The following is a 72089-nucleotide window of genomic DNA, read 5'->3' as shown; positions in this document are numbered from 1 at the left end:
AATCCAATTAATGGGAGGGTGAAAAGGGGGGTGAATGTTTTTTTGCTAGGTGCTTTTCGTCGCATCGACACAGATACGTATTATGGCGAGGTGAATTTTTGAAATGAGTGCATCTATATCTCAAAACTTTTAAAAGTTTACAGATGTAAAAATTGGTATTTAGAATCACCATTAAAAATAAAGAAACACGCATTTTTTGTTTTCGGAAAATCCCAATAGGAGGAGTGAAAAGGGGTGAAAAATTGCTTGAATGCCTTTAATGAGGATACTTATATCTCAGAAACTGAAGATATTACAGACCTGAAATTTGGTGTTTGGGATCTCCTTTAAAAATAAAGAAACACATATTTTTTGTTTTTGGATAATCCAATTAATGGGGGGGGGGAGTGAAAAGGGGTGAATTTTTAAAATGAGTGTATCTATATCTCAAAAATTGTAAAGTTTATAGATGTAAAAATTGGTGTTTAGAATCTCCTTAAGAAAATTAAGGAGCGCGTATTTTTTTGTTTTCGGAAAAACCCAATGGGAAGTGTGGAAAAGGGTGAAAAAGAGGTTGAATGCCTTTAATGAGCCTATTTATATTTCAGAACCTGAAGATATTACAGACCTGAAAATTAGTATTTGGGATCTACCTTAAAATGAAGAAACAGGTATTTTTCGTTTTTGGAAAATCCAAATAATGGGGGGGGGGGGGGGTGAAAATGGGGGTGAATTTTTAAAATGAGTGTGTCTACATCTTAAAACTTTAAAAGTTTACAGATTTGAAAATTGGTATTTAGAATGTCCTTTAAAAATAAAGGAACACGTATTTTTTGTTTTTGGAAAATCCAATTGATGGCGGTTAAAGAGGAGTGACAAATTGGGGTGAATTTTTCGAAAGACTGTATCTACAGAATATCTGAGAAACGTAAAATGTTACAGACGTAAAAAGTGGGTATTTGGAATTTCCTGTAAATGTAAAGAAACATAGGTGCTTTGTTTTTGGAAACTCCACTTAAGGAGTAATAAAAAGGGGTGAAATTTTAAAATGAGAATTTCTACAGTATATCTCAAAAAACTTAACATGTTACAGAAGTGAAAAATGGTATTTATTATCTCTATTAAAAATAAAGGAACGTGTATTTTTAGTTTTCGGAAATACCACTTGGGTGGGGGGGGGGGTAAAAATGACTGAAAATGGTGTTGATTTCTTTTAATTAGGCTACTAATATCTCAAAAATGAAGATGTTACAGACGTGAAATTTTGATATTTGGAATCGGCTTTAAAAGTAAAGAGACACGTATTTCCCGGAAAATCCAATGAATGGCGGGGGGGGGGGGGGGAGGGGTTGAAAGAATTGAAAAATTAATTGACTTAATTGTATGAGAATACATACCTCTAATAAAAAATAAAGTTGTTACAGACGTGAAAATTGGTATTTGGATATTCTTTAAGAACAAAGAAAAACGCGTTTGGGGGGGGGGGGGGGAATATATTGGAGGCGGGAGTGAAAAGGAGTTCAGTTCCTTTCATGAGGTCACATACATCAAAAACTGAAGAAGTTAGAGTCGTGATAATTGGTATTTGGAAGTTCCTTTACTATTAAAGAAACAAGTATTTTTTGCCGGAAAATTCACTTGGTGGGGGTGGGGGGTGTGAAAGGAAGTGAAAAAAATTATTTTTTATGGGGATACTTATATATCAAAACTAAAGGTAATTAGACGTGAAGATTGGTGTCTGGAATCTCCTTTAAACATAAAGAAACACTCCTTTTATTTTTTTGGTTGGGGGGGGGGGGTAAATAAACTTAACGGCGGTGGGGTGTAAAAGGAGGTGGGACCAATTTATTTTACTGTTCATAATGTACTTATAAGGAGCCTCCGTTGCTCAGGTGGCAGCGCGCCGGCCTCTCACAACTGGGTTCCGTGGTTCAAATCCCGGTCACTCCATGTGATATTCGTGCTGGGCAAAACGGAGGCGGAACAGGTTTTTCTCCGGATACTCCGGTTTTCTCTGTCATCATTCATTCCAGCAACACTGTCCAATATTTAATTTCATTTGTCATTAATCGATCATTGCCCCAGAGGAGTGCTTCGGCAGCCGCCACAGTTCCTACTGTCGCCGTTAGATGGGGCTTTATTCATTCCATTCCTGAGCCTGTCGAATGACTGGAAACAGGCTGTAGATTTTCGATGTACTTATTCTGATCATAAGTCGATCATTTTTAATCTTTCCTGGGTTCGTTTTCAACAGCCATCTTTTCCTTCGGATAACGTTCTTAGATTACAGTAGATTCTCCTGGCATATAAATAAAAATGTAAACACATTTGAAATAAACGATAGGAATGCGACTGACCGTCGAATTGTTCACCTCTATAATAAGGTCAATAATGCACGGAAGTATGTCATTCGTATCGCCAGAAAACCCGCACACTTGCCTACGTGCGACAATGGTGCTGGTCACACTGTCAAGAATGACAATGGCAGCAGATGTAATTTACCGCCAAGTAACGGTCTTCCATCTTGCTGTGGGGTCCAGAACATCTAATAATAATAATAATAATAATAATTGTACCGGGCGGTACACCTCCACGCCGCTAATTTAAAATTTGCGCCAGTTGAAACTCCTCTGCTGGAGGAAGTCTGAACTTTATCTACGCTATTAATTCTCTACTTTCTCAGAAGATGTCACCACGTGGAAAATTTTGAGTTTTTGAACTGTGTCATTTTTGATGTGTTTTTGTTTCGCTTGAAGTAAGAAGTGTGAACTTTCTCTTCTAGAGGACCCTACTGAAGATCAACAATAGTGCACCCTAGTGCGAAGTCAAAGAACTATTTTGTTGGAGAAATTTTTATTTCAAATGTTTGTCTTTGCTAATTTTTTTCAGTCATTGGTTAAGTTGGCAATATTAACCCCTCCTTTCCCCTTGTTTTAAATCTAGCCTATCCCGAATTTCTTAAATTAATTTTCCACCAATTATGTGTTTCTTCTTAGTATTGTGTAGGGGGTTTATTGATGAACCAATAAAATCCTCGTGGGAGGGTGTTCTCATTCCCCTAACGCCCAGAACCTTCCGCGAGAGTATATAAACTGCTGATTTTAGGGTCTCCGGGCCACTTCTGTTCCATCTTTCAGTGTATTAAGTACATAGCAGGAGGCGGGAAGCGCCTCTTTCCTCGGCAGCGGTCAGCAACAAGGTAATTGCCAATTAATAACTTCTTTCTTGGCTAGCTCAGCAGTTTAACTCTCGGGGCGGGTTCTAAGCGTTCCACCATGTAACCTTTTCCTAAATGTAACTACTCATTTCGTATATTCTCTTAAAGCTACATACTGGGATAGAGAGTGCTAACCCTCTCGAGCTCCCACTCATATTGCTTTGAGGTGAACTTATTTTTCTCAACCTATTCTTCGTTAACGTAAAACAAATTGTTCTCTTCTTAAGTCACCTCTTTAGTATGGGATTAGCCCTTGTATTAACGGCCTAGTGCCAAGTAGGTCTTAATCAAAGTGTATTAGGAGTGCAAGTTCGCCTCCTCTCAAATTGTTACCTTAGAGGTCATTTAATTAACCTTCTTTTCATTTAATAGACCTCAGTAGATTGGGTATTTTACCCCTGTGTTTATGTCCGTTGAGGACAACTTGAAGGTGGAGTTTGGTGTGGCCTGGGAGAGGCTTAAATTTGAGGGCGAGTGGCTCTTTCAAAAATTGAGTGTTGTACGCCTCGTGGAGGCTTTTCAGTGTAATTTGGAGCAAGGGCTCCTAGGCATGAATGGGGTTTTCTGCCCCTCTGTTGAAACTTGTGTTTGGGGTAAAATTGGGCTGATTGCCCAAGCATTGTGTTTTCAGGGCTCGAAGCCCAAATCCTGTAAATATTGTAACTACCCTTTGACTTGCTACTTTGTACCTGCCATGCTTGTTATTTCTTTGTTTTTGAAAAGAAAATATAAGCTGGTTAAATTTTAAATTAATTTTACTTTCGTAGTTTGAGACCCGTTCACACCCGCACCTTCTTTCACGCATAACTACCACAAAAACACGGTAACAAGTGGTAGCAGAGCGTGGTTGAATGGGTCTCAATTTAGCCCCTTTTGACGGTTAAACATTGTTTTGTTCCGAACTCTAACTATTTTCCAAGTTGCTGGAATATTTTGAGTTTTTCAAAATTGTTCTGTCACCATGCCCGGCCCTCGCGATGTTCTCCATCTTAACTATTTGCGCAAGGAGGAGTTGATCTATGAATTGACTATTAGAAATGTACAATCTGGAGGCACGGTTGCAGTAGACACAAACAAGCTTAGAGAGTCCTTAGATTTGCCCATTTCCATCCCCAATTTGGGAGAGAAAGAAATTGACGACTCTCTTTCCACGATCACGGAGAATATTACCGGGCTAGCTTCTGTAGTTAGTTTTTTTGATGAAAATGATCCTTCTCCTAATCAAATTAAGCGTGTGCAAGCTAGGCTGTTTCATTTTTCCAATAGAGTTAACGATCTGTTGTCTCTAAAGTTGAATGACGTTCAGAAGAAGGAAGCTAGTACGCTGCTTGAAAATATGTCTGAATTATCTAGCAAGGTCACTCAATTGTTAACAGGGGAGATTCCTCCCAAAAGCGATCTACCCACCACAGCGAATGTAGGTAGCGAGGAAGAGCCTCATAAGGGAGAAGTCAATAGGATAACCGTTGCTGCTCAAACTATCTCTGCCCCATTGGACAACGAATCTGAACGCCGTGCATCGTTTAGTAACATCCGTTCGGAATTAACTTCCTTGCCATTGAAACCTTTACCTACTATGTCACCCGGGTTTAGCAGCTTGCCTCACCCATTGGCAATGTTGCTCAGATGTATCTCTAAGTTTTCGGTTAATACCACCAATGAAGTAATTTCATTTTTAAGATTTCTGGTTGAATTTCAGGATCATGCCCTTGTGTTTTCTCTTTCTCCATGTCAAATTTTGCAAATTATCTACCCTTATGCAATTGGTATTCTTTCTGACAAAATAGTAAGAGCCATAGCCGAACAGTCATCTATTGAAGATTTTCATGCACACTTGCTTGCAAATTTTATTCCCGCCCGCGCGAGGTTTTCTCTGATTCAGAAGTACTATTATCGTGTACAGCGATTGGATGAGAACTTGGCTGATTTCTTACAAGACATTAAGTTTTATACTAGGGTGTTTGCCCTTCATTTTCCTGAAGATCAGATTGTACAGGCTATTGTAGAAGGCATTTCACCATCTTATAGGTCATACTTGTGTTTCGCGGCGTGCCCGCAAACTTTCTCTGAACTGAAGCGTTGGCCGTCTCAGCGGAAGGAGTTAGGTACGCCGATTCTTTGCGTGTGGCAAAAGAACCCCCTCCTTCGTTTAGTAATACTCGGCCTCCACCTCGCCGACCAGTCACACCCCGTAAATGTTATGCTTGCGGGTCGCCTGACCATCTTCGCAATAAGTGTCCACTGATCAAGCCGAGTGGGACAAGGAATGGGGCTGGTTCATCACAAGGCTGTTTTAAATGCGGGGCTTTCTCACATATTGCCAAGAATTGCCAAAACTCGAATAGCACCCCCTCCTGCTCAACTTCTGGTGCAAATTCCATCTATGCCAATAATAAAAAGTGACTAGTGGCATCGGCTGAGTCGACTAATCCATCTTCCCGAGACTCAGCCCCTGGTAAACAGGTTGTAAATTCAGGGAACGAGCAATTTTCAAATTTATCTTTTGAAGGCCCCAAAGAGTGTCTTAGGATTGCGGCGGATTCCCCCGCACCTGTTCCTTTTCTTAAGATTGAGTTAAATAACGAGCCTATAACTGCTCTCTTAGATTCAGGCAGTGTTTGTTCGATTATTTCGGCTGAATGGTATTCTAAATTGAAATCTGTTTGTAAACTACCTGACTATGTCTCATCTCCTGTTCAATACGTTTCGGCTAATTCATCCCCATTAGAAATTCTAGGTTCCTTATTGGTCAAAATTCGTATTTTTAAATTCACATGGAAAGTTAAATTGTTTGTGGCCAAGCTCTTGTCTTGCCCCATTGTATTGGGAGCGGACTTTATTTTTCACACTGGTCTTGTGCTCGATCTTCAGAGTAGGTCTTGCACTTTCAAATTTGCCTCTAATTGTAGCATCCCTCTATTAAAGTGTAATTCTGCATCATGTTCTTCTATTTCGCCTACCCAGGATGAGATGTTGTTAGACCTTAGACATCTACCTGAGGAGCAGGCTGATAGTATTCGTAAGCTGTGTCAGTCGTTTCCAGAGGTGTTTTCTGATACTCTTGGTGTTACTGACCTGATAGAATACAAAATTGAGGTCACGGATTCGATTCCTGTCCGTTTTCCACCGTATAGGCTATCTCCACCTAAAATGAAGGCTCTGAAAGAAATTATCGATCAGATGTTGAAGGATGGTATTATTAGGCCCTCTAAGTCGGCGTATTCTTCGCCTATTTTTCTAGTTCCGAAACCGCAAGGAGGCTTCAGGCCTGTCATTGATTATAGGGCTCTCAATCGGAAGGTGGTGTTGCAATCTGTGCCCCTTCCTGACCTTCATTCTTGTTTTTCATGGTTTCGTAAGGCCAAGTTCTTTACTATCCTGGACTTGAATCAGGCCTATAATCAAATTCCCCTTGCCGAAGATTCTAAACATCTTACAGCGTTTGCCACGGACTGGAACTTATACGAATACAACCGCGTGCCTTTCGGGCTCCCCACGGGAGCAGCTGTACTCACTAGGCTACTAGATAGGGTCTTCTCCGACATCAAATTTGAGTACTTATATCACTACTTGTATGATGTCGTCGTATTTTCAGAGACTTTTGAAGAGCATCTAGATCATCTGCGAGAAGTTCTCGATCGCCTTCTTAAAGCTGGGTTAACTGTTAAGTTGTCCAAGGTTGCCTTTGCTAAGCCCTCTATGTCTTTCCTAGGGCATATTGTGTCACCTGATGGTGTTGCAGTCGATCATTCTAGAACACAGGCCATCCGTGATTTTAAACCTCCCAAGGACATCAAAGGCATCGCCAGGTTTATTGGTATGGTGAATTTCTTCAGGAAGTTTATTCCTAACTTCGCTAATAGAGCGGCGCCCTTAAACCTTCTTCGTAGGAAAGGCATCAAATTTGAGTGGGGACCTTCTCAACAAGCCGCTTTCGAAGACCTTAAATTAGCTCTTTGTAATGCCCCTGTACTTGCTATGCCTGATTTCTCGAAGAAATTCATCGTCCAAACCGACGCGTCGTCGTCAGCAGTAGCGGCCGTCCTTCTTCAAGAGACTGAACTAGGGAGGCGACCTATCGCCTATGCATCCAGGACTTTGTCGGCTCAAGAAGCCAAGTATTCCATCTATGAGCTTGAAGGTTTGGCAGTCTTATTCGCCTTAGAGAAGTTCCGTCTCTATCTGGAACATGTTAAATTCGACCTGGAGACAGATAATCAAGCCTTAAGCTGGGTCTTAGGTAGGCCGCGTCGTACTGATCGTATAGCCCGCTGGGCCATCCGTATTTCTGCCTTCCAGTTTGATGTTAGACATATCAGAGGTACCGAAAATATTGTCGCTGATGGACTCAGCCGTATGTTTTCAAACGACGTTGAGAACCATGAACCGGTCGACAGTTCATCACCTCCCGAGTCAACACCATCTAATGTTAATGCCATCTTAACGGATGCCCCCATGCTCTTTAGGGATATCGAGAAATACCAACATGAAGATCCGACGCTGGCTCCGATAATGGAAACCCTTTCTTCGGGGGAACATGTTGTCCCTTATGTTCTGAGGAATGGTGTTTTATGTTGCCCTTCGAGGCATGACAAGATGATGAAGGTTGTCGTTCCAGCTGTTTTTGTGCCTATGATCTTCAAGTACTATCATGAGACCCCATTAGGGCGGCATCTTGGAATCTTTAAAACCCGTGAAAAGATTCGTGAAATGTTCATCTGGAAAGGTATGGACGGTGAAATCCGTGAACTAGTAAAGGCTTGTAAATCCTGTTTGATTAGTAAACCAACCATGTCCACCAAGGTAGGCCTTTTGTCTTCCCATCAAGCGTCGCGCCCCATGGAACGCCTGTACATTGATTATGTAGGACCCTTCCCCCAGTCAAATGGTAATGCTAACAAGTTCATCTTCGTATGCGTAGATGGTTTTACCAGATTTTCTTGGTTATTTCCGAATAAGCTGGCTACCGCTCAGTCTACCATTACTTGCTTAAATTCTATTTTTGCTTCTTTTGGTCCGTGCCAATATATTGTATCTGATAATGCTAAGGCTTTTACATCTAATTTATTTCGTAAATTCTGTTTTGACTTATCCATCTCTCATGTAACTACTTCTGCTTATTACCCTCAACCATCTCTGGCTGAACGGGTTAATCGTAATCTCAGGTCCGCACTTATTGCCTATCATCATGAAGATCATTCCAGGTGGGACACGTCCCTGCATTGATTAGCTTTTGCTTTGAATTCGGCTGTTCATGAATCACATAAATTTACTCCAGCTTCTTTGATGTTCAAATTTGTTCCCAACACGCCGCTCTCTAACCTCTGGTCTCTGAGTGACATTCTACCCGAGACAATAGATCCGGATAATATTAAAGATCTTTGGAAGAAGGCTAAAGCCAATCTTAAGGTATCTCATGAAAAGGTTAGGGAAAGGTATGATCGTGGACGGAGACCCACCACTTTGAAGGTAGGTGACCAGGTGATGGTCAAGAACTTTGTTCCCGCGGGCAAGCTTGCCCCCAGATTTCATGGGCCTTGTATCATTCTCGATTTTCTTACGCCGGTTACGTTGCTATTAAGTAATCCAGCCACCGAGAGGATATTTAGGGTTCACCTGTCCCAGGTGAAACCGGTGTAATTTCTGTGTTAACTTGCTTCATATTATTTTGAAAGGAATATCAAGGTTATATTTTTTTTGAGTTTCACTTTTAAGGCTTTCTGCCCCTTCTATAATAGTTTGTCTTATATGTAAGCTTTTTATAAAACCTTCCCCGATCCGTTAAACTGCCATTTTGTCCTTACCATGGCCATTACCACGCTCCCGTCTCCTGCTATATACACTGTGGCTTAATTACATTTAATGCCATGGACACCTGCACGCCGCTGACCCCTCAAACTCTTCACCAAGCCTGTGCCCTCAAAAAGATGATGGTCCAACACAATTCTGCCGCCTAGCTTTAATGTTTCAGTGCCCCCGCAGCCGCGCGGCGCCGTGCAGCAACTGGGGCAGAGGACGGGCCCCCTCTTCTCCAGCGAGGACGACATGTGCACGGCGAGCCGGAGCTCTCCTCCCGGCCAAGGCTGATGTGCGGCGCACGACCTGCTACTTGCCCGCAGCCTGTATATCTTCACCGCGGGCGCGGCGTGTTTCAACACCTCTGCTCCCCTCATAGTGCGGGCGAGCGGTATCTCAGGGTACTTGAGGGGTCCGAGCGGCCTCCCTTTGGACGCAAGCTGCAACGGCCGGTCTGGCCATTCAACTTAATCAACATCAACTACATGGACAGTTACGATAAGCAATGACTACACTTGGGAATTCAACAGCAATATTTGGTGGCAATTGCAAAATTTTTCTTCACCTCTAAGTATTAAAAGTTTATCTTCAAAAATTCAACTTCTACAAATATAAAGACTTTACTTCACCTGCAACAACAAAATTTTGAAACTGAATCGAACCAAATTAAGAAATCTTATAAATGCTTCCGCAATCAATCTTCATATCCACAGCATAACTTGGACCTTGTTTCAAACAGATTTCATGTGCCACCCCTGGAGGTACTTTTGGGGGGGGGGAGGTCTTACCGGGCGGTACACCTCCACGCCGCTAATTTAAAATTTGCGCCATTTGAAACTCCTCTGCTGGAGGAAGTCTGAACTTTATCTACGCTATTAATTCTCTACTTTCTCAGAAGATGTCACCACGTGGAAAATTTTGAGTTTTTGAACTGTGTCATTTTTGATGTGTTTTTGTTTCGCTTGAAGTAAGAAGTGTGAACTTTCTCTTCTAGAGGACCCTACTGAAGATCAACAATAGTGCACCCTAGTGCGAAGTCAAAGAACTATTTTGTTGGAGAAATTTTTATTTCAAATGTTTGTCTTTGCTAATTTTTTTTCAGTCATTGGTTAAGTTGGCAATATTAACCCCTCCTTTCCCCTTGTTTTAAATCTAGCCTATCCCGAATTTCTTAAATTAATTTTCCACCAATTATGTGTTTCTTCTTAGTATTGTGTAGGGGGTTTATTGATGAACCAATAAAATCCTCGTGGGAGGGTGTTCTCATTCCCCTAACGCCTAGAACCTTCCGCGAGAGTATATAAACTGCTGATTTTAGGGTCTCCGTGCCACTTCTGTTCCATCTTTCAGTGTATTAAGTACATAGCAGGAGGCGGGAAGCGCCTCTTTCCTCGGCAGCGGTCAGCAACAAGGTAATGGCCAATTAATAACTTCTTTCTTGGCTAGCTCAGCAGTTTAACTCTCGAGGCGGGTTCTAAGCGTTCCACCATGTAACCTTTTCCTAAATGTAACTACTCATTTCATATATTCTCTTAAAGCTACATACTGGGATAGAGAGTGCTAACCCTCTCGAGCTCCCACTCATATTGCTTTGAGGTGAACTTATTTTTCTCAACCTATTCTTCGTTAACGTAAAACAAATTGTTCTCTTCTTAAGTCACCTCTTTAGTATGGGATTAGCCCTTGTATTAACGGCCTAGTGCCAAGTAGGTCTTAATCAAAGTGTATTAGGAGTGCAAGTTCGCCTCCTCTCAAATTGTTACCTTAGAGGTCATTTAATTAACCTTCTTTTCATTTAATAGACCTCAGTAGATTGGGTATTTTACCCCTGTGTTTATGTCCGTTGAGGACAACTTGAAGGTGGAGTTTGGTGTGGCCTGGGAGAGGCTTAAATTTGAGGGCGAGTGGCTCTTTCAAAAATTGAGTGTTGTACGCCTCGTGGAGGCTTTTCAGTGTAATTTGGAGCAAGGGCTCCTAGGCATGAATGGGGTTTTCTGCCCCTCTGTTGAAACTTGTGTTTGGGGTAAAATTGGGCTGATTGCCCAAGCATTGTGTTTTCAGGGCTCGAAGCCCAAATCCTGTAAATATTGTAACTACCCTTTGACTTGCTACTTTGTACCTGCCATGCTTGTTATTTCTTTGTTTTTGAAAAGAAAATATAAGCTGGTTAAATTTTAAATTAATTTTACTTTCGTAGTTTGAGACCCGTTCACACCCGCACCTTCTTTCACGCATAACTACCACAAAAACACGGTAACAATAATAATAATAATAATAATAATAATAATAATAATAATAATTATAATGATGTTCTGGACCGTCGTCAAATGTGCGGACCGCGCTGGACACGGGTCCTTGCCGGGTAATGACTAAGAATGCAGTCCGGCCGCGGGTTCAGTACCGCCAAGGCACCCAAGACGACACCACGCCGGATCTCTTGAAGGATTTGATCCATATTAAAACTGCTTATAGGAAAAGATGGCAAGGATTTAGGGACCCAACGGGCCGGATGGAATACCTGGACCTAGCCCGGGAAGTACGAAATCGATTGTTGGAAAGAAAGATTGAAAAATGGGTGGAAACTTGCCGTAATCTATTAGAAAACGAGTCAGATCGCGAATTTCGGCGGATTTTATATAAAACAATAAGCATTCAATTATATATTTCAGTATAATACCGTAGCGAAGCACGGGTATCTTGCTAGTTTACAATAAGGGGAGATAGGCCTCCCATTTCGTTCAAGTCAATGTGTGAATCGCAGACCAATAAAAAACAAACCAAACCAAACCCCATGGCACTACAGCCATTGAAGAGCCTTGGCCTACCAAGCGACCACTGCTCAGCCCGAAGGCCTGCAGATTACGAGGCGTCGTGTTGTCAGTACGACGATTCCTCTCGGCCGTTATTCTCGGCTTTCTGGACCGGGGCCGCTATCTCACTGTCAGATAGCTCCTCAATTCTAATCACGCAGGCTGAGTGGACCTCGAACCAGCCCTCAGGTCAGGTAAAAATCCCTGACCTGGCCGGGAATCGAACCCGGGGCCTCCGGGTAAGAGGCAGGCACGCTACCCCTACACCACGGGGCGGGCCTCAGACCAATAGGTCTTATAAATATACAAAATATCGGAGATAAGCTAGCCTTTATAATCTAAGTCCCATTGCAGAGGAAAAATAGAAATGTACACAGTACAAAAGGGAGCCGAAGCTTCCAAAATAAGGTTACCTCGGAAATGTCTCTATTCCTGAACCACAATTTGCACTTTACACAATACAAATGACCTTTGATGGGCCAGGAAAGTACATAAACGTTTAGTGTCGAACACATTTAATACATGACGCAGCATATACTTCCAGTTTTTCAAACGATTAAGCAGCTATTACTCTCGCTACCCTTATATAAATTGGAGACCTACATTCGAAGGAAGGTTCGAAAGATCTAGAAAGTTCTACAGGAGCCGAAGCCCATGCTACACGTCCATGACAAAAGGAAAGAAAAAGGGAGAAAGGTAGACTAGAAGACCTTGAACAATATATGAAGAATGGGGACTAAAAATTCTTATGCACTCCTAGATTAAACCCGAAGAAAACACCTAGCAAGGCATAAGACCCAAGGACGCAGTGGTTAAGCTATACTACTTGGTGACTACGAAAAATAAAATAAAAGTCCGAAAAGAGGGTAGATTAATTTAGAAAAATTGAAACGTATTCACCAGAAAAAAAGTGAAGAACGGAAGCGAGGTTACACACTCGTGTGTCCTTACATTTTACATAGACCTCATTAGGGGTGATTAAGTCCGAAGACTGCCTAATGTCTTAGATTTTATTTTTAGATAAAAAAGAGCACCCTACATTAAATTAAAATCCAAGTAAACGCAGATCGACCTGACCTTTACATGCCAACGTGGAGCGCTGGCATCTTCCCTTTATTACACGTACATTAACTTCACATGTTCGGATTAAAGTTTCTGCCTTTACCTTATGCACCGTTTTACACCAATCCCAGCCTTTGCATCTCCCGAAGGAGACCCTTAAGTTACGTAGCACTCTCTCACTGTCTCGATGAAGATTGACAAAATTAGACCCAGAATTCACAGTATTTATAGTGAGGGTGGCTGACAGTTCTAGAACAATGATGTTAAGTTTTTTCTCATTGGTAGAATATAATGTAATGCAGATTCCGATTGGTCGATAGACCTTAGAACAGTGGTGACAACTTCAAATAACAAATGAAAAACAAACTAGTGATCAGGTTACCAAGCTCCAAACATAAAATTTCTCGATAAGTTAGGTACAGTACAAAACACTACGTAGCACTAGAATTTCTTTGGTATGGTATAGTTCAGAGAGCTCTTAATATATAGCACTACAGTAGGAGATGCGGCGGGAGTTCAACCTTTAGGAGAGGGCTAACTAATGGCACAGGCCCTCCCCTCCTATGTTTTACAAATCTCTAAGAAGCAGCGAACATTTAGGACCATTTATTCATTCTTGAGAATTTGAGAAAAATTGTAATCTTGAAGGAATTAGTAAATCTTGAAGTAATGTTCATATTAACTGTTGAAATGAGTTTGAATTGAGAAGAGATAAGTAGGCAGCCGTATCCAACAAGTTATCTAAGTTCTGGCATCAGTGCCTCAGGCTGATGGCAGGCACGGCCGTCGCAGCCGAGGACCGGGTTTTAGGGTCGGGTCCCCAAGTACCCTAAGATACCGCTCCCCCACTGTACTGAGAGCTGATGTGTGTGGAGGCTGGCTACAGCCAAGGACCATGGCACCAGGCTGCATACGAGTAAGCTTGCTGTGGTAGATTCCGCAGTATAGTGCCCTAGACTCGGGAACCGGGCGGGCCAGAAATCGGTAGAGACGTGAATTCCACATGGGACCGACAAGGAACAGCATACCAGCTATGACGATTACCACACCGCTCATGGTGTTGATAGGAGTACTGCAACATAGCAACACTCGACGACAGAAAAAATATCTTTACATGTTTTTTTATTGATGTTAGACGTGTCTGCTTGGGATGGAAGGAGATACATCTTTGAGTGCATCATATCAAAGTTTTGAGGCTGGGGCAGCTTGACAGAATGTGAGGGAAGATTTCACAATTTACAATTACTTTAAAATTTGGTGCACCCTAACAATTTATGTCGATGAAAATTTACAGTGATCAAAAAATATAGTAGATAGTAGAATACTGAAAAGCGCTAACATGCACTAAAACAGAATATGATGAGGCAGGAGGAAAGCCACATTTAACTCAAATATAGTACTTAAAACTAGACTTACAAACTACGCATGCATAAATAAGAAAATTTAAAAAATCCTTATAGGTTTCTAGGCAACAATTAATTAAGAAAGAGACAAGTCCAGTAAGTGGGCTTAATTTGAGTTAAGTGAGCCCTGAAAATTATTTCATTCTCTAGGTTACTGACCAGCAGCGTTACAGGAGTGAGACAATCAACAATAATACATGACCCATGGAATCTGGGGGCAAGCTTCCCAGGTGCCACAAAAGGTTTTACAAATAACTTGTCCCCAACCATTAAGTTGGTGGGTCGGCGTCCACGATCGTTTCTCGCTTTCACTCTCCTGTGAGAGGCTCTAAGATTATCCCTTAAACATTTTTTCGTATATCACGGATATTAAATGAATCGATTGTCTCAGGCAAAGTGTCGTTAATAGACCACAAGCTAGACAATGGTGAGTTCGGGACTAAATTAAACATAATTAAATTTTAAACATCGGTGAGAACTTGTGAGACTCGTGGTTAGGAGAGTTAAATGTAAAATCAAGCTAGTGTAATGATGTATCCCAGCGAGTATGGTCTTCATGGTGGAAGGCAATAAGTGCTGATCGAAGATTGCGATTGACGCGCTCCGCGTAGGAGGGCTGGGGATAGTAGGCTGAAGTGGTTACATGTGAAACAGAATGATCAACATAAAATTCACGAAAAAGTTTGGAAATGAAAGCTTTTGCATTATCAGAGATAAGATATTTGCACTGTCTAAACAAAGCGAAGATCGAAAGAAGACAGGAAAACCAAAAAAATCGGGAGAACCCGTCCACGCACCCAAGTACGTATTTATTCCAATTTCCTCTTGATTTTGGAAGCTGTCCCGCGTAGCCGATATACAGTAACTCTATAGGGCGAGAGGCTTGATGTGAAGATAACAGGCCAACCTCAGATGTTTAACGGAGGCTTGCATGTTTTACATGATTTAATGAGTTCCTTAATTTCGCTGTCCACCGACTTATAGATGAAAACTTTTCTGATCTTCTCTCTAATATTGATGAAACCGTCACGCACGGTGAGAGGAGTTTTATTATAATACATAAAGATCATGGGCAGTAAAACAGAGAGGATGACACTTTTCATGTTCTGGTCATAGCAAGAGCGACAGCACAAAACATGGGTCCAAGGAACATAAGGGACAACATGCTCCCAAGAAGGAAAGATTTCAATAGTAGGCCCAAGCACAGAATCCTCACGTTGGCACTTAGCAATATCGTCATATCATAATGGAGTATCAGAAAGGATGGCATTAATAAATGAGTTTACTGAGAAAGAAGGTTGAGAACTCTTCACAGGTCCAGAATCACAATTACTTGTAGAGCAATCACAAAACATTCTACTGTAGTCAGGTTGTCATCAACCACATTCTCGGCACCACGAATATGTTCGTACATCAATTTGGAAGGCTGATATGCGAATAGCCCAACGAGATAGACGACCATTACCGCGAGGCTTACCGAGAACCCAGCACAAAGCATGATTTTCAGTTTTCAGTATATGCGAAACTTTTCTAGGGCATAAAGAACTGCAAGACCCTCTAGCACATGCCCTGAATACTTTGCCTCTTGAGGCGACAGCGTTCTAGGTGCACAGGCGACGGTGCACCTGCCAAGTTAAGAGTCTTGTAAAAGAACAACAGCAATGGCAGATGAAGAGATGTCAGTCTGGACAATAAACTTCCTTGAAAAATCCGGCATTCGCAAGACTGCCGCATTACAGTAAATTAAAGGTCTTCGAAAGAACCCACTGAAACTTGACACCTTTCCTATGGAGTAATTTCAAAGGGGCAGCATGGCTGACAAAGCTGGGAATGGACATACGGAAAATGTGTATCATACCGATGAATCTGGCTACAGTTTTGACATCCTTAGGCGGCTTGAAGTGACGAATTGCCTGAGTTCTGGAGTGGAAACTCCGTTAGGAGAAACATGTGTCCTAAGAAGGACATGGTGGGCTTTGCACAAGAGATCTTTCTTAACTGGATAGTAAGGCGCGACATCCTGAAAAGCAGTAAGACTTCCTTCAGATGAACGAGCTATTCTTCGAAAGTTTCATAGTATACAATGACTTCGTCTAAATAATGATAAACGTAGTGAAAGTCAACGTGTGAGAGGACTCTATCTAGATGTCTAGTGAGGACTGCAGATCAAGTCGAGAGCGCGAAATTCATCCCGTCGAATTCGTAGAGGTTCCAATTCCTAGCGAAGGCAGTAAAGTACTTAGAATAGACTCCTCAGCAAGCGGGATCTGATAATAAGCTTGGTTAAGATCCAATATGGAGAAGAATTTAGCCTTACGGAACCAAATAAAACAAGAAAGCAAGTCAGGGATGGATACTAATTGTAAGACGACCTTCTTATTTAACGCCCTATAATCCACAACCGGGCGAAGCACTAACAAAATGGAGGAAGAATGGACAGACGTACATGGACGGATGATACCATCACTCTGCATTTTATTAATGATTTACCTGAGAGCCCTCATCTTGGGAGGTGCCGGCCGATAAGGGGGAAATCGTACTGGTACAGAATCAGTGACATCAACCTTATATTGAAATATGTCATTAAACCCTAGCTCCTCTGAGAAAACGTCAGAAAAAGAATGAAAAATTCTGAATACCTTTAGCCTGGTCCTCAGATAAATATCTAACATATAACATCATATCACACTCAGGGGGCGGGAAAACAGAAAATGACGCAGAATTACAATGTAAGAGTTGAAGTGACACATTACTGGGAAATTTGAATGAACAGGATCGTCTTTGAAGATCCAACACAAGATCTGAATGGGACATGAAATCTGCACCCAGAATATTTGGGAACAGCAGATTTTAGCTATATGCAATCTGAATTTCCAAGTGAATTTAGGAATTCGAATTTTACCAAACCTGAAACCCAAAATTACCAAAGAAGAGGAATCGGCCGAAAAACATTTTAAAGAAGAAGGAACATACTGTGAAAATTTACATACGGACATTAACTTACGATACCAGTCCTCACAAACATGGGAGATACTACACTTCCTGAATCTAACAACGACAAAATCCACAAGTACCGGAAGATATTTTGAAACACTCCTTAGGACCAACAAATTGACTACGGCACTTAGACTCAACATTAGAAAGCACATATTTATCAACACGTAAGCGGTATCACTTGATTTACACTTGGCTGTGTCGGATGAAGAAGAAGAAGAAGAAGAAGACGACTCAGCCTGTTATCTCTATTGGGATTAGAATTACAAGAAAAAGCCAGGTGTAGAAAGATAACATTTTTGTCGAGTGTTAAGAAGAACTGCACTTAAAGCAGCCTGACGATGCAGAAGTTCATGCTTTTGAAGGCTTAGAAAGCAACATGGGGCACTTGTTCCTTATATGGTCCGCAGACCCACAAGCATTACACTTACGAGGGGTGAAATTTCCGCGCGGCGGACGCCGAGATATCAAAGAGAAAGGTGGTATGTCCCGCGCAATCCTCAGCGTATCGGCATATTTGACTCTCTCCGCAGCGCAGACATCGCTCAAATTCACTAACAATCTGGGGTGTGGATGCGAAACAAAGATAAGGACGTTATGGAGGTGAAATCCCTTCCATGATGATCTGAACCATCTGCCCTTCTGTCTAGTGAAGTGCGAAAACTCTGGCATAAGACTTCGTACCTTGGATAAAGTTGGCTAGGTTTATCGGTCCAGTTTTGTACTCTGAAATAAAATTTGTGAACGAGGGATGACACATCCCTTGAAGGAATGAAGTGTGCCAGCAGATGGGCATGAAATGTTTCAATAGAAATCCTGTTTTATCGGATGGAGCACCAACTGTGTACGGATATATCAGAGGTGCTCACGCTGGGCATTCCGTTCCGCGGGCGTCCATCACTGTACGTGAGCGGGCTGGCAGGCGATGAGCGCAGCGTGTGCTATTCAACCACAGTGACGTTGTGGCTACGTCACAGGCCGTGAAGGTTGGGCAAAGTTCTCCTTGTCACTCTCAATTACTGCTGCGATACCCGAGATTGAAATGAAGGCAGAGAACAATGAAAGAAAGAGGGCAGAAATCCATGTCATTTACAATTTACGTTGTAAGAAATAAGTTATTGAAGTTTATGCATTTTGACCGGATACAATAAAGAGTTAGGCCTGCACCCTCAAATATTTTTATAATGTACATAATGAATTACAATTTTTACCATTACATTTTAGAGGTGCTTAAAAAGAGTTCTAATATAATACGGAGTTAAGGTAGATAAGCTGTGACTTGTGGTTGTTTGGGTTTAAATTATCTGATAAAATCACCAACAATCCAATAATGCTTACCAGGAATGAAATCAGTGAAGTTATTTATTTGAAGGCGTACTGTACATCTGTGCGGTAGAGCTTTATAGTGTTCATTGCTAAGTTTCGGAGGAAATAGGTCACCAACTATATTGTAGCTTGTGCACGTTTAAGTTGGTTAAGTGAGGGTTCACCACCTTAAAAAACCTAATTACTGAATTGAGCTCAGCTACATTAGAGCCGATGATGGACAACGACTCTCCAAATTCAACTTCATTTTTGCTATGAACATGGACAAAAATACGTAAATTCAGTGACTCCTTAAGTCATGACACATCTGTAGAAACAGATCAACCAGATTGTACTTTCCTAATTAACAGCTCGTAAATGAGCTCCTCCTTACGGAAATACCAAGGAGCTACAACGTCTCGAGAGTTTGACATGATGAAACGTAGAGAAAAAATGAAAATTTAGAAAATTTTGAAAAATGACATTTTCAGAGATCGGGTCGAAAATTTTGCCGAAAATAGTCAAACGGGCCTTTGTCCGTCCCAATTCAACCACGATCTGCTACCACTTGTTATGGTAATTTCCGTGGCGCGAAAAGCGGTAAAAGCGTGTTGGGTGAATGGCTGGTCAAAATATGAACCAAAGTTTAAGTTTTGATAACAAAATCTAATGATAAATTTTTTCTTTTCTTATTGGATAATATTTTAGAATCCACAATAAAAAGATTTAACATTAACAAGAAATACAGGGACGCTTGAAAGCTTATTTAATTTCTAATAAGTGGAGAAAGGCCTCCCATTTCGTCCAAGTCAATCAGTGAATCTCAGACCAATGGGTCTTATACATTTACTAAGTTTCCTAGATCGACTAGCCTTTACAAAGTCCCATTGCAGTGGGAAAATAAAAATTTACAAATTTCAGAATGGAGCCGAAGCTTCCAGAATAAGGTTACCTTGGAAGGGTCTCGAACCCTGAACCATAATTTTCACTTTACACGTTACAAACGCCCTTTGATGACACAGGAAATTACATAAATGTTTATTGTTAAACGCCTCTAATACTCGAAGCAGCATATACTTTCCGTTTTTCAAATGCTCAAGCAGCTATTTTTCTCGCTAATCTTATAAAATAGAGGAGCCACATTCGAAGGAAGGATCGAAAGATCCAGAAATTTTACAGGAACCGAAGCCCATGCTACAAGCCAAAAAGGAGGATAGAAAAAGAGATAAAGGTAGACAAGAAGGCCAAGAAAGAATTATGAGCAATGGAGGCTGAAGACTCTCCAACACTCCTTGGTAAAGACCAAAGTAAACACCTATCAGGCCATAAGGCCAAGGACGCAGTGTATAAACCTTACTACTTGGTGATTAAGAGAAACAAAATTAAAGTCCGAAATGAGGGCAGGCTTACTTAGAAGAATGAAACTTAGTCACCAGAAAACAAAGTGAAGGAGGGAAACGAGGATACACACTCATGCGTCCTTACATTAAAAAAAAGTCCCCATTAGGATGGATTACAAGTCCTAAGTCTGTCTAAAAACCTTCATTTTATGTAGTAAATCAAAAGAGAGCCCTGCATTAAATTAAAATACAAGTAAAGGCAGATAGACCTGAGCGTTACATGCTAAGGGGGAACGCTGGAATCTTCCCTTTACGACACGTACATTAACTTCGCATGGTTCGATTAAAGTTTCTGCCTTTACCTTATGCCACCTCTTTACACCAACCCCAGCCTCTGTATCTCCCGAGCGAGACCCTTTAATCACGTAACACTCTCTCACTGTCTCGATGAAGATTGACAAAATTAGGCCCAGAATTCACAGTATTTATCGTGAGGCTGGCTGACAGTTCTAGAACAATGACGTAATGTTTTTTCCCATTGGTGGAATATAATGTCATAAGGCAGATTCTGATTGGTCGATAAACCTTAGAACAGTGGGGACAACTGCAAAATAACAAATGAACAACAGACTAGTGATCAGGTTAACAAACCTCCAAACATAAACATTCTCGATAAGTTAGTTACAGTACATAACAATCGATAGCACTTGAAAATCACCACTCTCGTCAAAATACCTAGAACTTCTTGGGTATGGTATAGGTCAGTGTGTTCTTAGTAGATAGCATAACAATCGAGGATACGGCGGCAGTTCAAACTTAGGGAGAGGTCTAACTAATGACAACATTATTAATAATATTCCTGCTTCCTTTCTTCTCACACTGAATGTTTGTTCACTATATTCTATTCAGGTTTGATGAATGTTAGTTAAAATGACCTGTACCAGCATTCTCTTTATTATTATTATTATTATTATTATTATTATTATTATTATTATTATTATAGTAATAACTTTTATTTCTGCATTTCTTCTCATATCGGGTGTCTGTTTATTATATTATTTTCAGCCTAGACGAGCGTTAGATAGAAAGACCTGTACCAGGCTTCTCCATTATTATTATTATTATTATTATTATTATTATTATTATTATTATTATTAGCTGACCCGTGCGAATATTTGCACAGTATCGTGATCAGTCACCGAATGGTAATAAGTGGAAATAATTAAATGCAAGTATTAATTAATGAAAGGTATTATATTTTGAAGAGTATTAATAAATATCATTCATTCTGTAAACAGTATTCATATTTATGTATACTACTAGCTGTTACCCGCGGCTTTGTTCGCGTTAATTTTATAATTTGATGAAAGTAATCGTTCCTCGGTACTGCACTAAAACATTATCTGAAAATACCTAAAGTATAAAAACACACAGAAAAATTGAGTTTCATTTACCCCAGAACCTCTCTGGAACCTACGTTTGTTGTGTTGCCCTTCGGGGCTAAGATGATTAGGCTACCGGCCGAGATAACTCTGGAGCATGTGACATGGAATTCTACATGTGAGAAACAGTCTTCTCTAAAGTAAAAAAAAAGTTTCCTTAATTTTAAAGGAGATTCCAAATGCCTATTTCCACGTCAGTAACATCTTCATTTTTTGAGATATAAGCATCGTCATGAAAGAATTCAACTCCATCTACACTTATTTCCACCCCCATTAAAAGGCTTTTCGGAAAACATATATATTGTCCTTCATTTTTAAAGAAATTCCAAATACCAATTTTCACGTCTGTAACATGTTCAGTTTTTGAGATATATGTTTCCTCGTGAAAATAATTCATCCAATTTTTCTGTCTTTTTCACCCCCCTTAAATGGATTTTTGAAAAAAATACGTGTTTGCTTACTTTTAATAGAGATTCCAAATACCAATTTTTAACATCGGTAACGTCTTCCGTTTTTGAGATATAAGTATCCTCATAAAAGGATTTGAACTCCTTCACCCCTTTCCACGCCCGACCCCTCTCCACAATTGGACTTCTCGCAAACAAAAAAGTGTTTCTTAGTTTTTAAAGGAGATTCTAAATACCAATTTTTACGTCTGTAACCTGGTACTTTTATTAGATATACTCATTTAAAAAATAACTTTTTAAATTTTCACTCCCCCCTTAAGTGAATTCTTCCAAAACGAGGAAATACGTGTTTCTTTATTTTAAATAGAGATTCCATGTATCAATTCTGCACGTCTGTAACATCTTCAGTTTTGAGATTTACAAGTATCATCATAAAATGGATTCAACCCCTTTTTCTCTTATTTTACTCCCCTTAAGTGGATTTCCCGAAACAAATTCATGTTTCTTTATTTTTAAAGGAGATTCCAAAAACCAATTTTCACGCCTATGAACTGTTCAGTTTTGAGGTATAAATATACCCATTTTAAAAATTCACCCCACTCTTCGCCCCCCTTGGCGATGTAATATCCAAAGATCCTTCCTTAGTGATCACCTACACTGCAGTATACCTCCAAAATTTTATTTCTTTATGTCCGGTCGTTTTGGGTCGATGAAGATGAGTCAGTCAGTCAGTCAGTCAGTCAGTCAGTCAGTCAGTCAGTCAGTCAGAACATGTTTTATATATATATATACAGTTCAAAATATAGGGGAACATGTTTCTGAACGTAAGTAATGCTTCACTAAACAATACCTCACACGCAGGTATATTACCAAATAAACCTTTATTCTTTACTGTTGACGTATACAAAAGAATATGGTTGGATTCGCGTTCATTTTCAGAACACAAACGGAAATGTTCAAATAGGGGCGAAAACAAAGTGATAACAGTCCTCCAGGGTGGATTTTTATCGCAGTTGGAGAGGTTCAGTATGGCGTACGTCCTCCACGAGCATTTATCACAGCTTTGCACCTATGTGGCATGCTCCGTTAAAGTCGACGGTGGTCACGTTGCGGTATCAGGTTCCATTCTTCAATGAGAGCCTGTTCGAGGTCTTGGAGAGTCTGTGGTGAAACAGGACGCCCACAAACACTTCTGTCAAGCCTGTCCCACACATGCTTGATGAGATTAAGGTCGGGACTCACTGCTGACTATTCCATCTCTTGGATGCCCAGTTCTCGCTCGACAGCTCTGGTGATGTGCGCTGCATGAGCCCTGGCATTGTCGTGCATAAATACGAATTGAGGGCCAACACCGTATGAAGCAACTAACACATGCTGTAGCAGTATCTGCTTGGTGTACCCCGCAGCGGTAAGATTATCACGGACGACGACAAGATCCGTACGGCCATAAAACTGATGTCACCCCACATCATCACAGAACTTTGTTCGAATAGGTCGCCTTCCTGAACAACATTTGCATGTACTGCTCACACGGCGTCTCCATACAAGTTGACGTACATCACGCTGTGTCAGGGGAAATCTGGACTCGTCTTTGAACAGCACAGGTCTCCGTTGGCGAAGTTGCCAGTTGACGTGTGCAAACAGAAGGCGAGCTGCGCGATGTTGCTGCATTAAACGGTGCAATCGAACAGGACATCTGGTCAGACATCGTGACTCCAGTGACCCTCCTGAGGTCTTGTTGCAGTTCTCTGGCAGCTGCTGAACGACGCCACAACGCACTGAATGTCGGATATCCGTCATCCTGTGGGGTTGTCATGCGTCCTCAACCTTGGCCAACCCTCCTTGTGAAGTGGCCTGTCTCATTGTAGCGATTCCACAAGCTGTGAATAACTGACGGAGAGACATTGAGATCCACAGCAACACGACGAAAAGTCCATCCTTCCTGGATCAAAGTGACGGCCCTTGCTACTTGAACCTCATTAAGATGTCTCATGGGATGTGCTGGTGGCGTACAACGTGCTCAAATGACCACAGTAGTCTGTATACCTCACAAGGTCACACGGACGCACCACAATTCACTTTGTTTTGAGAGCTCACCTGACAGTTTAATGCATGGCTACGCGTACAGATAAGAGTACAACTTCGATTTGACACACCCTGAGTAGCTAAGGTCTCAAGGTGTGCTGTACGACCATTGGAACCCGATCTACCAAATTAACGTACACATACCATACGTTACAAAGCATCTTCCCATATTTTTTGAACTGTGTATATGTGTTTAATTGTACAACATTTAAAAGTAGACAATAAAAAATAGATATTTTCATGTTCATTTGTGAAAGTTGTTTTCAATCTTCTTTACTGTACAAACTTTCTTTGAAAACTATGTAAGCATTTATGTGATCATCGTTTACATTTTGACCGTATGTGTTTTTAACGCGAACATAAATATCACTGAATCAACGAACTCGTGAAAAAGCCACGTATAACAGTGCCTGTGAAAAAGCAGGTTCTGGTAAATACAATCCTGCCATTTGATGCGTATGTCCTTGTGATTTATTAATGATCATAGCGAAGGCTATTTTTATTGGGAATTGTTTTCTTATCATTTGGAAAGGCACGGTTAGATCAGAATGTGTGAAGTTAATGGGGGCTATGATAACAGTTTTATCGGAGAGAATGAATTTCTCAGTGAAGATGTACTCGCCTAAGTGAATTACCACTAATCTTGCACCATTAATTAATCCATTATTTGCGTTAAGATTTTTAATTAACATACTAATAGTACGTCAGAGATTCAGGCCACTTCATAGAAAATCTGAAGAACATCCAGTTAGAAGCCGAAGACCTGCTTGTCAGCTTTGACGTGGTATCACTCTTCACATCGCTCAGATTTTCCCCGAGGAACATTACCAACTTGTTCAACTATTGCCTCACCACAAGCTACTTCCTGTGGATTGACAATTTCTATGAACAAATGGACGGTGTCACCATGGGCAGTCCTCTGAGTCTGGTGATAGCAAATTTCTTTATGGAAAAGTTCGAGGAAACAGCACTAGAGACCGCAGCACTGAAACCTAAGGTGTGGCTGCTCTTCGTAGATGACACCTGTGTGATCTGGAGCCACGGAAAGGAACGATTACAGCTGTTTATACTGCATCTGCATAGTGTTAACATCAATATTCAGTTCACTATGGCGACAGAAAAGGAGGGAAAGTTCCCTTTCCTCGATGTTCTGGTAATGAAGACTGCCGGTTTAAACTCGGTGACACACAGTATACCACACAGACCGTTATCTTCAGAAGACGTCCAACCACCACCCACGACGAAAATACGGAGTGATTGAGACGCTAGCCGAACGTGCTAGGAGAATTTGTCAACCTCAGCACTTAAACGAGGAGCTCAGCCACATCAATATGACCCTACTCGCTAACGGGTACAGCCATAAATATATCCAGCGAGCACTCCATCCCAGACGTCCAACAACCAGAGAGAAAGAAGAGGAGCGGCCGGCTGCTAAAGCCTTTCTGCCGTATATTGGGAAAATAACACACAGAACAGGGAGGCTACTGTAGTCCCATGAGTTTAAAACCATATACAGGCCGACGAAGAAAATCCAGGAACTACTTAGGCCTGCCAAAGACAAGCTCTATGCTTTCTCCACAGCAGGCGTCTACAAGATACCGTGCAGCTGCGGCCAGGTATACATAGGAACTACTAAACGCAGCATCGCCACACGATTGAAGGAGCATAAAAGACATAGCGGGCTGGGACAAGCAGATAGATCATCAATCAATCAATCAATCAATCAATCAATCAATCAATCAATCAATCAATCAATCAATCAATCAATCAATCAATCAATCAATCAATCAATCAATCAATCAATCAATCAATCAATCAATCAATCAATCAATCAATCAATCAATCAATCAATCAATCAATCAATCAATCAATCAATCAATCAATCAATCAATCAATCAATCAATCAATCAATCAATCAATCAATCAATCAATCAATCAATCAATCAATCAATCAATCAATCAATCAATACTGATCTGCATTTAGGGCAGTCGCCCAGGTGGCAGATTCCCTATCTGTTGTTTTCATAGCCTTTTCCTAAATTATTTCAAAGAAAATGGAAATTTATTGAACGTCTCCCTTGCTAAGTTATTCCAATCCCTAACTCCCCAGTTTGTCCTCTTGAATTCCAACTTTATCTTCATATTGTGATCTTTCCTACTTTTATAAACGCCACTTAAACTTATTCGTCTACTAATGTCATTCCACGCTACCTCTCCGCTGACAGCTCGGAACATACCACTTAGTCGAGCAGCTCTTCTTCTTTCTCTCAATTCTTCCCAACCCAAACTTTGCAACATTTTCGTAACGCTACTCTTTTGTCGGAAATCACCCAGAACAAATCGAGCTGCTTTTCTTTGGATTTTTTCCAATTCTTGAATCAGGTAATCCTGGTGAGGGTCCCATACACTGGAACCATACTCTAGTTGGGGTCTTACCAGAGACTTATATGCCCTCTCCTTTACATCCTTACTACAACCCCTAAACACCCTCATAACCATGTGCAGAGATCTGTACCCTTTATTTACAATCCCATTTATGTGATTACCCCAATGAAGGTCTTTCCTTATATTAACACCTAGATACTTACAATGATCCCCAACAGGAACTTTCACCCCATCAACGCAGTAATTAAAACTGAGAGGACTATTTCTATTTGTGAAACTCACAACCTGACTTTTAACCCCGTTTATCAACATACCATTGCCTGCCGTCCATCTCACAACATTATCGAGGTCACGTTGCAGTTGCTCAGAATCTTGTAAATTATTTATTACTCTATACAGAATAACATCATCCGCAAAAAGCCTTACCTCCGATTCCACTCCTTTACTCATACCATTTATATATATAAGAAAACATAAAGGTCCGATAATACTGCCTTGAGGAATTTCCCTCTTAATTATTACAGGGTCAGATAAAGCTTCACCTACTCTAATTCTCTGAGATCTATTTTCTAGAAATATAGCAACCCATTCAGTCACTCTTTTGTCTAGTCCAATTGCACTCATTTTTGCCAGTAGTCTCCCATGATCCACCCTATCAAATGCTTTAGACAGGTCAATCACGATACAGTCCATTTGACCTCCAGAATCCAAGATATCTGCTATATCTTGCTGGAATCCTACAAGTTGAGCTTCAGTGGAATAACCTTTTCTAAAACCGAACTGCCTTCTATCGAACCAGTTATTAATTTCACAAACATGTCTAACATAATCAGAAAGGATGCCTTCCCAAAGCTTACATACAATGCATGTCAAACTTACTGGCCTGTAATTTTCAGCTTTATGTCTATCACCCTTTCCTTTATACACAGGGGCTACAATAGCAACTCTCCATTCATCTTTTATAGCTCCTCCGACCAAACAATAATCAAATAAGTAACTCAGATATGGTACTATATCCCAACCCATTGTCTTTAGTATATCCCCAGAAATCTGATCAATTCCAGCCGCTTTTCTAGTTTTCAACTTTTGTACCTAACTGTAAATGTCATTGTTATCATATGTAAATTTTAATACTTCATTGGCCTTAGTCTCCTTCTCTATCTCGACATTTTCCTTGTAATCAACAATCTTTACATACTCCTGACTGAATACTTCTGCGTTTTGAAGATCTTCACATACACACTCCCCTTGTTCATTAATTATTCCTGGAATGTCCTTCTTGGAACCTGTTTCTGCCTTAAAATAACTATACATACCCTTCCATCTTTCACTAAAATTTGTATGACTGCCAATTATGCTTGCCATCATGTTATCCTTAGCTGCCTTGTTTGCTAGATTCAATTTTCTAGTAAGTTCCTTCAATTTCTCCTTACTTCCACAGCCATGTCTAACTCTATTTCTTTCCAGTCTGCACCTCCTTCTTAGTCTCTTTATTTCTCTATTATAATAAGGTGGGTATTTACCATTCCTTACCTCGCTTAAAGGTACAAACCTGCTTTTACATTCCTCAACAATTTCTTTAAACCCATCCCAGAGTCTGTTTACATTTTTATTTACCGTTTTCCCCCGATCATAGTTACTTTTTAGAAACTGCCTCATGCCTGCTTTATCAGCCATATCGTACTGCCTAATAGTCCTACTTTTAAAACCTTCCTTTCTATCACATTTATTTTTGACTACGACAAAAACAGCTTCATATTCACTAATACCATCTGTTACCGTGTTTTAGCGGTAGGTAGAGGTGAAAGAAGGTGCGGGCGTGAACGGGTCTCAAACTACGGAATCAGAGTTAATGTAAAATTTAACAAGGTTATATTTTCTTTTTTAAAATGAAGAAATAACAAACATGGCAGGTACAGAGTAGCAAGTCAAAAGGGTAGTTACAATATTTACAGAATTTGGGCTTCGAGCCCTGACTTCACAATGCCTGGGCAATCAGCCCAACCTTACTTCAAAATAAGTATTAACAGAGGGGCAGAAAACCCCATTCATGCCCAGGAGCACTTGCTCCAAATTACACGGAAAAGCCTCCACGGGGCATACAACACTCAATTTTCAAAAAAAAAAAGAGCCACTCGCTCTCAACTCTAAGCTTCTCAAAGGCCACACCAAACTCCACCTTCAAGTTGTCCTCACTGGACATAGACACAGGGGTAAAATACCCAACCTACTGAGGTCTATTAAATGAAAAAGGGGTAATTACATGACCTCCAAAATAACAATTTGAGAGGAGGCGATCTGCACTCCTAATACACTTTGTTTTTAAAACCTAATTTGGCTCTAGGCCACTGATGCAAGGGCTAATCCCATACTACGGAGGTGACTTTAGAAAAGAAACAAATTTACATAATGTTAAGGAAGAATAGGTTGAGAAAATAAGTTCACCTCAAAACAATATGAGTGGGAGCTCGAGAGGGTTAAGCACTCTCTATCCCAATACGTAATTTAAAAGATAGAACAGATACCAGTTTCTTTACATTTTTAAGGAAGGTTACATAATGGAAAAACTTCGGACCCGCCCCGAGAGTTAAACTGCTGAGCAAGCAAGAAAAGAAGTAATTAATCGGCCATTACCTTGTTGTTGACTGTCGCCGGAGAAAGAGGCGCTACCCGCCCCCTGCTATGTAGTTTACACACTGAAAGATGGAACAGAAGTGGCCCGGAGACCCTAAAATCAGCAGTTTATATCCTCTCGTGGAAGGTTCGAGGCGTTAGGGGAATGAAAACACCCTCCCACAAACACTTTATTGGGTAGGATACAGCAACATATTCAAGTTGGGGGAAGATTCCTCGGATTGGTCAGAAATTAATAAAAGAAATTCGGGATTGGTTGAATACAAAACAAGGAGAAAGAGAGGGGTATACAGCCAACTTAAACAATAACAGAAGGAAATTTAACAAGAAACAAACTTTTGAAATAAAAATTTCTCCAAAACAAACAGTTCTTTCACTCCGCACTAGGGTGCACTATTCTTGATCTTCAGTAGTGTCCTCTAGAAGAGAAAGTTCACACTTCTTACTACAAGCAAAACAAAAATACGTCGAAAATGACACAGTTCAAAAACTCTAAAATTTCCAGGTAGTGACATCTTCTGAGAAACTTGAAAATTAATACCGTCAATAAAGTTCAGACTTCCTCCAGCAGAGGAGTTTCAATTGGCGCACATTTTAAATAAGCGGCGTGGAGGTGTACCGTCCGGTACAGACCTCCCCCCCCAAAAGTTCCTCCAGGGGTGACACATGAAATTTGTTTGAAAACAAGGTCCAAGTTTTGATGTAGATATGGAGATTAATTGCCGAAAAATTTATAAGATTTTCTTAATGTGGTTTGATTCAGTTTCAAAATTTTTGTTGTTGCCGGTGAAGTAAAGTTTTTATGTTGGTAGAAGTTGAATTGAGAAGGAAAACTTTAGTTTTAAAATTGAGGAAAAATTTTCTAAGTCCACCAGATTTTGTTGTTGAATTCCCAAGTGTAGTCATCGCTTATAGTAACTGTCCATGTAGTTGATGTTGATTAAGTTGGATGGCCAGACCGGCCGTTGCAGCTTGCGTCCAAAGGAGGCCGCTCGGACCCCTCAAGTACCCTGAGATACCGCTCGCCCGCACTATGAGGGGAGCAGTGGTGTTGAAACACGCCGCGCCCGCGGTGAATATATACAGGCTGCGGGCAAGTAGCAGGTCGTGCGCCGCACATCAGCCTTGGCCGGGAGGAGAGCTCCGGCTCGCCGTGCACATGTCGTCCTCGCTGGGGTCGAGGGGGCCCTTCCTCTAGCCCAGACGCGGCACGGCGCCACGCGGCTGCGGGGGCACTGAAACATTAAAACTAGGCGGCAGAATTGTTGGACCATCATCTTTTTTTTGAGGGCACAGGCTTGGTTGAGAGGTTGAGGGGCCAGCGGCGTGCAGATATCCATGGCATTTAATATAAGCAAGCCACAGTGTGTATAGCAGGAGACGGGAGCGTGGTAATGGCCGTGGTAAGGACAGAATGGCAGTTTAACGGTGCGGGGAGGGTTTACAAAAATACTTACATATGAAAATAAATTTTATAGAAGGGGCAGAAAGCCTTAGAAGTGAAACTCAAAAAATATAACCTTCATATTCCTTTCAAATTATATGAAGCAAGTTGACACAAAATTTACACTGGTTTCACCTGTGACAGGTGAACCCTAAATATCCTCTCGGTGGCTGGATTACTTAATAACAACGTAACCGGCGTAAGAAACTCGAGAATGATACAAGGCCCATGAAATCTGGGGGCAAGCTTGCCCGCGGGAACAAAGTTCTTGACCATAACTTGGTCACCTACCTTCAAAGGGGTGGGTCACCGTCCACGATCATACCGTTCCCTAACCTTTTCATGAGACACTTTAAGATTGGCTTTAGCCTTCTTCCAAAGATCTTTAATGTTGTCCGGATCTATTGTCTCGGGTAGAATGTCACTCAGAGACCAGAGGTTAGAGAGCGGCGTGTTGGGAACAAACTTGAACATCAAAGAGGCTGGAGTAAATTTATGTGATTCATGAACCGCCGAATTCAAAGAAAAAGCTAACCAATGCAGGGACGTATCCCACCTGGAATGATCTTCATGATGATAGGCAATAAGCGCGGACCTGAGATTACGGTTAACCCGTTCAGCCAGAGATGGTTGAGGGTAATAAGCAGAAGTAGTTACATGAGAGATGGACAAGTCGAAACAGAATTTACGAAAAAGATTAGATGTAAACGCCTTAGCATTATCAGACACAATATATTGGCACGGACCAAAAGAGGCAAAAATAGAATTTAAGCAAGTAATGGTAGACTGAGCGGTAGCCAGCTTAGTCGGAAATAACCAGGAAAATCTAGTAAAGCCATCTACGCATACAAAGATAAACTTGTTAGCATTTCCCTTAGACAGGGGGAAGGGTCCTACATAATCAATATACAGGCGTTCCATGGGGCGCGACGCTTGATGAGAAGACAAAAGGCCTACCTTGGTGGACATGGTTGGTTTACTAAGCAAACAGGGTTTGCAAGCCTTCACTGGTTCACGGATTTCACCGTCCATACCTTTCCAGATGAACATCTCACGAATCTTTTCACGAGTTTTAAAGATACCAAGATGCCCTCCTAATGGGGTCTCATGATAATACTTGAAGATCATAGGTACAAGAACAGCTGGAACGACAACTTTCATCATCTTATCATGCCTCGAGGGGCAACATAGAACACCATTCCTCAGAACATAAGGGACGACATGTTCCCCAGAAGAAAGGGTTTCCATTATCGGAGCCAGCGTCGGATCTTCACGTTGGTATTTCTCGATATCACTAAAGACCATGGGAGCATCTGTTAAGATGGCATTAACATCAGATAGTATGGACTCGGAAGGTGATGAACTGCCGACTGGTTCATGGGTCTCGACATCGTTAGAAAACATACGGCTGAGTCCATCAGCAACAACATTTTCGGTACTTCTGATATGCCTGACATCGAATTGGAAGGCAGAAATACGGATGGCCCAACGGGCTATACGACCAGTACGACGCGGCCTACCTAAGACCCAGCTTAAGGCTTGATTATCTGTCTCCAGGTCGAATTTGACATGTTCTAGATAGAGACGGAACTTCTCTAAGGCAAATAAGACTGCCAACCCTTCGAGCTCATAGATAGAATACTTGGCTTCTTGAGCCGACAAGGTCCTAGATGCATAGGCGATGGGTCGCCTCCCTAGTTCAGTCTCTTGAAGAAGGACTGCAGCTACTGCTGACGACGACGCGTCGGTTTGGACGATGAATTTCTTCGAGAAATCAGGCATAGCATGTACAGGGGCATTACAGAGAGCTAATTTAAGATCTTCAAAAGCGGCTTGTTGAGAAGGTCCCCACTCAAATTTGATGCCTTTCCTACGAAGGAGGTTTAAGGGCGCCGCTCTATTAGCGAAGTTAGGAATAAACTTCCTGAAGAAATTCACCATACCTATGAACCTGGCGATACCTTTAATGTCCTTGGGAGGTTTAAAATCACGGATGGCCTGTGTTCTAGAATGATCGACTGCTACACCATCAGGTGACACAATATGCCCTAGGAAAGACATAGAGGGCTTAGCAAAGGCAACCTTGGACAACTTGACAGTTAACCCAGCCTTACGAAGGCGATCGAGGACTTCTCGCAGATGATCTAGATGTTCTTCAAAAGTCTCTGAAAATACGACGACATCATCCAAGTAGTGATATAAATACTCAAATTTGATGTCGGAGAAGACCCTATCTAGTAGCCTAGTGAGTACAGCTGCTCCCGTGGGGAGCCCGAAAGGCACGCGGTTGTATTCGTATAAGTTCCAGTCCGTGGCAAACGCTGTAAGATGTTTAGACTCTTCGGCTAGAGGAATTTGATTATAGGCCTGATTCAAGTCCAAGATAGTAAAGAACTTGGCCTTACGAAACCATGAAAAAGAAGAATGAAGGTCAGGAAGGGGCACAGATTGTAACACCACCTTCCGATTGAGAGCCCTATAATCAATGACAGGCTTGAAGCCTCCTTGGGGTTTCGGGACTAGAAAAATAGGCGAAGAATACGCCGACTTAGAGGGCCTAATAATACCATCCTTCAACATTTGATCGATGATTTCTCTCAATGCCTTCATTTTAGGTGGAGATAGCCTATATGGTGGAAAACGGACAGGAATCGAATCCGTGACCTCAATTTTGTATTCAATAATGTCAGTAACACCAAGAGTATCAGAGAACACCTCTGGAAATGACTGACATAATTTACGAATACTATCAGCCTGCTCCTCAGGTAGATGTCTAAGGTCTAACAACATCTCATCCTGGGTAGGCGAAATAGAAGAACATGATACAGAATTACACTTTAGCAAGGGAATTTTATAATTGGAAGCAAACTTGAATGTGCACGACTTACTCTGGAGATCGAGCACAAGACCAGTGTGAGAAATGAAGTCCGCTCCCAGTATGATGGGGCAAGACAAGTGCTTAGCCACAAACAGTTTGATTTTCCATGTAAATTTAAAAATACGAATTTTGGCATTTACAGAACCTAGAATTTCTAATGGGGATGAATTAGCCGAAACATATTGCACAGGAGATGAATCATAGTCAGGTAATTTACAAACAGACTTAAATTTTGAATACCATTGGTCCGAAATAATTGAACAAACACTACCTGAATCTAATAGAGCGGTTATAGGCTCGTTATTTAACTCAATCTTAAGAAAAGGAATAGGTGCGGGGGTATCCGCCGCAATCCTAAGACATTCTTTAGGGCATTCAAAAGATGAATTTGAAGATTGATCGTTCCCTGAATTCACAACCTTTTTGCCAGGGGCTGAGCCTTGGGAAGCAGAATTAGTCGACTCAGCCGAAGCCGCTAGTCACATTTTATTATTGGCATTGGTGGAATTTGCACCAGAAGTTGAGCAGGAGGGGGTGCTATTTGAGTTTGGGCAATTCTTGGCGATATGTGAGAAAGCCCCACATTTAAAACAGCCTTGTGATGAACCAGCCCCATTACTTGTCCCACTCGACTTGATCAGTGGACACTTATTGCGAAGATGGTCAGGCGACCCGCAAGCATAACATTTACGGGAATTGACAGGTCGGCGAGGTGGAGGCCGAGTATTACTAAAAGAAGGTGGGGGTTCTTTCGCGACACGCAAGGAATCGGCGTATCTCACTCCTTCCGCTGAGACGGCCAATGCTTCAAGTTCAGAGAAAGTTTGCGGGCACGCCGCGAAACACAAATATGACCTATAGGGAGGTGAAATTCCCTCTACAATAGCCTGTACAATCTGATCTTCAGGAAAATGAAGGGCAAACACCCTAGTATAAAACTTAATGTCCTGTATGAAATCAGCCAAGTTTTCATCCAAGCGCTGTACACGATAATAGTACTTCTGAATCAGAGATGACCTCGCGCGGGCAGGAAAGAAAATTTGCAAGCAAGTGTGCATGAAAATCTTCAATAGATGACTGTTCAGCTATGGCTCTTACTATTTTGTCAGAGAGAATACCAATAGCATAAGGATAGATAATTTGCAAAATTTGACATGGAGAAAGAGAAAACACAAGGGCATGATCCTGAAATTCAACTAGAAATCTTAAAAATGAAATTACGTCACTGGTGGTATTAACGGAAAACTTAGAGATACCTCTGAGCAACATTGCCAATGGATGAGGCAAGCTACTAAACCCGGGTGACATAGTAGGTAAAGGTTTCAATGGCAAGGAAGTTAATTCAGAACGTACATTATTTAATGAGTTACGGCGTTCAGACTCGTCCAATGGGGCAGAGGTTGTTTGAGCAGCAATGGTTTTCCTATTTGCTTCTCCCTTAGGAGGCTCTTCCTCACTACCTACATTCACTGTGGTGGGTAGATCGCTTTTGGGAGGAACCTTCCCCGTTAACAATTGAGTGACCTTGCTAGACAATTCAGAAATATTTTCAAGCAGCGTACTAGCTTCCTTCCTCTGAACGTCATTCAACATCAGAGACAACAGATCGTTAACTCTATTTGAAAAGTGATATAGCCTGGCTTGCACCCGCTTAATTTGATTAGGAGAAGGATCATTTTCATCAAAAAAACTAACTACAGAAGCTAGCCCAGTAATATTCTCGACGATCGTGGAAAGAGAGTCGTCAACTTCTTTCTCTCCCAAGGTGGGGATGGAGATAGGCAACTCAAGGGACTCTCTAAGCTTATTTGTGTCTACTGCAACCGTGCCTACAGATTGCACATTTCTAATAGTTAATTCATAGATTAACTCCTCTTTGCGCAAATAGTTAAGATGGAGAACATCGCGGGGGCCGGGCATGATGACAGAACAATTTTGAAAAAATCAAAAAAAAATTCCAGCAACTGAGAAAATTGTTAGAGTTCGGAACAAAACAATGTTTAGCCGTCAAAAGGGGCTAAATTGAGACCCATTCAACCACGCTCTGCTACCACTTGTTACCGTGTTTTAGCGGTAGGTAGAGGTGAAAGAAGGTGCGGGCGTGAACGGGTCTCAAACTACGGAATCAGAGTTAATGTAAAATTTAACAAGGTTATATTTTCTTTTTTAAAATGAAGAAATAACAAACATGGCAGGTACAGAGTAGCAAGTCAAAAGGGTAGTTACAATATTTACAGAATTTGGGCTTCGAGCCCTGACTTCACAATGCCTGGGCAATCAGCCCAACCTTACTTCAAAATAAGTATTAACAGAGGGGCAGAAAACCCCATTCATGCCCAGGAGCACTTGCTCCAAATTACACGGAAAAGCCTCCACGGGGCATACAACACTCAATTTTCAAAAAAAAAAGAGCCATTCGCTCTCAACTCTAAGCCTCTCAAAGGCCACACCAAACTCCACCTTCAAGTTGTCCTCACTGGACATAGACACAGGGGTAAAATACCCAACCTACTGAGGTCTATTAAATGAAAAAGGGGTAATTACATGACCTCCAAAATAACAATTTGAGAGGAGGCGATCTGCACTCCTAATACACTTTGTTTTTAAAACCTAATTTGGCTCTAGGCCACTGATGCAAGGGCTAATCCCATACTACGGAGGTGACTTTAGAAAAGAAACAAATTTACATAATGTTAAGGAAGAATAGGTTGAGAAAATAAGTTCACCTCAAAACAATATGAGTGGGAGCTCGAGAGGGTTAAGCACTCTCTATCCCAATACGTAATTTAAAAGATAGAACAGATACCAGTTTCTTTACATTTTTAAGGAAGGTTACATAATGGAAAAACTTCGGACCCGCCCCGAGAGTTAAACTGCTGAGCAAGCAAGAAAAGAAGTAATTAATCGGCCATTACCTTGTTGTTGACTGTCGCCGGAGAAAGAGGCGCTACCCGCCCCCTGCTATGTAGTTTACACACTGAAAGATGGAACAGAAGTGGCCCGGAGACCCTAAAATCAGCAGTTTATATCCTCTCGTGGAAGGTTCGAGGCGTTAGGGGAATGAAAACACCCTCCCACAAACACTTTATTGGGTAGGATACAGCAACATATTCAAGTTGGGGGAAGATTCCTCGGATTGGTCAGAAATTAATAAAAGAAATTCGGGATTGGTTGAATACAAAACAAGGAGAAAGAGAGGGGTATACAGCCAACTTAAACAATAACAGAAGGAAATTTAACAAGAAACAAACTTTTGAAATAAAAATTTCTCCAAAACAAACAGTTCTTTCACTCCGCACTAGGGTGCACTATTCTTGATCTTCAGTAGTGTCCTCTAGAAGAGAAAGTTCACACTTCTTACTACAAGCAAAACAAAAATACGTCGAAAATGACACAGTTCAAAAACTCTAAAATTTCCAGGTAGTGACATCTTCTGAGAAACTTGAAAATTAATACCGTCAATAAAGTTCAGACTTCCTCCAGCAGAGGAGTTTCAATTGGCGCACATTTTAAATAAGCGGCGTGGAGGTGTACCGCCCGGTACACCATCTATTACTTCAGTTTCCCTATAGAGCTCATCTGGTTTTATCAGCACCACATCCAGGATATTTTTCCCTCTGGTTGGTTCCATCACTTTCTGAATCAGCTGTCCTTCCCATATTAACTTATTTGCCATTTGTTGGTCATGCTTCCTGTCGTTCGCATTTCCTTCCCAATTGACATCTGGCAAATTTAGATCTCCCGCTACAATCACATTTCTTTCCATGTCGTTTCCCACATAGCCGACTATCCTATCAAATAATTCCGAATCCGCGTCAGTGCTACCTTTTCCTGGTCTGTACACTCCAAATATATCAAGTTGCCTATTATCTTTAGAAATGAGCCTTACACCTAGAATTTCATGTGGCTCATCTTTACTGCCCCCCAGCATGGCGTACCAATAGGCGAGCACCGTACAGTAGCCTGCACTATATAATGAGGTGGAATTACAACACCACTTCATTCCACTGAACTTGGCTGCTATCGAAGTCTGTCAGAACCCTTGACAATGCCGAACGCGTTCTTCGGTGAAACGTCGGGACATTCACATGTTCCTGGACCACGGCCTACAAGCCTGGAAAACACTGACATGATTTGTAGCGCTGGCCGTGAAAGCCTCAATTGCTATATTATGTTCATTGATTTATGTCACATTGAATATGGTGGTAATAATACGATTACTACAATGAAGCGACCAAAATTTCGAAACATTTTTATTGTAATTACGGAATAAAAATTATTCCGAAACATTGTTATTGTAGTTATGAAATGAAAAAATAATTTCGTAACTGTGGAATTTTGGTTGCTTCATTGTAGTAATCTGTCTGAACTTCTAAATCACCGTAACCCAATTTAACTAACCATTCAGTGAAAACGGGATCATCATTTGCTCTCATATTTTGAGTCAACTTATGAATTCTAACATGAGACCATAAGAGCGATCGTTTAACTGTATTTTCAACGATGACTGTTCTAGTGGCATGTTTAACAACGGGTAACGCCTGACGGAAATCTCCACCAAACAGATTTATTTTGCCTCCATAAGGGAGGTTATTATTCATGATGTTATTTAAAAGTCGATCGCCAACGCTTACCGCTTCTTTCGGAACCATTGAAATCTCGTCCCAATTGATGATGTCTGAGTCACGAAGAAGAGATGCATACTTGGTGTGAGAGCGAATCAATGATACCGTTGTATTCAAGATGGATACAGGCAGTTTGAAAATCTTATGTGATGTGCGTCTCCTTGGTAGGAGATTGGCGGCAATACCTGTCCATACAACTGGTAAAACAAACTTATTTTCACCACGTAATATGTGGTACAATGTTTGGTAGAGAAATGTTTTACCGGAGCCCCCCAGTCCGTCAATGAAGTAACAATGGGGAATTTTATTTCTTACTGCATGTAAAACTTCCTCAGCCGTTACCTTCTGTTCTACGTTTAGATTTTCATAAGCTGTCTTGCCGTTCATACGTTCTTCTTCTACGTTTTAGGCTTCTGTTGTATGCTGTGTGACGGTCACAGCAGAGGTCGGTAGCTTGAATTGTTGGCAAGATTTACCACGGTATTTAAAATAATTCTCCAATTCTTGCAGTGTGAGGCATCAGGTAGGGTGTGCTGTCTCTGAAAATCTTCTGAAAGTGCGGCCTGAAATGTTGTCCACAACTCAGGTATATTGGCAGGAGAACAGAATATGCAGATGACAGCGAAAATACATCTCAGTTGCGTTGGCATTTTGCGTCTGGCAGCCTCCTGCAAGCATTCTTTCCACTCGGCATCGTTAATGACTAAGTTTAATTTTTCTGCAGCTTGTTGAAATGAGTTGAACCGTATTCCATCAACTGTGCGTAGATCGTCAATTGACTGTGGTCCTTTTACGTGCAAAAGTAGTGATCGGAGGTAATATCTTGCGATGTCGGCTGGATTGACGGAGTAGATCCTTCCACAACAATTGGTTATTTCTTTTGCGAATATTCCGTTGTTCTTTTGACCACACAAAATGTTCTGGAACTTCATGGTAAAGGTACTTGCCGGCGGTAATATTCTCATTGCACAATTAAAAAAATGCCATGAGTTTGGAGTCTCTATCAAGGTTAGCGTTAGCTTCGTATCCTCCTTGAAAGTTCACCATTTGTTCTTCCGGTGAGTGGACTCCTAGGTATTCCCACTTCTCTATGTGATCAATAACCTTCCCCTGGACCACCCATTTCGTTTCCTTCTTTCTCATTCTGCTTTTCCGAACTGCCATCACCTTCGATTTATTACCATTAATTTTCAGGGATTATTTCTTAGCATGTTCTGCAACCGTGTTCAAACTTTTCTGCAAATCCCACCCTGTTAAGGTCATTAAAATCACATCATCAGGAAAAATCAATCCTGGGATATCTACATCGTTTACAACCGGCGTCGCCCAGTTATTCCCTCCGTGCCCTTGTAGTATGTCATTTATGAATGATAGAAATAAAATCAGCGATAGCCTACAACCTTGTTTTAATCCCATCTTACATTCAATCAGTACTGCTTACTAAATTTTCTTCCAATTTAATACAACAATAGACTTCTCGTATATCGTCTCAATCGCTTAGATAATCCTTCTTGACCTCCCCCACCCCTCGTACTTTTTCTAACGCTCCTCTACTCACTGTATCGAAAGCTTTTTCAAAATCTATGGCCGCTAAATACACTTCACCTCCTTTCCTGTTCAGATATTTCTCCAGGATCAACCTGACTGCCATTGTATTATCTATCATCGTTCTACCCTTCCTCAAGCCACACTGGAGCATTGACAGTATCGACTGCTCTTCCGTCCAGTCCCTCAGTTTGTTCGCTAGTACTCCTGTGTATATCTTACTCAAGGAGTCCAGTAAGGTTATACCTCTAAAGTTACTCGGTAGATTTTTGTCACCTTTCCTTTTATAGATTGGGAATATAATCCCCGTTTCCTACTCCTTTGGGAACCTAACGTTCTTTAAGATCTTGTTGAATAGTTTTACTATGCCATCTATCATCTGGCTATATTTACCTATTTCTTTCCAAAACTGGTTGTTGATACCATTGCTTCCATCCGCCGAACTACCTTTGAGTTTTCCTATCACCCCTAGTACTTCCTCTTTTGATATTTCTTTATCTAGCTCATATATCTGTACTTCCATATCTCTCCATGTAACTTTTTCCCTCCCTGTATAATTCCATCTATCCTTTCCTCCTAATAATCCTCGGAAGTAATCCACCCAATGGTCGTAATCAATACTCGCTTTGTCAACCCTCTTCCCGCCCTTATTAATTTTATTTATTCTGTCTCACACCCTTACGGGTTGCTCCATCCTGCACTCCCTACTTATTGCCGCTGCTTATTCCCTCATCCGTATTTTCTTCCTCTCAGCTTGTATTCTTAATTTGGAAAAAGCTTCCCTTTCTGCACACCCACAGTTCTTTCTATATTCTTTTAGCGACTTCATAACTATTTTCCTCATTCCCTTACACTCCTTATTGTATCATCCTTCTTCCCCTCCTGTCTTTCTTCTCTTACACCTGGCTACCTGTGCTGCCCTTTTAATTGGGTATTCAATTACTTCCAACGCTCTGTCAGAATTGTCTACTCTCAACGCTTCCTCCCACCCACACCTAATTGTTTGCAGCTCATTTTCTCAGGGCATCTAAATCCTGTTTTACATTTTCTGTCCATCTATACTTATACCTTCTACCCTTCTCAACACTTCTTTTTTCCTCTCCATCCTTTACCTCTCTCTCACTTCTTTCTATCATCACCCAAACCGGGGCATTGTAGTATTCAACCCAGTCCCCAATTTCGATTCTCTTAATTCTCCTTAACATATCTTCCGATCTTATTACAAAATCTATAACACTTCCACCCTGTGTTGTAATATACGTCAACTTTCCTTTCTTATCCCATTCCCACCAGCCATTCAGAATATTAAATTTGCCTGCGGCACGTAATTCTAGGAGTTTTAATCCATAACTGTTTCTTTCTTTATCTTAGCTACATCTTCCTCCTCCCATTAACATCTCATCCTCTTTGCTGAATGTTGGACAGAGATACCCTATCCTGGCGTTCCAATCACTAAATAGCAACATTCCTTCTTCTTCATATTTCCACCTAGAACACTCACTTCAAATAATAAATCCCCATAGAAGTTTTCATTAGCATATGTGGAGCTCTTGGGGGTGACAGTATATAAAAGCCAAGTATACCCTCTTTACTATCCCTTTCTCACTCGAACCCACTGTCGGCAGCCCTGAAAATGGTTTTCCGTGGTTTCCCATTTTCACACCAGGCAAATGCTGGGGCTGTACCTTAATTAAGGCCACGGCCGCTTCCTTCCCACTCCTAGCCCTTTCCTGTCCCATCGTCGCCATAAGACCTATCTGTGTCGGTGCGACGTAAAGCAACTAACCTTTCTCACTCCCCAAATCAAACCTGACCCAGACCATCTCTTCCATCTCCGACTCAATGTCTTCGATTAGCTCACTAATCACATCCTTTATTAAAACCGCTATCACCGAGCTCGATAGCTGCAGTCGCTTAAGTGTGGCCAGTATCCAGTATTCGGGAACAGTAGGTTCAAACCCCACTGTCGGCAGCCCTGAAGGTGGTTTTCCGTGGTTTCCCATTTTCACACCAGGCAAATGCTGGGGCTGTACCTTAATTAAGGCCACGGCCGCTTCCTTCCCGCTCCTAGCCCTTCCCTGTCCCATCGTCGCCATAAGACCTATCTGTGTCGGTGCGACGTAAAGCAACTAGCAAAAAAAACTATCCCGCTGGCGTCCAGCCCTTGGTCCGCTCTTTCCTTTTAGATTTGCACTTGACTACAAACCCCTTCCACGTTAACACCTTCCCTATTCTAACCACGTCTCTAGTAGCGTCACAATGTCAATGCTTTCTACTAATTTTCTTACTTCCTCATTGCCCAACATTCTCAACAATCCCTCAATATTTTCAAGCCCTATCTTCCAGTCTAGTTGTAATCTAGCCTCCCTTGCCTCCCCATTTCCTCCCTTATTTTTACTTCTCGTTATGATGGCCCTCTCTTCTTCTACTTCCATTTCATATTTCTTGGACATTTTGGGACGCTCTTTGCCCTCCTTATCTTCAACACCTTTAGTTTTCTTTCCCTGCAGATCCCTCAAACTCAGACTTTTCCCTTTGTTCAATGCTTCTCTTCCTTTTATTTCATCTCGAGTACCTTTACCATGCACGTGGATACTGACGACTTGCCGATTCTTGAGTTTCTCCTTCCGCTAACACCTGCTGAGTCCTCGTTTCTGTCCCTGCACTACACTGGGCACTGACCTCTGCCGTGCATTCGCTTCTTACCTTGTCGCGCCCCTCCGCTCGCTCTGCGATCTGTCTGTCATCCTGCCTTGTCATCATGCATTCTTTCTGCTTGAGCTTCTCATCGATTTCTTGATGTTTAGCTACTGTCCACGTTCTCATCCATCTTCCGTTGGACACAACCAACTGTTGGCCCCTGATGTGCCCCCCTCAGTCCTTGGTGCCTGGCTTTCACTAGATGTCTCCTTAAGCTATTCAGGTTCTTACTACCTTCGCTTCCGAGGTCTGTATTTACCCATATTTTCTCTCCTTGTAGATGATCAGCGTTTCTTACTACATTATCGGCCATCAAGATAACAATCTAACCTTAATTGGCCTGTGCCCTCTCACTCTGCCTACCCTTTCTACATCATCAATGTCCACTTCATTGAAGTTGATCTTTATTTTGTTCCGAATCACCTCCACCACCTTAAATACCAAATCCACTTTACTTTCTTTCACGCCCTCCTATACATCTTATATGTAAATATACATTTTCTAGTACGTTCCTGGCTACTGATTGCTTTTCTGTCTTCAATTTAATCTTTCAAATTTTTAACCTTATTTCTCAATAGCACAATATATTCTCCATTACATCTCACCTTGGACATTGACTCACCCATTTTTTTCCTGGATCCACCTCATATCGTCAAACTCCTTTGATCGGTCCTGAATCATTTCCTTGATCTGGTCCAATTGGCACGCTTCTTTCACCACCTCCTTCACCACCTACTTAATGGCTTCGATATCGTCGCAACTAATATTTCCACTTGTATTCGGGCCGGGATTTATTCCACGCTCCCAGCAACTAATAGCACTGTTACCACAGCCGCCACCAACACCAACTCACTCATACTTCCCAGCTAACCCTTGCACTCCATTCTTTCAGCTGTTTCCCTTTTCAGACTCCACCGCCATCTTCCAATCGCAGCTCGATATTGCTCCACTGCAATCATTTCTCGGCACTCGCCACTCACCCACTTTCACTGCTTGCTTAGGCTTGAACTGAAATTGTAAATAAATGCCACCTTCTACACTATTTAAACAATGTAAATAACTTCAACCGACAGCTTTCGTGCATGTTAGTTAAGCAGATTGTTAACAGATGGTATCTTCTACATTCTTTATGAAAATACGGTTTTTACACTTCTGGAACTACTTCTTCCGCGATCTGTGACACGTTAGTTAGGAGCAGTAAAAGTATACGGTACTTACTTGATTTAGAAAAGATTGTAAATAGATTGCGCCTTCTATATTCTTTAAACAGGTGTAAACAACTTCAACCGACAGCTGTAGTGCACGTCGGTTAAACAGATTGTCAATAGATGGCGTCTTGAACATCATTTATGCAAATAATGGTTTTAAAATAACGGTTTTTACGAAAAGATTTATTTTAAACTATTTTTCATTTTTCGTCATTAGCACTGAACGTAATCTTCAAAATTATGTCTCATCCATTAATTTTGATAAAGTATTAAGGAAGATATGGCGTAGCGACAAAAACTCTTTTGAGAAATTGTATATTATTATTATTATTATTATTATTATTATTATTATTATTATTATTATTGTGTGTGTATTCCTGTGCCGGCTCCAATAAGAGTGAGTATAATAATAATAATAATAATAATAATAATAATAATAATAATAATAATAATAATAATAATAATAATAATAATAATAATAATAATAATAATAATAATAATAATAATGCCAAGGCTCAGCTAACAAGAGCCCTTTATTCACCTAACCAACTTTCTCAAATTATGAGCACTTGAGGTCCCGTTTTAGTCGCCTCTTAGGACCGGCAAAGTTTACCGCAGATATCCTCTTCTACCGCTCCCATTTCAACGCGTTCTGTGACCTTGCATTGCGGGTTTCATTACTTTCTGTTCATCCACTTTCTCACCACTCAGCATGTCTAAATTTAGCAACGAAGGTTATCTTTTTCGCATATGTGGACATGTAAAGGCGTGAGGTTTGCGAAATATAACACCTCCGTTCTGCATGTTTTTGTGTGCTGTTCATTTCTCACGATTCTATCTTAGAAATACTTCAATGACCACCATTCTCTTACTGAATTGTAAGATCTAGCCATGTTTTAAAGTACATTGCTTAGCTGACATTGCATCATTATCTATACTTTAGGCCTCAGTCTACATAGTTATTTTTAGAAATTAGGAGCCGGTTTTGCTCCGATACGTAGAGTATCATGTTATCGACCCACATGGTTTATTATTAAAATGCTTTCTCTTCTAAGCTTAAATACATTGCGTGGTGCCCATTATAAAGGAAAAGTAGGCCTCAGACGCATACTCATAATCCGAGCTTGCAAAACTCGTTGGTATGCCAATAGTGAGTGTTTACGTACTGCATTTTCGTTAACTTAGTTGAGCTTGTCTTCAACATACATTTTATAAGGTATGCAAACTTTGAATGGTTGTTGTTGGTGTGTTACAGAGGGTAGTAGAGTACTTTGCCACACTTCGATAAGGCGAGGCTACAACTCTCGGAGTGGTGTTAATGGTAGTTTCTACGTTCAAATGTCCTTATTGGCTTACAAACATATATTTTCAAAATGTCACTGTTACGATTCGTCTACCAATATCCAGGAATGATGTTATCCTGTAGAGCTCTAACCCGTCATCGTGTCACATGTGTTAGACTCAGCTGTCTCAGAAGATTAAAGTTTGGATTGTTTTCTGAACACAAGATTTTGATCTCTGGGTGACGTAAGAATTACTGTAAGCTTAAAGGAGTCTCTAGGGTTTCAAATCTACGAGTTCGAATGTTAATATCAGAAACATGAATGTTCCAGTCAAGCGAACATATTGTTACGCGTAAAGGTAATTTCGGAGGCTAGCGGAGCATGCTACGTCATCATCGCAAGAGTTTGCTCTGAGCGTTAAGAAACATGTGCACAGACAAGTTACCCTGTCCCTCACTCTGAAACATACACATTTACTTTTCTTCAATAGTACGAGTGTGAAGAGGATAGAGCCCCTTGCGAGGTGGAGGATAGAGCCCCTGGTGAGGTGGAGGATAAAGCACTTGCGGGAGAGTAGTTGCAGGTGGTGGAAGTAGAGGGGAAGGAGAAGGTTGAGTTGGAAGCGTAGGTGGATGTAGAGGTGGAGGAAGAGAAGGTGGAATGGGGGGAGGATGAAGCTCATTCTCAGGAGGAGCCCGAGGAGGAAGAGGAGGAGGAGGAGGAGGATGTGGATGAGTATAGAACCCCTTGTGGTGAGGATTAGGATAGACCCCTTTGTGAGAAGGAGCCCAATCGCTGCTTCGAAGTGGCCATAAAAGAACTATAACACACAAAAGTCCCATATTGCCAAAAGTATGACCTATAGCCCCCTTAGGACCCCGTAGCACCCAGAGGAAGCCCTACGGTACCAAAATATGTCATATAGCACCCGAAGAAGGTTCCAGAATGGCCAAGGAATCACTGTAGCGCACAAAAGCAGGCTGCACATAAAAGAGGCCATTATGCCCAAAAGAAGTTTAGAAGCGCCTAAAAGGCACCCTATAGCACGCAAAGTAGTCCTATAATGTCCATAAGAAGTGTCCATAAGAGCCTTATAGCACTACAAGAATCAGATATTGCATCCTAAAGATGTTTCTTAATGCCAAAAAAGCTCTTTAGCTTCCAAAAGAAGCCCTATAGCAGCGAAAGGTGTCCCCATAATGCCATAGAGAATCCCTGTAGAGTCCAAAAGAACCCTCATGGCACCCAAAAGAGATCCTATCCTACCCCAAAAGAGGACTAACAGTACCCAAACAAGCCTCATTATGCCCAAATGAAGCCTTATAGCACCCAAAATAGGCCCCAAAGAACCCAAATGAGGTCCTACAGCACCCAGGAGTACCACAACTCCTAAGGAAGATCCGTAGCATCCATAACGGTACTATATTCCAGAAAAGACACCCATAGCACCTAAGAGAGCTCCTATAGCGCCCAAGAGACGTCTCATAATGCTCAAAAGAAGCCCTATAGCGCCCGTAAGACCACATAGTACCAAAAGGAGGCCATATAGCACTCAAAAGAGGTACTAAAGTACCCAAAAGGGGTCCCATAATATGCAAACGAAACACACCCAAAAGAAGGCCTGGAGGTCCCATAATGCCCAAAACTAGGCCCCATAACGCCAAAAAAGCCCCATAACACCCAAGGAGGTTCTGTATCACTCAACAGAGGCCGTATCGCACTCAAAGTAAGTCCCATAATGTCCAAACGGAAGTCCCGTAGTACCCATTAGAGCCCTGTAGCACCCGTAAGAGGCCCTATAGCACCTCAAAGAGATACCAGAATGCACAAAAGGAGCTGTGCAGTGCCCAGAGGAAGCTTTGTTGCATCCAAAATTGGTCTCATAATGCCAAAACGAGCCCCGTAGAACCCAAGAGAAACCTTTAGCCACCAAGGTGTCCTATGTTACCCTAAAGAGGTCCTATAGTACCCAAAAGAAGTCCCACATGTCCGAAAGAAGCCCCATAGTACCCAAAGGAAGCCCTGTAGTACCCAAAAGTGGTCCTGTATCACCCCAAAGAGGTCCATAGTGCCCAAAATAAGTTCTGTAGCGTCAAAAGAAGCTCTATAGCACCCAAGAGAGGGCCCATAATGCCTAAAAGAAGCCTCGAAGTGTCCAGACAAGACCTATAACACCCAAACAACGTCCTATAGCATCCTAAAAGAGGTATAAAAGCATCCAAAAGAAGTACCATAGCACTCGAAAGACGCCTATAGCCCTGGGTCAGCCCTGAGAACTTGAGGTAGCCCTCCAGATATAGGCTCCGTAAGATTAAGTTATCGCAGCCGTCCTGCCTAGTAGGACAGTTAAGTTAAGCTTGGGATCAAACCCAAGTTGTAAGTTGTAAGTCCCTGAGGTAAATTTCCAGATTTAGCTCCATAATAATACGAGGGCAAATCAAAAATTAAGTTAAACTAGCTCTCCGCGAGAGGACGCTTTTTGTCGTGACCTTGGCCAATGCGGAGAAAGCTACAGTAACTGATGACACATCCGATGGGAAGGTTGGCGTTGTATCGCGTTGTCTTGTGTGTGCAGAGCGGGCTAGGTTCAATGGCGCGTCAATTGGATGTTCACTCCCAATTGGAGGTGCGTACAACGATTAGATTTATATGGGCTAAACGGCTCAATTGCACGGACATTCATCGTGAAACCACTGTTGTATATAGTGAGCGTGCAATTTCTCGCCCTGGTATTGTAAAGTGGTGTAAGCAATTTGACGCCGGACGCACGGATCTCACGGACGAATATTGCGAAGGCAGGCCCGCATCGTTCAGTACCGTTGCAAATGTTGACAGTGTGGATGGGATCATTACAGATAATCGGAGCATAACACTGCAGAAAATTGCCAGCATGCTGAACCTTTCGTATGGCCATGTGTTCCCCATTGTTCACCAGCAGCTTGGATTTCGTAAACTGTGTCAAGGACGGGTCCCACGTCTGCTCAATGTTCACAAGGGACAACGGTTCCAATCATCACTCTCATCTTTGAAACGGTATTCTGTTGATAATAACGAGTTTCTGTGGCGAATCATCACAGGGGATGAAAATAGGATCCACCACTTCACCCCCGAAACAAAGAGAACATCGATGGAATGGGTGCACACCACACCATCACCACGAAAGAAGGCCAATGCCCAACCTTTAGTAGGAAAGGTAATGGCGACAGTGTTCTTTGACATGGAGGGTGCGGTGCACGTGGAATTTATGCCAAAAGGCACGACAACAAACTCGGCTTCGTATTGTCAAACATTGAACCGGTTGCTTAGGGCAATTAAAGAAAAGCGCTAGGTGCCTGGTGTGAAATGGGAAATAGTGGAAAACCAAATTCAGGGCTACCGACAGTGGTGTAAAAAACCCAAATTTGGTATATAAGAAGTTGCCCATAACAGAAGTTTCTTAGTTCGGAAGACTTCGGCTACGCTCAGGTTATGACGTCACGGCGACACCTGTCTCGCTGTGTGCACGCATCTAACCCCAGTCTCGCTAAGAGTCCGTGCAGTAATATGTGAGTAGCGCGTGAGTTTCTTTAACACGTACATGCGAGTTGTAGTTTTCCTTTTATAGTTTCGTGGTTTTAAATAAGGTCAGTATAATAAGTACAGTGTTAGTTTTTATCCCTTAGGCACAACTTTATTTCCCTTCGATAACGTGGACTTTTCGTAACTCGGACACACCTGCACCCCATTTAATACGAGTTACCGAGCGTTGACTGTATTAAGGACTCATAATTAGCATCCTATCTCCTTTTTTCCCTTTTCGCCACCGATTTCTGGCAGGACCAGAGGAACCTTGTTAACGTACTCGGGCAGTTTTCTTTTCCTTCTGGGCCGATGACCTAGATGTTAGGCCCTTTTAAACAACAAGTTTTCTATTCTTCCATAAGCCCAGTTGATAGCACTCCGTCGAATTCTATTTCTTTCTTTGAGTTGTGTCCAATGACTCCGTCGCCTGCAGCTGGAAGTGGGCCTCCTTACCTCCTACTGTGAGCGTACTTGTTGAGTTTCTAGAAGTAGGATGCTAGCCCCTATTCACGTAAGTCACTGTAATTGTGCTGTTCATTGACCACTGATGAGCCCACATATGAACTGGACAGTTCTACCTTCCTAAACACAAGGATGGCCATGATAAAAACATATGCCGGGCTGTGTGGCTCAGACGGTTCAGGCGCTGGCCTTCTGACTCCAATTAGGCACGTTCGACCCTGGCTCAGTCTGGTGGTATTTGAAGGTGCTCAAATACGTCAGCCTCGTGTCCGATGATGTATTCTCCTCAGTTAGAAAACATTATAATTCATTACATGCCTCTTTGTTACGTTATCATTCAATAATATCTATATATATAAAATAACTTTTTGGCACAAAAAAACCCCTACGGGATTCAATTCCGGCACCTCGGCGTCTCCGAAAACCGTAAAAGTAGTTAGTGGGACGTAAAACCAATAACGTTACTATTATTATTATTGACTCAAAATTTTCCGTATATGTAATCATATCCACATTACCTAATTTATATCTTGACACTCAAGATATATGATTACTGTAGGCCATTCTGCCTTTAGCTCATGCTTCACCTTCTAGGACGTAACTATTCAATTCAACATTAGAAACCACCGTTAATATTAAGCACACTATTAAATGAATACGAGTGAAATAATAGCTCCGTATTAGATAGTTGGGATATTATCTTAGATCTCTCTGCGTCATCTCTTTCAAATCGTCCAATACCGGGCGAGTTGGCCGCGCGGTTAGGAGCGCGCGGCTGTGAACTTTCATCCGGGAGATAGTGGGTTCGAATCCCACTGTCGACAGCCCTGAAGATGGTTTTCCGTGGTTTCCCATTTTCACACCAGGCAAATGCTGGGGCTGTTCCTTAATTAAGGCCACGGCCGCTTCCTTCCCACTCCCAGGCCTTTCCTATCCTATCGTCACAATAAGACCTATCTGTGTCAATTAGCAATTAGCAAAAGAAAATATCGTCCGATGATGTATTCTCCTCAGTTACGAAAACATTATACACTGACTGACAGAGCAAATGCAACACCAAGAAAGAGTGGTTCGAAAGGGATGAAAGTTGGGGAAAAAACAGAGACGGCACGGACGAATAACTGATGTTTATTTCAAACCGATATGCAGGTTACACAATGCGCACGGCATCGACTCAGTAGGATGTAGGACCACCGCGAGCGGCGATGCACGCAGAAACACGTCGAGGTACAGAGTCAATAAGAGTGCGGATGGTGTCCTGAGCGATGGTTCTCCATTCTCTGTCAACCATTTGCCACAGTTGGTCGTCCGTATGAGGCTGGGGCAGAGTTTGCAAACGGCGTCCAATGAGATCCCACACGTGTTCGATTGGTGAGAGGTCCGGAGAGTACGCTGGCCATGGAAGCATCTGTACACCTCGTAGAGCCTGTTGGGAGATGCGAGCAGTGTGTGGGCGGGCATTATCCTGCTGAAACAGAGCATTGGGCAGCCCCTGAATGTACGGGAGTGCCACCGGCCGCAGCACATGCTGCACGTAGCGGTGGGCATTTAACGTGCCTTGAATACGCACTAGAGGTGACGTGGAATCATACGCAATAGCGCTCCAAACCATGATGCCGCGTTGTCTAGCGGTAGGGCGCTCCACAGTTACTGCCGGATTTGACCTTTTTCCACGCCGACGCCACACTCGTCTGCGGTGACTATCACTGACAGAACAGAAGCGTGACTCATCGGAGAACACGACGTTCCGCCATTCCCTCACCAAGTCGCTCTAGCCCGGCACCATGCCAGGCGTGCACGTCTATGATGTGGAGTCAATGGTAGTCTTCTGAGCGGACGCCGGGAGTGCAGGCCTCCTTCAACCAATCGACGGGAAATTGTTCTGGTCGATATTGGAACAGCCAGGGTGTCTTGCACATGCTGAAGAATGGCGGTTGACGTGGCGTGCGGGGCTGCCACCGCTTGGCGGCGGATGCGCCGATCCTCGCGTGCTGACGTCACTCGGGCTGCGTCTGGACCCCTGGCACGTGCCATATGTCCCTGCGCCAACCATCTTCGCCACAGGCGCTGCACCGTGGACACATCCCTATGGGTATCGGCTACGATTTGACGAAGCGACCAACCTGCCCTTCTCAGCCCGATCACCATACCCCTCGTAAAGTCGTCTGTCTGCTGGAAATGCCTCCGTTGACGGCGGCCTGGCATTCTTAGCTATACACGTGTCCTGTGGCACACGACAACACGTTCTACAATGACTGTCGGCTGAGAAATCACGGTACGAAGTGGGCCATTCGCCAACGCCGTGTCCCATTTATCGTTCGCTACGTGCGCAGCACAGCGGCACATTTCACATCATGAGCATACCTCAGTGACGTCAGTCTACCCTGCAATTGGCATAAAGTTCTGACCACTCCTTCTTGGTGTTGCATTTGCTCTGTCAGTCAGTGTAATTCATTACATGCCTCTTTGTTTCGTTATCATTCAATAATATGTATATATATAAAATAACTTGTCCTGACTGACTGACTGATTCATCATAGCCGAGCCAAAACTACTGGACATAAAGAAATGAAATTTTGGGCATAGATTCATATTAAGATGTAGGTGCTCGCTAAGAGAGGATTTTTGGATATTCCTTCGCTAAGGGGGTGAAGAGGGGGTTGAAATTTTAAAATGAGTGTATCTATATCTCAAAACTTTGAAGTTTACAGATGAAAAAATTGGTAATTAGAATCTCCTTTAAAAATAAGGAAACACGTATTTTTTTGTTTTCAGAAAATCGCAATAGAAGGGGTGAAAAACGGTGAAAATTGGATTGAACGCCTTTAAACAGAATACTGGTAATTATATATCAGAAACTGAAGATATTACAGACCTGAAAATTGGTACTTTTGATCTCTTTTAAAAATAAAGAAACACGTATTTTTTTGTTTTTGGAAATTCCAATTAATGGGAGGGTGAAAAGGGGCGTGAATTAAAAAAAAGCAGGCCATCTATATCTCAAAACTTTTAAAGTTTACAGATGTAAAAATAGGTATTTAGAATCTTCATTAAAAATAAAGAAACATGTATTTTTTGTTTTCGGAAAATCCCAATAGGAGGGGTGAAAAGGGGTGAAAAAGTGATTGAATGCCTTTAATGAGGATTCTTATATCTCAGAAAGGGAAGCTATTAAAGAACTGAAAATTGGTACTTTTGATCTCTTTTAAAAATAAAGAAACACGTATTTTTTGTTTTTGGAAAATCCAATTAATGGGGGTGAAAAGGGAGGTGAATTTTGAAAATGAGTGCATCTATATCTCATAACTTTTAAAGTTTACAGATGTAAAAAACGGTATTTAGAATCTTCATTAAAAATAAAGAAACACGTATTTTTTGTTTTCGGAAAAATCCCAATAGGAGGGGTGAAAAGGGGTGAAAAGTGATTGAATGCCTTTAATGAGGATACTTATATCTCAGAAACTGAAGATATTACAGACCTGAAAATTGGTACTTTTGATCTCTTTTAAAAATGAAGAAACACGTATTTTTTGTTTTTGGAAAATCCAATTAATGGGGGAGAAAAGGGGGGTGAATTTTGAAAATGAGTGTATCTATATCTCACAACTTTTAAAGTTTATAGATGTAAAAATTGGTATTTAGAATCTCCTTAAAAAATAAAGAAACACTTATTTTTTGTTTTCGGAAAATTCCAATAGGAAGGGTGGAAAAGGGTGAAAATGAGTTGAATGATTTTAATGAGGCTACTTATATTTCAGAACCTGAAAACTGGTGTTTGGGATCTCCTTTAAAAGTAAGGAAACACGTATTTTTTGTTTTTGGAAAATCCAATTAATGGGGGGGGGGGTGAAAAAGGAATGAATTTTTAAAATGAGTGTATGTATATCTCAAAACTTTTAAAGTTTATAGATGTAAAAATTGGTATTTAGATTCTCCTTTAAAATAAAGAAACACTTATTTTTTTTCGGAAAATTCCAATAGGAAGCGTGGAAAACGGTGAAATTGGGTTGAATGATTTTAATGAGGCTACTTATATTTCAGAACCTGAAAATTGGTGTTTGGGATCTTCTTTAAAAATATAGAAACACGTATTTTTTGTTTTTGAAAAATCCAATTAATGGCGGTTAAACTGGAGTGACAAATTGAGGTGAATTTTTGAAAGACTATATCTACAGAATATCTGAGAAACGTAAAATGTTACAGACGTAAAAACTGTGTATTTGGAATCTCCTGTAAATGTAAAGAAAGTGATTTGTTTTTGGAAACTCCACTTAAGGAGAACTAAAAAGGGGTGAAATTTTAAAATGAGAATTTCTACAGTATATCTCAAATAACTTAACATGTTACAGAAGTGAAAAATTGTACTTTTTATCTCTATTAAAAATAAAGAAACGTGTATCTTTAGTTTTGGAAATACCACTTGGGAGGAGGGGGGGGGGTTAAAGTGACAGAAAATGGTGTTGAATTCTTTTAATTAGGCTACTGATATCTCAAAAACGAAGATGTTACAGACGTGAATTTTTTTTTCTTTTTTGCTTTACGTCGCACCGACACAGATAGGTCTTATGGCGACGATGGGATAGGAAAGGCCTAGGAGTTGGAAGGAAGCGGCCGTGGCCTTAATTAAGGTACAGCCCCAGCATTTGCCTGGTGTGAAAATGGGAAACCACGGAAAACCATTTTCAGGGCTGCCGATAGTGGGATTCGAACCTACTATCTCCCGGATGCAAGCTCACAGCCGCGCGCCTCTACGCGCGCGGCCAACTCGCCCGGTGTGAAATTTGATATTCGGAATCTGCTTTAAAAGTAAAGAAACACGTATTTTCGGAAAATCAAATGAAGTTGGGGGAGGGGTGTGTGTGAAAGAATTGAAAAATTAATTGACTTAATTGTATGAGAATACACACATCTAATAAAAACTAAAGTTGTTACAGACGTCCAAATTGGTATTTGGCTCTCTTTTAAAAACAAAGAAAAACGCGTTTTGAAGGGGAAACCATCTTGGGTGCGGGAGTGAAAATTATTTGAATTTCTTTCATGAGGACACACAAATCAAAAACTGAAGAAGTTAAGAGTCGTGATAATTGGTATTTAGAAGATAATTTACTATTAAGGAAACAAGTATTTTTGGCCGAAAAATTCACCTGCGGGTGTTGGGGGTGAAAGGAAGTGAAAAAAGGTGAATTCTTTTTATGGGGATACTTATATCTCAAAACTGAAGGTAATAGACGTGAGCATTGGTGTTTGGAATCTCCTTTAGACATAAAGAAACACGCCTTCTTTTAATTTTTCTTTGGGGGGGGGGGGTAAATAAACTTAACGGCGGTGGTGTGTAAAAGGTGGTGAGACCAATGGATTTTAATGTTCATAATGTACTTATAAGGAGCCTCCGTTGCTCACTCGGCAGCGCGCCGGCCTCTCGCAGCTGGGTTCCGTGGTTCAAATCCCGCTCACTCCATGTGACATTCGTGCTGGACAAAACGGAGGCGGGACAGGTTTTTCTCCGGATACTTCGATTTTCTCTCTCATCATTCATTCCAGCAACACTGTCCAATATTTAATTTCATTTGTCATTCATCGCTCATTGCCCCAGAGGAGTGCTTCGGCAGCAGGCACAATTCCTATTGTCGCCGCTAGATGGGGCTTTATTCATTCCATTCCTGCCCCTGTCGAATGACTGGAAACAGGCTGTAGATTTTCGATGTACTTATTCTGATCATAAACCGATCATTTCTAATCTTTCCTGGGTTCGATTTCAAGAGCCATCTTTTCCTTCGGAGAACGTTCTTAGATTACAGTAGACTCTCCTGGCATATAAATAAAAATTTAAACACATTTGAAATAAACGATAGGAATGAGATTGACCGTCAAATTATTCACCTCTATAATAAGGTCAATAATGCACGGAAGTAGAGTATGTCATTCGTATCGCCAGAAATCCCGCACACTTGCCTACGCGCGACAATGGTGCTGGTCACATTGTCAACAATGACAACGGTAGCAGATGTAATTTACCGCCAAGTAGCGGTCTTACATCTTGCTGTGGGGTCGAGAACATTTATAATAATAATAATAATAATAATAATAATAATAATAATAATAATAATAATAATAATAATAATAATAATAATAATGTTCTGGACCGTCGTCAAACTGTACGGACCGCGCTGGAAACGGGTCCTTGCCTGGTAATGACTACGAATACAGTCATGCCGCGGGTTCAGTACCGCCAAGGCACCCAAGGCGACACAACGCCGGATCTCCTTCAGGATTTGATCCATACTAAAAATGCTTATAGGTAAAGATGGCAAAGATTTAGGGACCGAACTGACCTCGTGGAATACCTGGACCTACCTCGGGAAGTACGAAGTCGATTGCTGGAAAGAAAGATTGAAAAATGTGAGGAACTTTGCGGTAATCTCTTAGAAAACGAGTCAGATCGCGAATTTTGGCGGATTCTCTCAGAAAACGAGTCAGATCGCGAATTTCGGAGTATTATATATAAAACGTTAAGCATTTGATTATAAATTCCAGTATAATACCGTAGCGAAGCACGGGTAGCTTGCTAGCCTATATATATAAAATAACTTGTCCTGACTGACTGACTGACTGACGGATTCATCATCGCCAAGCCATAACTACTGGACATAAAGAAATGAAATTTTGGGGATACATTCATATTAAGATGTAGGTGCTCGCTAAGAGAGGATTTTTGGACATTCCATCGCTAAGGGGGTGAAAAGGGGGGTGAACTTTTAAAATGAGTGTATCTATATCTCAAAACTTTGAAAGTTTACAGATGTAAAAATTGGTATTTAGAATCTTCTTAAAAAATAAGGAAACACGTATTTTTTTGTTTTCAGAAAATCAAAATAGGAGGGGTGAAAAAGGATGAAAAAGCGGTTGAATGCCTTTAATCAGGATACTGGTTCTTATATCTCAGAAACTGAAGATATTACAGACCAGAAAATTGGTACTTTTCATCTCTTTTAAAAATTAAGGAACACGTATTTTTTTGTTTTTGGAAAATCCAATTAATGAGAGGGTGAAAAGGGGGGTGAATTTTTAAAATGAGCGTATCTATATCTCAAAAATTTGAAAGTTTACAGATGTAAAAATTGGTACTTAGAATCTTCATTAAAAATAAAGAAACACGTATTTTTTGTTTTCGGAAAATCCCAATAGGTGGGGTTAAAAGGGGTGAAGGAATGGTTGAATGCCTTTAAAGAGGATTCTTATATCTCAGAAACTGAAGATATTACAGACCTGAAAATTGGTGTTTGGGATCTCCTTTGAAAATAAAGAAACACGTATTTTTTGTTTTTGGAAAATCCAATTAATGGGGGGGGGGGGTGAAAATTGAGTGAATTTTTAAAATGAGTGTATCTATATATCAAAACTTTTAAAGTTTATAATGTAAAAATGGGTATTTAGAATCTCTTTTAAAAATAAAGAAACACGTATTTTGTTTGTTTTCGGAAAATCCCAATAGGAAGGGTGGAAAAGGGCAAAATGTGTTGAATGCCTTTAATGAGGCTACTTATATTTCAGAACCTGAAGATATTACAGACCTGAAAATTGGTATTTGGGATCTACTTTAAAAATAAAGAAACAGGTATTTTTTCGTTTTTGGAAAATTCAAATAATGGGGGGTGAAAAGGGGGGGTGAATTTTTAAAATGAGTGTATCTACATCTTAAAACTTTAAAAGTTTACAGATGTAAAAATTGGTATTTATATTTTCTTTTTAAAAATAAAGAAACGTGTATTTTTTTCGGAAAATCCCTATAGGAAGGGTGAAACAGGGATTGAATGCCTTTAATGAGGATATTTAAATCTCAGAAACTGAAGATGTTACAGTCATGAAAATTTAAATTTAGAAACTCCTATAAAAATAAAGGAACACATAATTTTTTGTTTTTGGAAAATCCAAATAATGTGGGGTGAAAAGTGTTGGGTGAATTTTTTAAAATGAGTGTATCTATATCTCAAAACTGTAAAAGTTTACAGACGTAGAAATTGGTATTTAGAATCTCCTTTCAACATAAAGAAACACGTATTTTTTGTTTTCGGAAAATCCCAATAGGAGGGGTGAAAAGGAGTGAAAAGTGTGTTGAATGACTTTATTGAGGATACTTATATCTCAGAAACTGAAGATATTACAGCTTGAAAAAAGGTATTTGGGATCTCCTTTAAAAATAAAGAAACATGTATTTTTGTTTTTGGAAAATCCAAATAGTGGAGGGTTGAAAGGCGGGTGGATTTTAAAAATGAGTGTATCTATATCTCAAAACTTTCAAACTTTACAGATGTAAAAAATTGGTACTTAGAATCTACTTTCAAGATGAAGAAACACGTATTTTTTTGTTTTCGGAAAATCCCAATAGGAGGGGTGAAAAGGGGTGAAAAGGGTTGAATGCCTTTAATAAGGATACTTAAGGATACTGAAGATGTTACAGACCTGAAGATCGGTACTTGGGATCTCCTTTATAAATAAAGAAACATGTATGTTTTGTTTTTAGAAAATACAAATAGTGGGGGGTGAAAGGGGGGTGTATTTTAAAAATTAGTGTATCTATATCTCAAAACTTCAAAAGTTTGTAGATGTAAAAAATTGAGATTTTGAATCTACTTTCAAAATAAAATGACACGTATTTTTTTGTTTTCTGTAAATCCCAATGGGGGTGGGGGTGGGTGAAAAGTGTGAATAAGGGGTTGATGTCTTTAATGAGGATACGTATATCTCATAAACTGAAAATATTGCAGACCAAATAGTTAGTATATGCAATCTCCTTTAAAAATAGAGAAACATTTATTTTTGTTGTTTTTGGAAAATCTAATTAATGGGGGTTAAACAGGAGTGACAAATTGGGGTGAATTTTTAGAAAGACTATATCTACAGTATATCTCAGAAACGTAGAATGTTACAGACGTAAAAACTGGTATTTGGAATCTCCTGTTAAAGCAAAGAAACAGGTATTCTCGGAAAATCCAATGAAGGGTCGGGGGGGGTGAAAATTTGAAAAATTAATTGAATTAATTGTATGAGGATACTTTCATCTAATAAAAACTAAAGTTTTTACAGACGTGAAAATTGGTATTTAGGTCTTCTTTAAAAATAAAACGACGCATTTGGGGGGGATTCATCTTTGGGGGCGGGTGTGAAAAAGAGTTGAATTCGTTTCATGAGGACACATATATCAAAAACTGAAGATAATCGGTATTTAGAAGATTTTTTACTATTATGGAAACAAATATTTTTGCCGAAAAATTCACTTAGGGGGGGGGGAAGTGTGAAAGTAAGTGAAAAAAGTGAATTCTTTTTATGGGAATACTTATATCTCAAAACTGAAGGTAACACACGTGAACATTGGTATTCGGGACAGGTATTTCTCCGGGTACTCCGGTTTTCCCCGTCATCATTCATTCTAGCAACACTCTCCAATATCATTTCATTTCATTTGTCATTGATTAATCATTGCCCCAGAGGAGTGCGACAGGCTTCGGCAGCCGGCACAATTCCCATCCTCACCGCTAGCTGGGGGCTTATTCATTCCATTCCTGACCCGGCTGAATGACTGGAAACAGCCTGTGGATTTTCAATGTACTTATTCTGATCATAAACCGAGCATTTTTAATCTTTCCTGGGTTCGTTTTCAAGAGCCATATTTTCCTTTGGAGAACCTTCTTAGATTACAGTAGATTCTTCTGGCATATAAATAAAAATTTAAACATATTTTAAATAAACGATAGGTATAAGATTGACCGTGCAATTGTTCACTTCTATAATAAGGCCAATAATACAAGGAAGTATGTCATTCGTATCGCCAGAAGTCCTGCGCACTTGCCTAGGAGCGACAATGGTGCTGGTCATACTGTCATCTATGACAATGGCAGCAGATGTAATTTACCGACAAGTAGAGGTCTTGCATCTTGCTGTGGGGTCCAGAACATCAATAATAAAAATAAAAAATAAATAATAATAATAATAATAATAATAATAATAATAATAATAATAATAATAATAATAATAATAATAATAATAACTAAATTCAACTAATTTCACCCACTCTACTACTGCTACTACTACTACTACTACTACTACTACTAATAATAATAATAATGTTCTGGACCGTCGTCAAAATATGCGGACCGTGCTAGAAACGGATCCTGGACGGGTAACGACTACGATTGCAGTCCGGCCGCCGGTTCAGTACCGCCAAGGCACCCAAGAGGACACCACGCCGGATCTCCTCAAGGATTTGATCCACATTAAAAATGCTTATAGGAAAACATGGCTAAGATTTTGGGACCCAACTGACTGGTTGGAATACCTGGACCTAGCCCGGGAAGTACGAAATCGATTGCTCGAAAAAAGATTAAAAAATGGGAGGAACGTTGCCGCAATCTCTCAGAAAATGAGTCAGATCGCGAATATCGGCGGGTTATATATAAAACGATAAGCATTCAATTATAAGTTTCAGTATAATACCGTAGCGAAGCACGGGTATCTTGCTAGTCAATTATATACAGAGAAGTGTTTTGTATCTACTCTTCGCCGAGCTTTCGTTACGTTTATTGGACGTAAGGAATGTAAATGTAACATACCCACAATACCTATTGCTCAATAATAGACAAATGAACGCACGTCTGTTAAAGAATATAACGTTGGTGTCTCAGTTATTATTTTGCGTATGTTGCAGATTTCGTAGTCTCTTAGGACTCATTGTGATCATTGTCTGAGATGTAAAGCGTTTCCGAGAACTCTTCAGACGCGTTGCGGATGATTGTCGGGAACATGACCTCCACATAATTCGTCAGTAATTGATACATTTCGAGATTGCTAAGTAATACATTATAAATGATATCGCTCCTGCCTTTCTCTGGTGTTAGTGGTTATAACGTCGCACTAACATGTACAGAATTTCGACTACGCTGGGATGGAAAACCACGAAAACCTATCTTCAGTGCCTGTATACAGAAGATGAAATCTATCTACAAACTAACGAAGGTGAATAAGGTTTAGAATAAAGAAACTGGACAAATGAAAATGGACATTATTACTGTAGAGCTCCAAAGAATTTAGAGTAAGCAGAATGAGGTTTTTGAAAGGGAGTGTGTTGCGTACAGGATTGGTGTAATGGAAACGGTTAGTGAATATCTTTGAACAACAGCATGCTAAAATGGTAGAAAGTGTACACGCATGCAAAGAAATGGTGTCCTTTGACATAAACAATCAACACTGCCCCACTCCAATATTGAAAAGGAGCGTAGAGGGGAGGAAGTGAAGGGGTATTGTTGAAGGCCACTCCAGTACCGAAAAGGAGGGGAAGGGAACGAACGGGTAGTGCTGAAGGCACAGGGTGCGTATTGCTATACTGCCACTGTGTCCATTTCAGTCACAACGATATCTTGCAGCGGGCCGTTTTCCTGCAGCAATGCGTTAAGCTAGGAGGTGGGAGACGCCATGCTTTGTTTATATCGGGACAGTACTTCTATGCATGCATGCACATCGTGTTGTAACGATGCATTCAGATTAGTCTCTAAATGTGAAAGGAAAGCATTTTAAACTTGGGTTCAAACACAAAATACTGTAGACAGGGAACAATACATACAGAAAGGAAATAGCGATAAACAAATAATTGAACGGTCCAGAAGGAGATCTTGGGTGGACTTGGGAAATAATTGGAAAAGCTGGGTAGGACGCCGGGTAGCCTTTCTAAAATGATATACGTAGGCTAGAAAGGAGGGGAAACGGAAAACGGAAAATACCTATCCATAGAACTGCCATTTACGATAATTCATTCACAGTAACTACCTGCCGTGAGTGGAACCTCTTTCCTGAAAGTATCAGAGGGTTAAGCGCTGTTCGCACTTTCAAAGATACACCAATAAGGATCATATACAAACTTGATGCTGCTACTCCACCAGACCCATTGTTGATCCTATAAAATCATTGGGCAGATGGAATTAATATTTTAAAATCTACTCAGTGTAAAAGTTACAGAACTCGTTTGTGTGAGAATGATGAAATGATGATGAAATCGTATGAGGGAGTGGAGAGAAAGATAGATAAACTGCAGTATCATAAACCAGCAGGAATGGACAAAATTCCACCAGAGATAGTAAGGTATAGTAGAAATAGAATACAAATGGCTTCATCGATTAATAGGATTAGCATGAGATTTCGGTAAGGCCAGGGTTACTAGATGACAACGGTTCGAAAGCAGGACAGCATTAAAATTGCTTAAATTTTGTTAAAACCATTTATTTAGCGTACGTTATTCATATTACTTGGCCACAAGTGAAGTCTCGAAAGCAGGAATGTCCCTGACACCTTGTTCATGTTGATTGTACTTATCAGAGCTACTTATTTTATTGATCAACTCCTTATTGTCTTTTAAATAGTCATACCATTTCACAGAGTCAACACTTAACCCATTTCTTTCTTTGGTCCACTGTGCATTTATTAAAGAAAAATTCCTTCTACGTTGGCCTTGTGTGCAGGAATTGCAAAATACACTTCTGCCAATTTCAGTAGCTCGGAAGAACATGTAATTTTGACACTATTTAGAAAACCAGCCCATTTTTTATAGACTGGTTCCTTCAAGAAATTTTCATTCTGCTTTTGCACTTCAACATACTTTTGAAGATTTACAAATTGGTCAAATAATCTAACATCATCAATAAGTACACCTTTAGCAGTAAGATATTTAACAGTATCCTCAAGGTCGGTCCAGTTGAAATCTGAAGATAAGGTCATCCATTTAAAAGTACTGAATTCTTCAAGTGGTTGCAACCAGTTTCCAAGGTGCTCCAGGCATGTATTATATACATCATGGACTTCTTTCATGAAGGAATCACTGTCTTTCTGCAACCCTTCCTCCTTCAAAGTTTTCATAATTTCTTTCACTTTCATAGGAACAAAATTATTTGAGAAACGAGCTTGTAAAATGCCAACAGTTCCTTCAAGTGCCTGTTTCACTTCAATAATGGAATTATTCTCCTTTTCAACATGAAGAATGTTCTCTTGAAAGACTGACATTAAAGACTGGCAAAATATTAAATACATTTCACTTAACTTATTGGTGAAGAGCTTGTTCAAAATTGTTGGCGGGTTATCCACAGATAGAAAATAAGACCGAAGTGCTGGATACAGTTCAAGCATCCTTTCAACAGCTGGGAAAAGTGACAACCAACGAGTCTTTGTATGCTTCAATAGGGATTTGTAATTCACATTAACAAATTCACAAAAAGTTTTTAGCTCTTCATTCCTTATGGTGAATGTAGAAAAGTAATTGAACACTTTTAACACAATTCTTTCAACGTCAATCGACAATAGATCAACTCCATGTTGAATACAATTATGTAACACGTGTGCTGGGCAGCCTACTCCAATCAAGGTTTCATTAAGCTGAGATTTGAGGTTAGAAAATACATTATTATCTCCTCATCTTTTCAGGCCACCAAAATTCGTATTGCAGTTATCTCCACCAAAAGCAATGCACTTCTCCGAAATTCCATTTTGTTGCAGGATATCTAACACCACTGAAGAGATTGTTGCAGCTTTTTCATTACTAACACTGTGCAGGTCAATTAACTTTGCTGGCAGCCCTCCATTCCTGTAATCGAAATACTGCATGAGCACAGTAAACAGTTTTATATTCCCATGATTGCTGCCATCCGTACAAACACCAATGTGTGATACGTCTTTGACTTGTTTAATGGCACTTTCTACACAGTGAGGTCCAAGTACATTATTGACAATGACCTCAGACTTTGTACGAGCATAGTGAATATTTTTCCCTATTTCAGAATCAGGAACTAATTTAGTTGGAAGCGTAGACATACAATCCATAATTGTGTAGCTCCCATGATAAACAGCATTGTGGTACACAAGAACTCCCTCTGCACCAATCGCATTTTCGTTTAGTGATGTGTTCTTTTTGAACAATGTCAACACATTATTTGAAGTTGATGCACTTTGAACATTAGCTATATGTTTGCCCGTTGTAATGTGACTTTCTAAATCCATAGCTCCACGATTAGTCACAGAAACTTATGTTCCTGGTTTACATCTAGACACATGGCTACTTCGTCGGTACGGCCCTTTTTGAAGCATTTATATCTTTTCTCCAATTCAGCAGTGAACTTACACTTTCTTTTCCCCATAATACGTTTAACGTACCAACAGATCACAACAGATATTGTAGAGTAGATCACAAGGATTGTGGCACAACTAATCAGCAATATGGACCAAAATTATTTGTCTTTAGCTTCCGATTCCGTATGCTATATCGCCAACTTTGACTATCGACTTCGACCAGCGATAATATACTAGTCGAAGACTACAGGAATTTAAAAAGTTCAAGCTGCATCTGAAGTCAAAGGTTATGGAATAAGCGGTCTAAGTTTACGAAAATGGGTTTCCAGTTGGAAAAAGTTCATTTTAGCATTATTAGACGAAAATACGGACAATCAGCAAATAATTAAAAAAATACGGACGCCAGGCAAGACGCTAAAAATAAGGACATGTCCTGGTAAATACGGAAGTCTGGTAACCCTAGGTAAGGTACCTTCCGATTGGAAAAAGCAATAAATTTCCCAATGCACAGGAAAAGGAAAAAGAAAGACTGCAACCACTATCGAGCTATTATTTATTGGGATGGTATCAGGCAAAGAGCTTAGAGCCTTTTTTTAAAACGAAAGTGGAATCATTGGTGGAAGATGAGGTTAATGAAAACCGGTGGGCATCCAGACCACAAAGAGTCTGCAGGGACCAAATTTTCAGTCTAAATCAAATAATCTAGTTTTATTCTCTCTATCTAATGAAATTTTACGTCGAAATTTAGGGTACTTTATTACAAGCTATCAATTTTATACTTACGATCAGGCTGCTGTGAGACTTTATGGTAGAATGAGATCTTGGTTTAAAGTAGTTACAATCGTTGGGCAAGGCTGGATTTTATTATTATTATTATTATTATTATTATTATTATTATTATTATTATTATTATTATTATTATTATTATTATTTACTTTCGATGGTGACATGTCATGGAAAAAAGTATATTACGAACATCACCCAGAAAACATTCTCTGCATTGCACATGCTGCGCAAGTATAAATAATTATTTTCTGAAAACTTAAAAAACATGCTGGTAGAAGCTCTGGTTTTCCCTCATGTTTTACTACTGTGATGCGATTTATAGAGACACTGGGCGCATGTTATTGAGCAGACTGCAACGTGGTCAAAATGCATGTGTGAGATTCATCTGTAGCCTACGGTCCTATGACCATGTAACTCCTTCATACAACCATCTATCTTGGCCCCGACTAGAAATCCGTCGCTCTGTGCACACTCTATGCCATCTCCACAGTCCTTCATCCTTTACAGACATTTTACTTTACATTTTTTTTTTACAATTTGCTTTACGTCGCACCGCCACAGGCAGGTCTTATGGCGACGATGGGATAGTAAAGGGCTAGGAGAGGGAAAGAAACGCCCGTGGAATTAAGGTACATTACTTCGTATTTCAAATACCTTTCATCCTATCACAGTCTTAACACTAGATCTACTAATAATTCCATCCTTGTTTTACCTACCCATAGAACAGCCATTTACGACAATTCATTCGCAGTAACTACCTGCCGTGAGTGGAACCTCTTTCCCGAAAGTATCAGAGGGTTAAGCGCTGTTCGCACTTTCAAAGATACACCAATAAGGATCATATAAAAATTTGATGCTGCTACTCACAAGCATTCAATTGTCATGGGCGACCTGGTAGGAGATTAGTTTAAAATTGTTAATCGTTTTATGTTTCAAATGTTATTAAATTTTATGTACTGCCTCTTTTTTACAGGTAAGAATTTGTTTTAAGAATTTTTCCTTTTATTATGTATAATCTATTTCAATTTAATTTAATTCCATCACTCATCGTGTTTGTATTAGTATTAATTGAATGTAGTTAATGTAATGTACGTATATTTCAGTACCTCGTTAGATGGAAGAGGAGGCCCGAAGGCCTTAATCTTGCCAGGTAAAAAAGTATTTGATCACCCGTAACAGTAGATAATTAGTGCCCAATTAATTTTGGGACATAATTTTTGGGTTATTATTATTATTATTATTATTATTATTATTATTATTATTATTATTATTATTATTATTATTATTATTATTATTTCCTGCTCCTATGCTGAATGGTCAGAATAGTGGCCTCAGATTCAGCGGTTTCAATTCTCGGCCGGGAGCTGACTTCCTTCTTACAGAACACTGTTGATCGCAACTGCGAACTCACTGCATTAGCTTTACTGCACCTTGATTCAATCTTACTATATTACCACCCTGGGAGAACACACAACCTAAATACTTTAAATTATTATCTACCTGTTCCAGATTTGTATCACCAATCTGACATTCAATTCTGTTGAATTTCTTACATACTGACATCAATTTAGACCGCAGGCTTTCGGCACAATCTGCCATTAACACCAAATCGTCAGCATAGGCCAGACTGGTTACTAGATGTCGAACTAACTGAATCCCTTCCTGCCACTTTATACCTTTCACCAGATGACCCATGTAATCTACGAAGAGCAAAGGTGAAAGATTACAGCCTTGTCTAACCCCTGTAAGTACCCTGAACCAAGAACTCATTCCACCATCAATTCTCACTGAAGCCCACTTGTCAACATAAATGCCTTTGATTGATTTTAATAATCTACCTTTAATTCCATAGTCCCCCAGTATGGCGAACATCTTTTCCCTCGGTACCCTGTCACAAGCTTTCTCTAGATCTACAAAACATAAACACAACTGCCTATTCCTCTCGTAGCACTTTTCAATTACCTGGCGCATACTGAAAATCTGATCCTGACAGCCTGTCTGTGGTCTGAAACCACACTGGTTTTCATCCAACTTCCTCTCAACGACTGATCGCACCCTCCCTTCCAAGATGCCAGTGAATACTTTGCCTGGTGTACTAATCAATGAGATACCACGATAGTTGTTGCAATCCTTCCTGTTCCCTTGCTTATAGATAGGTGCAATTACTGCTTTTGCCCAATCTGAAGGTACCTTACCAACACTCCATGCTAATTTTACTACTCTATGAAGCCATTTCATCCCTGCCTTCCCACTATACTTCACCATTTCAGATCTAATTTCATCTATTCCTGCTGCCTTATGACAATGGAGTTTATTTACCATCCTTTCCACTTCCTCAAGCATAATTTCACCAGCATCATTTTCCTCCTCCCCATGAGCTTGGCTGTTTACAACACCACCATGATGATTTCCTTTTACATTGAGAAGATGTTCAAAATATTCCCTCCACCTCTCCAGTGATTCCCTGGGATCTATTATGAGTTCACCTGAATTACTCAAAACACTGTTTATTTCCTTTTTCCCTCCCTTCCTAAGATTCTTTATTACTGTCCAGAAAGTTTTCCCTGCTGCTTAACCTAGCCTTTCCAGGTCATTACCAAAATCTTCCCACGACTTATTTTGGATTCAACAGCTGTTTCTTTCATCTACGTACAATTCCCTGTCTGCATCGGCCCTTGTTGGAGCCACTTCTGATAAGCCTTCTTTTTACGTTTACAAGCTGCTCTCACTTCATCATTGCACCAAGTTGTTCGCTTTTCCCCATCTTTACACACAGTCTTTCCTAGGCATTCCCTTGCTGTTTCTGCTACAGCATCCCTGTATGCCGCCCATTCTCTTTCTATATCCTGAACCTGCTTACTGTCCACTGTTCGAAATTGCTCACTAATCATATCCATGTACTTCTGTCTAATTTCCTCGTCCTGGAGATTTTCTTTCCCTACTCGTATGCAGACAGATTTCACTTTCTCTATCCTCGGCCTGGAGGTACCCAATTCACTACAGATGAAGTAATGGTGGTCTGTATCATCGAAAAATACCCGAAAAGCCCGTACATTCCTAACAGATTTTCTGAATTTGAAGTCGGTTAAGGTATAGTCTATTATGGATCTGGTACCCCTAGCCTCCCATGTGTAGCGATTAATAGCCTTATGCTTGAAGGATGTATTCGTAACTGCTAAACCCATACAAGCATAGAAGTCCAGCAAACGTTTTCCATTCACATTAGCTTCCATATCTTCCCCACATTTACGAATCACCATTTCGTATCCTTCAGTTCTACTTCCAACTCTCGAACTGAACTCGCCCATTAGTTCTGTCCTATCCTTGCTGTTGACCCTGATTACGAAGTCACTCTATGCTTCATAAAACTTGTCAAATTCATCCACATCTGCACCCTCACATGGTGAAAACACTGAGACAATTCTCAGGCACTTCCGTGTATGTGGGGCTTGCCCTTTCTCCATCTACCACCCCTAAATTGTACATGTACAATTTAAGGAAAATAAATAAATAAATAAATAAATAATAATAATAATAATAATAATAATAATAATAATAATAATAATAATAATAATAATAATAATAATAATAATAATAATAATTCCTCGAACTGCCAAATCTACCCACATCATTCGCTCATTTACGTGCCTAACAGAAACTGTGTTGCATGCAGTAGTATTCCTGATAAACAGCCCTACCCCAGACTCTGCCCTTCCCTTTCTAACACCCGTCAAGTACACTTTATAATCTCCTACCTCTTCCTCGTTATCTCCCCTTACCAGAATATCACTTACTCCTATTACATCCAGCTGCATCCTCTTTGCTGACTCAGCCAGTTCTACTTTCTTTCTTCCATAAACCACATTAATATTGATAGCTACCCATCGAATTACGTTTCGTTCGTCAAGTTGTTTCCGAGGAACCCCTCGCCTGACAAATGGGAGTGGGACTCCGCTTCTCCCATAGGTCCGAGGCTTGCTTAACATGTTCTGAGTCCGGTAAATTAATGAAGCAGGGTGCCACCTTACTTACACAGAGTTCAAGTGAGGATCTCTCCTCTAACGGGTTAGGGACTACGGTGGATTGTGTAGCCCTAGCCGTCTGAGCACAAATAGGGCCATGACTCAGAATATGCAAGAGATTCCCACTCCCATTCCATAGCAACTGGTATCCCGACTCACAGGACCACTTACTAGGACACTTAGCCGTTGCCCATGGTTCACGAACTAGGACGTGACTGCAGTAACCCACACCATGAACTATTATTATTATTATTATTATTATTATTATTATTATTATTATTATTATTATTATTATTATTATTATTATTATTATTATTATTATCGAGCGGAGTGTTCGCGCGTCTTAACGCGCTACGGCTATGGAGCCAAGCTCTGCATTCGGGTGACGAATGGGTTCGAAACCCACCATCGGCTGTCCTGATAATGGTTTTCTGTGGTTTCACACTTTCACTTCCAGGCAATTGCCGGGAGAGTTCCCGTTCGTAGGTCACAGCCGATTCCTTCCACCTACTTACCCAATTTCATTCACTATCATTTCATATTCATTTGCTCCTCAAATGATGCTGGTGCCAGCAGGGGCATCCGACCCTAAAAACATGCCAAATAATTTCATCTCACCTCATCCCATATTCAGTATTAGGTAACGGAACTAAGGGGTATATCCTTCTTCTTCATTTATTATTATTACTAGGCATATATTTCCATTTGATGAACTGAAAAAGGAGTGTTGTTTAACGAAGTAAAATATATGGTTAGTGAGCTCCGGTGTCACTAAATACACTAAGTGGTTTTGTTGGAATAATTATAGAAACGATGTTATTCGGATGGAATAGAATAAAATGGCCATAAAGAGTGACGCGTTTGGTGTAGGATTCAGGAATGGTACGCTTAAACAGTAATTTAGTTAATAACCATTGCAGGTGAAGAAATAAGGAACAATTTCTAAGGAAGTACATCGTTAATGGCAAATAATAGGTTGGATGGAAACTAATGTATTTTTAGGCCATAGAAAGTAGGGTCAGAAGCGAAATGCAGCATGCGCCAGTTAAGAACTTGCTTAAAACTCACATATTACACCAATTATGGATGGCGACAACTGGATGTCACCACTCGTGTTGGAGTGATTCAGAGTGATGTCTCCATAGTTTGGAAAAAGTTCAGGAAGATAAAACTGGTTGCTGATCGACAACACACGGAACGCTCACGCAAAAACACTCGAGGGAGGATCGGTATTTGTTGCTTTTAGCACGTCATAATGTACCTATCCTGTCTTAAATTCGGCCCAGCTCAGGGCAGAAGCGAATGGTACGTCCGTATGTGGGCAATACAATGTCTACTTACTAATGTATACTAAAAGTATATGGACAGGAAATACGTACATATAAAACTAGTAAATGAGAACGCAAGTTATCGGATGTAATAGATTTATTAAGGTAAACATATGAATTGAAATCATGCTAATTAAATAACAATATCAAACAAACGAATAATCGACCATTGTATTGGTCAAAGAAAGTGACACGCACATTTACATGAAGTGACATTTAACAATCATTGTCTGTCTGTTAGGTCATCAGCCCAGAGGCTGGTTGGATCCTCAAATAGCACCACCAAAGGTTATGTGGTTATAAGGAAACCCCCAAAACCAATGGCAGCACCAAAATGAGGCGTACTAGGCAAGATGAGGAGCGAGGTAGTTTGCCATTGCTTTCCTCACTGGGTCAGATTGTACTATTGCAGCACGACTGACCATAGGAGCAGCACCTTTCATAACACTCAGATGCACTAGTCATGCTCTGAATGTCATTACTCAGCACTACCCATACCCCAGCAACTTCCATATTGTCACAGCCATGGATGTTGACTGGGACTTCGGTGGAAGCTACACTTTACTCTGGCCTGTGCCAAGAGATGGATGCGAAAGTACTGTATCCATCAAGAAATGACAGTAGACTGTTAACAATCATTAACCCATTATAAAAACGGGAAACGAATCTGAGAAATAAGATCTCAAGTTACATGGAATATGAATACGTTTCTTGACTTCATTTGGTTGACTGCCTCGTTAAGTCCCTAGTTCTTTGCCCGAAGGCTCGATCTAAAACCTTCCATGAGATGCGAAAATAATATCCGATGCACTAGTAATTGGCCTAATTTACATATGTACATACCGATCACTCAGACACAAATATATAAAACACTTGTTCAGGACTGCGTCTAAATTACTCATCCAAAACAACACAGATTATAATCATATGGGTCCGTACCCGTGAGTACAGGATAAGGACAGAACCTCGCTTCCCCAAAATTAGCCATCGGGCCAAGGTCTCCCCGTTACTCAACAAAGGACAACATCACAACACAAAATAATCAGCGCACTGGACACAACAAGAAATAAGACAAATATACACAAATAACACCTGTAAAATAAAACACACAAAAATATGCACTGAAGTTGATAGAGACGCCGGAATTCGATCCCAACATACTCAGTCTCCGTAGATTTCATGTCTCATAAAGACACAGCATTACCGCATATCTCGACACGGCAAGGGACATCAGCTGGTTCGCAACAGACATTAAATAACTGGGGCTCGTGGTTGGCATGTCATGGAAATAACGATATTCATTTTAAAGACTTTCATTCATTCTACACTAGGCCCTCAGCGTACAGCTGGCTCGGGGGTTTCCTCTACCTGGGAGACAATTATCTGGTTGGGACTCGGCCGACCTCCTGGCGCTGCATAATAGCACATATTTCTCTAACAAATACAGCTCGCAGCCCACACATTCATTCGCATTAATAGGCTAGCTTATCAATTCATATATATCTCACGGCTCCAAATGAAGCAGTATGGCTTCAAAGCCTTTCTCTTATCATTTCAGCCCCGTAAACATCTCATGGCAATTCTAGCCTCACACATAAAGGACCCTTGGTTCGATGACCGTTATATTCATGAATTTGCCTGCCACCACATTTTAAGACCCTGATCTATTTCCAACGTTTCAAACTCTCCCAGTACACCTCCTTGCAACTGAAAATTTATGCGTCATGCATAGAAACCTCCTGAATTTTTGCTGTCTCTAGTCTACTCTGTATAATATCGGCACGCTGATGGCGCCCAGCCCATTTGGTGTTATGAAGAATCTGCCCAACATATCTATAAAAATCAACTGATACAGAAAAAAATACTAATGACTAATGCACACACCTATAACTATCCTATTTTATCCCTTGTTCCCATCTAATTTGTATATATAACACTCAGCTCAGGGCCTGAACATGCATACTGCCCTGAACATATTTAATTTTATTAAAACTGAGAAAAGCAAGTGCCGCAGTGGCTTATATTTAACACTTAATTAACTGGTTTACGAAAGGCCCAAACTAGTTAATCCAATATTACTTCGCATGCTTATAGAACATAAGGACTTAACTTAGCAGCCATCTCCCCATCAGCGACGAATCACGTGACCGCTTTGTCATATGTGCCTAGCTCATGATGACGGCACTCAGCACAGGGATGAAGGTTCTCGCCTCCAGTCCTGGGTTCATCATGGTTGTCGTATGCTTGATCCTGGAATTATGTCTGGAATTTTGATTTTCTTCAGAACACCCAATTCACCGCTTAGCGTGATCGTACACAAGACTACAACCTTACTTAGGCTACTATTGACTATAGCCACCGCTCAGATATGAGTCCCAGTCAGTGCGGCACTAATTACGGGACCCAGCCCGGTTGTAATCAGTCCTTGACAGCGTTTATGTTTTAAACGGTTCACACACATTATTACCACGATCTGCTACGTGTTATAAATGTTTATACTACCTAAATTGTCACTAGCTCTTGTGAGCTAATTCACGGCGATTGTACAATAGTCTGATAGCAGTTTCACAACTGAATGTACCTAATAAGTTCGCGAATTACACCGCGCCACACATGACGTTTAAAAACAGGGAATGAGTATCAACTGAGGGTCTATCAGAAACACGAGTGAGTCTAAGAATCAAGTGAGTGCGCTTCCTGTAACACGATTGAGAGCTCTTCCTCTGATACGAATGAGACTGGTTCCTGCAACATGGAGGAAAGAATGTGAGTGCTTCCTCCCTGGCGGCAGCCTTTTATAGCCTAGAAGGACATTGGCCTCGAGGTTACTCCCCGTCTAACAGACTGTTCTCCTTTGTGACTGCCTTCCTGATGTCAGCGGCCACTCCTGCAAATACGCACCTCTGTCAATTTAGCACAAGTAAATAATATCCTCGACTCCTGGCATTCGATAATTCTGTTCTTAACTATGTGTAGAGTCAGATCTATGGAATTTAGCATAGTGGTGGATTTATTGATTTAAATTCAGATGATTTCAGTCCTGGGAATGGGAGGTTTGTCAACCTGTGACAATTGTTCTGTGGATCCCTTCGTTTAAATCTCCCCCCTCCAGGTTGCTGCGCTTTGGCTTGGTGATATAGTAGGGATCTGCATGAATGAAGTCACGGCTTGCGGCTCAATTCCAACTCGAGGAATTAGTTCCTTCCGGACCAATACGGTGTTCTCAAGGCCTATGGCACGGCATCTACGGTTCCTGCCTTCACTCCCTGCGACTCTATGATGCGC

Source organism: Anabrus simplex, chromosome 2 (genome assembly GCF_040414725.1).
Source record: "Anabrus simplex isolate iqAnaSimp1 chromosome 2, ASM4041472v1, whole genome shotgun sequence".
Lineage (NCBI taxonomy): Eukaryota > Metazoa > Arthropoda > Insecta > Orthoptera > Tettigoniidae > Anabrus > Anabrus simplex.
This window is presented reverse-complemented; position numbering follows the sequence as displayed.